This window comes from Hemibagrus wyckioides, linkage group LG04, assembly GCF_019097595.1.
Source record: "Hemibagrus wyckioides isolate EC202008001 linkage group LG04, SWU_Hwy_1.0, whole genome shotgun sequence".
In the NCBI taxonomy this organism is placed as follows: Eukaryota; Metazoa; Chordata; class Actinopteri; order Siluriformes; family Bagridae; genus Hemibagrus; species Hemibagrus wyckioides.
Window position 1 is genome coordinate 1,315,155 of NC_080713.1, and position 72,089 is coordinate 1,387,243.

Here is a 72,089-nt window from a genome sequence, read left to right on the forward strand (position 1 = left end):
TTATATATAAATATAAATAATTAATTCATGCAAACAAAACATTATTATCAGTATAATAAATCTTATTACCTGATCAAGTAATAAAAGTGCAAACACTTTTTATATTTTGTTTGCTCCCATATTCTAGATCCTTTTCTAATCTCAGAGCCCAGAATATGGATATTTTATTGTTTATTAAACTGTTTATTTCCCTTTATTTTAACACAGTGAAGAATTTAATGACACACACACACACACACACATCAACACTGTATCAGTCACTTGGACTTTTGCTGCTGTTTACATTTACATTGTTTTCATTTACAGCATTTGCACTTTATTCCTCATGGTATCTGTGTACTGGTCAGCTCTGTGCTGTCCTTCACTGTGCCTATTGTCCTGTTTTAGTGTTTCCCTGTTTGCACACATGCACTTTATCTAGTTTTGTGTAGTTCTGTGAAGTGTTGTGTTTGTTTCAAGGTGTACTGGAGCAGCTGTACAGAGCTGAAATGACAACGAAGCCTTTTCACTTGATTTGACTCGCTATTCAAACTATATGTGTGTGTGTGTGTGTCTGTGTGTGTGTGTTACAGTAAAATACTTACTGATGGCATTATGTGATGAAGCAGAGTTACTATTACCTCAAAGTTGATTGTTGTCCTATAACAGCATGTCCTCAGGTGTTAATAAACATGTTATAATTGTTATGATGGTAGTTACATAACATCCACAACTCTGTAAACTCCTCCGCTGATTTACAAAGATGTTCAGAGCTTCACCCCTGACTGATACACAGCGCTGACAATGGAGACTCCTTCCACACGTCACACACACACACAAACACACACACACACACACACATTTCTCCTCACTGTACTATTACAAGTCAGCTGCACTGCTCTCAGAGCTGTTATAGAAGTTAATCAACACTTTCTGACCAATCACAGTGCCGAATAGAACATTGCAGTGATGTAAATATAAAATATCTCATTGTACTAAAGAGTTGCTGTTTGTTTCAGAACTAAACACACTCCCACTAAATGTAAAGTTTTTATTATTTTCTGTATGTTACAGTCACATGTGGACCCAAAGCTTTTCCAGTCCAGAGGAACCGATCTGAATTTGCCAATGGCCTATTCTGGGCTGGCTGCATATGCCTTTGTGTGTGTGTGTGTGTGTGTGTGTAATTTTATCTGGAGGCCGGTTTGCTCTTGCCAGGGGACGTGTTGCTCTGCTACAGTGTTAGCGGGTGGGATTAGTGTGCAGCAGGTGTGGGGAAACACACACACACACACACACACAGAAACCTATAATTCTCGGTGTATGTCCTTGCTTTGCTAAAGGAAAAGAAATGCAAGCAAAATTGTGTAGAAAAGCTTTTATTTGAAATTTTCTAATTGGAATTAGTTTCCTTTCTCACCCCATCTTGGTGTCTCCCTGAAACGATGTCTTGTGGGATGAGTCAGTTTAACAAATGCAGATCTGTCTAAAGATGGCTAAAACTAGATAAGAATACTTTTCTCATGAACTTCCAAACCAGCTGAACGACTCCTCCTGCAGATCTGAGATACAGATGGTCCATCAGGTGACGAATCTATCACCTACTCAGCCAGTCTCTTGTCCCAGTCCTGTCATCCCTTCATTCATCACTGCAGAACAACAGGTGAGAAGACAAAAAACAAAATGTTACGAAAGTTACCGGCCCTGACTCTGTTGCACCTGGAGCACTCAGACTGATGAGCACTCACACTGCTGATCAGCTGTCTGGCATCTTCATGAACATGTTGAACTGGTGTCTGGAGCTGAAAACCGTTCGGATCTGCTTCAACACACGTCATCATCCCAGTTCCTGAACCAAATGATTAATGGCCTAAATGATTACAGACCAGTAGCCTTCACGGTGATGGGATTTCTGAAATCCAGCACACTGTGGTTCAAATCCAGCTTCACTTCACTTCATTTTCATTAAAGCATCTCGACTCTCCAAACACACACAATCTTTGTAGATTTCTTCCTAGACTTTAATATCATCCATCCATTTTCTATACCCGCTTAATTCCTAATTAGGTCCATGGGGATCTCCTGAAACCTATCCCAGCACACACTGGTGTACCACCATGATGCCCTTTAATATCATTATTTTGTTCAATTCAATTCAATTTATTTGTAAAGCACCTTTTAGGACAAATGGACATTGTCTCAAAGCATCTTCACTAAAGTAGAGAAACAGAGAAAGGAGATCTTAAATATCTATATAAAGTTTAAATTAAAGTTATTATTTTATCTCTATTTTATGCCTAATGAGAAGCCTGTGACGACGGTGACTGTGATGATCTGAGGAAGAAACCTTGAGAGGAACCAGGCTCAGATGGAAACATCATCCTCATTTGGGTGACACTGGACACTAATCATCATCTCAGCACTGGAGGATCCACCAGAAGGATCTTCACTCTACACAGATGACTGTGTTCCCAGTGATGCCTCTGTGACGTTGAGCAAATTTTGATGGCATCTCAGATGGTGATGAGTCAAAATACCGTCAGGAGGTTCAATAACTAGTGTCCCGGTGTAGCCTTAACAAGCTTGAGCTCAAAGCTCTTACAGTGAGGGAAAATATTATTTGATCCCCTGCTGATTTTGTACATTTGCCCACTGATAAAGAAATGATCAGTCTGTAATTTTAATGGTAGGTGTATTTGAACAGTGAGAGACAGAATAACAACAAAAAAATCCAGAAAAACACATTTCAGAAAAGTTCTACATTGATTTGCATTTTATTGAATGAAATAAGTATTTGATCCCCTATCAATCAGAAAGATTTCTGGCTCCCAGGTGTCTTTTATACAGGTAAGGAGCTGAGATTACAGTAGGAGCACTCTCGGGGAGTGCTCTTAATCTCAGCTCCTTAACTGTATGAAAGACACCTGTCCACAGAAGGAAGCAATCAATCAGATTCCAAACTCTCCATCACGGCCAAGACCAAAGAGCTGTCCATGGATGTCAGGGACAAGATTGTAGACCTACACAAGGCTGGAATGAGCTACAAGACCATCTCCAAGCAGCTTGGTGAGAAGGTGACAACAGTTGGTGCGATTATTCCCAAATGGAAGAAACACAAAAGGACTGTCGATCTTCCTCGGTCTGGGTCTCCATGCAAGATCTCACAGTGAGGAATCAGCCCAGAATTACACTGGAGGATTTTGTCAATGATCTCAAGGCAGCTGGGACCACAGTCACCAAGAAAACAATTGGTAACACACTACACCGTGAAAGACTGAAATCCAGTAGCGTCCGCAAGGTCCCCCTGCTAAAGAAAGCACATGTACAGGACCATCTGAAGTTTACCAGTGAACATCTGAATGATTCAGAGGAGAACTGGGTCAAAGTGTTGTGGTCAAATGAGACCAAAATCCAGCTCTTTGGCATCAACTCAACTCGCCGTGTTTGGAGGAGGAGGAATGCTACCTATGACCCCAAGAAGACCATCCCCAGGTGACAGGACAACTGACAGTCAAAGGGACGATGGACGGGGCCATGTACCGTCAAATCTTGAGTGAGAACCTCCTTCCCTCAGCCAGGGCATTGAAAATGGGTCGTGGATGCAAAGAGGAGTGGGCCCAAATTCCTTGAGATGTGAGATGTGTGCAAACCTGGTGGCCAACTACAAGAAATGTCTGACGTCTGTGATTTCCAACAAGGGTTTGCCACCAAGTACTAAGTCATGTTTTGTAAAGGAGTCAAATACTTATTTCATTCAATAAAATACAAATCAATGTAGAACTTTTCTGAAATGTGTTTTTCTGGATGTTTTTGTTGTTATTCTGTCTCTCACTGTTCAGATAAACCTACCATTAAAATTACAGACTCATCATTTCTGTGTCAGTGGGCAAACGTACAAAATCAGCAGGGGATCAAATCATTTTTTCGCTCACTGTAAAGCCACAGAGGTTCAAATTGACTTCTGGAAACACCTTAATAATTCATCAGCTGCATTTTCTCCACGTTGAAGTTTCCGGGAACCAAAATCTCACGGGATCTCAAATGGGAGATGATTACAGGGTTTTAGATTTGATTTGTCACATACAGAGTTATGTACAGAATACAATTGGCAGTGAAATAACTCCTTGTACACATAAATAACAGGAATATGATGTGCAGTGTGTTAAATGTAGTAACAGTGAAGTGAATTTCAGAGGAATTAATGAGTCTTTATGCAGTCCTGAGGAAGTCTGATGGCCTGAGGTGAAGAAGCTCCTCCAGAACCTCTCCTTCTGACTATGGAAAAAATGAAAGGCTCAGAAGGAGCTACCTCCTTCAGGCCATCAGACTCCTCAACAAAAAAATTGTCCATCTTACAGATCCCTTACAAGAAAGCTCAGCAAAGTATATCTCAAGTCAAGTGAATTGGCTTTATTGTCTTTCCAGCTCTATACATCTGGTACAGTACACAGCATTTCTCCTGGACCATGGTGCTACAAAAATCTACACAGAACTACACAAGACTAGAAAAAGTGAATGTAAGCACAAGAAAGTACAATAATTACTAAAACAGGACAATAGGCATAATAAAGGACAGCTCAGAGCTGACCAGTACACAGCTCTTAGCGTGAGCCGAGGGCGTGGTCATCCACAATGCTGGTGGCTTTGCCATGAAAGGGTGTGTGGGATGTCAGTGTGTGGTGTAGATGTCTGTGATGGAGGGAAACGAGACCCTGATGATCTCATCTGGCTTCACTATCTGCTGCAGGTCTTGTGATCTGAGATCTTCCCGTTTCTACCAGGCTCAGGATGCTCCGGACAGTCTCGCTGTAGAAAGTGATAAAGATGGGGTATGGGCTTTCATTAGCCTTCACAGCGAGTAGAGATGCTGCTGGGTTTTCTGAGGTGTGGAACAGGTGTTAAAGGACCAGGTGATGTTCTCTGCCTCTTGATGATCTCACAGAGGTGATGTGCAGCAGAGAATGGTCACTTTGTGTTCCCTGTTAATATAATAGGTCTCCCAGTCAGGGTCCAGTTACAGCAATTGGGTGTAAAAAGCTTCATCCTCATCAGGCTATAGAAATCATCTGGATGCCTGGTTGGTGTAGCCTCCTCCAGACAGAAGAGGAAGCATTCATATAGTCTGGGCAAAGCAGAAGCAGGAAAATCATCGCTGAAACCTCCCATGCTGCTAATTACATATTCCAGAACCTTCCACCAGGAAAGTAGTTCTGCTCTATGATAACCAAAACCACAAGCCTCGTTCCCCTGGGCGGTTTTGTTATTTGTTAGCATTCTGGGATCATCACAATTCTGATCTGTAAATAGCAAGTCAACTTGTACTCAGTGGCTTTAGGAATATTATTTCTTAACATTATTTATTAAATAGTGCCATTGTCATGTTGTTTTTATTGTTATCATTATCACTCCATTTAATGCAATCTGAACTGCATTTCTATCTCCACTGCAATAGAAATTACAAATGAGTTTAAGGTGCAATATTCTGTGTGTGTGTGTGTGTGTGTGTGTGTGTGTGTGTTGTAAACTGTGTATCATGTTGTGAATTAACACCAAGAAAAAATTCCTAATACATGAAAATATACATGAAAAATAAAACGATTCAGATTCTGATTCAGATTTGGATTGGGATTCGGTCAGCTACACAGTATCAAAAAGTGTTGAATGGAACAGAAGTGAGTGAATGATTCAGATGAACAGAGATCAGTGGAGTGAAGAGACGTGATGAGGCTCGTATTAAAACGCCATGAGTGACTTTCACCTCAGCTGAGGAGACTGATGTGGGTGATGATGCCAATCAATCTCCTCTTCTAAACTTATTATTCTTGATAATTTTGTCAGTGGATTTGTTTTTCTATCAGTAGATTAGATTATAAATGTAGAGGGGTGTATATTGTCTGTCGGCGAAGCAGGAATGAAATCTTCCTCCATTTTCAATTTAAAATGCTAACATTTTACTTGGGGTTGAGAAACATGTACTTTATATATTTATAGTCAATTTCCATGACCTTCAAGTGACTAAAATAAAAACTTCAACAATACTTTAATTAATCGAGATATCACATTCTTTTTCTCTCATTTTTATTTGTTACGGCTACTTTGTGGGATTGGATTTTTAAGTCTAAAGCAATCAGAAAGCACATTTTACAAAATACAAACAAGAAATCTTTAATGTTACGTGTAAAATATTTGATATGATGTTAGTCTAGTGTGTATGGAGAAATGGTTTAATTCAATTTTTGTGTCCTGCTGGTCAAATTAGACCAGATTTCAGATATTTATGTGTTTTTGTGTTTATTGAGGTGATGTGATGTAGAATTTCACTGCACTGAACCAGACAATAAACTGGAATCTTGAAACTTGACTGTATCACATATTTGTTATGTTATCTCCACCTAGTGGCAGGTTGTTATCAGTGCAGCTTCCACTCGTATTTCACACACTTTCCGTCGATTTTATTAGTTTTTTTCCCCCCAGATCGTGTAATTTAATATTGAAATACAATTATTATGTATTGTTAATTATTTTGTAAAATGAAAGACTTCATGTTAAAACTAGAATAAATCTCTGGTTCCTCTCAAGGTTCCTTCCTCATATCGTCTCTGGGAGTTTTTCCTTTCTCATTATAGCTGAATTTTAATCTGATATTTATATCCAGATTTAATATATTCCTGTGAAGCTACTTTGTGACATTGACCAATGTTAAAAGCACTTTAAAAATAAAACTGAATTGAAATCTGAATTATATACAAAGATTTTCATCAAACAGGACAAATTCATTCGAAGTGAACTGTTTATTTGTATTCGTTACATTCATAAAATGAAAAATAAAAGCTTTTTCAATGACCATTAAAATGACTTAAAATGTTATCAGACTTTAGGTTTATCTCATAATCTTTAATATAAAAGTAAATAGAAATTTATAGAAAATAATCACCTTCTGACTAATCACTATCCAGATTTCCACATCATCAAATAAACCACCAATTAACCTTCTCTATCAGAAAATGAAAACCCAGTTAAATATTAGTAAAGCAATTTAAATGATTACATTGTGTGATGCAGTATACAGTAAAATCTTCCTGAAGGAGATGTGTGTAAAAATCACCTGTTCAGAAAAAGAGAGAAACACAGTGAGATACCACACGTTTTAAAAACTGAGACGATTTTCCACGATTGTAAATCTCAGAAATTTAATCATGATTTCTTGTTGTTTCTAGATTTTTCTTACTCACTACCAGTAGCAGATGAAATTCAGCCTCTCATTGCAGTTCTGGTTCTTCATGGTGTTTGTTGTGGTGTTGAGAGCTCCACAGCGGTAAAATAGAGCTGGACATGAAGGCATTGAGACCAGGCTCCCCAGCTGAATGTTCGGCTCCCCGTTCGCCCAGACCCATTGTCCATCCATGAAGCGCAGGCCGGTCCACACACTCTCTGTCTCCGTCCCCACCGTCTCTTGATTCAGCTGCCACAGACTTGTCTCAGAGGGCACAGAGACCAAACCAGTGTAATTAGTCCTGCAGAACTCCCGAGCTTCTTCCCAGGTCTTCTTCTCCTTCACCAGGATCAGGAACCGATCGCAGTAGAACTGCTTAGACTTCGGGCAGTAGCCACTATTCCACAATCCTGAAGTTAGGATGTAAATACAATTGACATGTGTATTAGGGCAGGAAGAACACCAGTTTATAAAATGTTTTGTCGGATCCAATGAATCTCTGCGCAGTCCGAGCCAACCTTCGGAACTGGATCCAACCTGCATAAGGCGATTGTTTTCCTCCATACTGTTAACATCGGCCAGATTTCTGTAGTATATCTGGCAATATGAATGAGCATCAGTCCAATTTTTGTAAACGTTAATGAAAATATATTCTCTCATCACACCTACGGCAGCACCGCATCTGACCGCCAGCAAAAAAATAAAAAAAAGCGATTTCATTTCTGCTCTGTAGTGCACGACCTCGGTATGACGGAACACGACGTCTCACAGCCCGACCTCGGTATGACGGAACACGACGTCTCACAGCCCGACCTCGGTATGACGGAACACGACGTCTCACAGCCAAACTCTCAGCACAACTTTGAAATCAACTCAGAAAGTTGACAGGTATATTAGATTCATTTAAAACAGATGCAAATACATAGTGACAGGAAAAAAACATGCCACTACAATGCAAAACAGAGTCTGCATCTCAAATTTCTCTAACAAACTCAGCTGTGGCTTGGGGGACTCCCGATTTTGTTGATGCACAAAAACATTACCAATAAAAATAACCTCAAACAACCTGTCCAGGGTGTACCCCTGCCTTTTGCCCAGTGTGTGCTGGGATAGGCTCCAGCAGATCCCTGTGACCCTAATTAGGAATAAAGTGGATATAATACAGATACAAAATCTGGAGTCGCTATCTTAAACCACTTGACTTGTGCTGAAGGCCAGAGAATTTTTGGGAATTTGGGAATTTGGGAAGTCTGTCATCTGAGAGTCAACAACATCCAGTTCTTCAGTGAGTTCTGTCTGAATTGGACATCAACCCTTTATAGAAAATAAATCAGATTTTTCTGTGACTTTTGCATAAACAAACAAACAAAGGTAATGGAAACAGTAGAAACAGAAAGCTAACTAATAGTAATAACCAATAACTCATAGAAACTGAATGTAAATAACAGGAATAAGTTATTATAATTGGTTAAAGCCGCGAAATGACGCTTTAACCAATGACGTTTGAACTGACGCGTTAAATGAAACGAAGCGAACACAATTCTGTCTAATTTCCTTTTTTTTTTTTGGGAAGAAATCACCTTTCTAATAGTTAGCATTAGTCCACGTCTCTGCCTCAGTGTCAGTTTTTGTTGCTCGATTTTAATACTTTCTAATTAACCTGCCATGGAATTTCCTACAGTGAGAAATAAATAAATCGATCTGGAATTGTAAATCACTGAGAAGGTAAAAAGTTTATTCTAACACGCACAGCTGGGACTTAATTTTGCATTTCGGCTTCAGTAAAATCAAGGACACCAGCTAGTTTTTTTTGTTCCCTCAACCTTGTGTTGCTATGGTAACTTAGATGACCAGCCCTTAGACGAGTCAAACGTCCTCCCCCCTACATTTAGCTAAAAAATGACCAGTCCAAAGTTCTTAAATTTTTTGTTTTATTTATTCAGGAATTGAGTTTATTCAGGAATATAGATATATATATATATATAAAATCAGCATTTAAAGAATTTGTAGATGATTGAAGTTCACATCGATCAGTCACCTCATGCAGAAACTTCCACAAGTTCAGAAGTGACTTGTAGCGTGGGATTGATTTTCTAAATCCCGGGATTTTCTTAGAAACCTCATGTCCTGTGTAAACACTCCTGTAAACAGTTTCATGCATACAGCTAATTTACATAACACTGAAAACTGAATACTGGTGATTTAGTAAAATAAGGAAAGTCTAAACGGACCTTAGTCAGGGCTCAGTAGTGCTTTATAGATACGTTCAAACACATTCAGTATTTAAAACTGGTTTATTTTAATGATTCTAAATGTAATAATCAGCGCAATTATTTGGATCAGTCAACTAGTACACCTCAAGAACTTGATTTGCACTCAAGTTTTTCATATCTAAATTTTTCTAAATGCAAATTCACCTTTGAATAAAGTCCAACGTCCATTCATCCATTCAAAGGTTCTTTCACTTCTCACAAAAGGGGAAAAATGCGTTTTCTTTGGCAATAAATTAATTTCATTGGGATAATTGAATATATTTTATATTTTTATTTCATTAAATGGAAAAAAAGATTGATAGAATATGCAAATATCTACAATTCTAATAAATATCTGACCTAATGTGGCCATTCAATGTATGTAATAAAAACAGCTTTACCACGGTGCAGGATGGATTATTGTGTATGAAGTATTGTGTGAAATGTTCCTGAGCATCAGTTCAGCATCAATCTTCTCTCAGGTCTCAGCTTTCAGGTCACACTTCAGCACTGAAGTCATGCATTTAAATAAAACATGCAAATAAACTCCGAGATTTACAGCAAATGGTACCAAAATCACAGACCTAAAAAAATAACATTCTCCAGTGTAAGCTAATACACCATGCTGCCAAAAGTTTTGGGACGTCTGCCTTTCCATGCACATGAATGTAATATGTTGTATCCTTTACAGCTATAACAGCTTCAACTCTTTTGGGAAGGCTTTCCACAAGGTTTAGGAGTGTGTTTATGGGAATTTTTGACCATTCCTCTAGAAACACATTTGTGAGGTCAGACTCTGATGTTGGACGAGAAGGTCTGGCTCACAGTCTCCACTCTAATTCATCCCAAAGGTGTTCTATGGGGTTGAGGTCAGGACAGTCAAGTTCCTCCACACCAAACTCACTCATCCATGTCTTTATGGACCTTGCTTTGGTCACTGGTGTGCAGTCATGTTGGAACAGGAAGTTGGGAGCATGAAATTGTCTAAAGCCCAACCCCTAAAAAACAATCCCACAACATTATCCCCCCTCAACCAAACTTTACACTTGTCACAATGCGGTCAGGCAAGTACCGTTCTCCTGACAACCGCCAAACCCAGACTCGTCCATCGGATTGCCAGACATAGAAGCATCATTGGTCACTCCAAAGAACACGTCTCCACTGCTCTAGAGTCCAGTGGCTGAATTGCTGTTGTTCCCAATTGATTCCACTTTGTTATAATACCACTAACAGTTGACCGTGGAATATTTAGTAGGTGGAAACCTATCACAGTACCATGCTTGAATACACTGAGCTCCTGAGAGAGACCCATTCTTTCACAAATGTTTGTAGAAGCAGTCTGCATGTCTAGGTGCTGGATTTTATACACCTGCGGCCATGGAAGTGATTGGAACACCTGAATTCAATGATTTGAAGGGGTGTCCCAAAACTTTTGGCAAAATAGTGTATTTCTGTCCTGATGGAGATGCTGTTTAAATTCTCTACACAACATCTCAACATAACATCCAATAAAATATAATATATCTATACAACATCCCTGCATAATATTTCAGCATAACATTTCTACACAACATCAAATACATTTCTACCCAAAATTTCAATACAACATCTCTTCAACACATCTCTATATAACATCTCTACACAACACTGTTACATGTCTCTACACAATATTTCAACACAACACTACATAACATCTCTACACATCTCTACATAATATTTCAACCCAACATTTCTACACAACATCTCTACAAATCTCTACAAAACATCTCAACACAACATCTAGGGATGTGCACATTGATGCTGGAGTACTGATATATCGATACTCAGAAGCTTCATATTTGGTATCGATATTTTCTAAAAAGTATCAATATTTTAACTATATTAATAATTTCTGCATAACTAAATGTTTTAGCGCTGTGTATAAGATGGTTGGTGACGGTTTGGTCTGCGGCGGAACGTGAGTGATCATGTGCCATTCAGCTACGTACTCAACACACACACACACACACACACACACACACACTTCCACATTACAGAATGGCAGGATGGCAGAAAGGAAACGTAGTGTGGTGTGGTGCTACTTCACAACAGTGGAAAAAAATGCATGATGCAATATTTGTGATAAAAAAGTCACACACAGCAACAATACAAGCAACCTTTTTAAACACTTACAGACAACACACACACACACACACACACACACACACACACACACACACACACTGAAACTTATAAAGAGACGGAACAAAAACAAACTGCCCAGTCTTCCTCTGCCCAGTCTCCCTCTGTCCAAAAAAGACGTTATAGGAGAGTTTTAAGGGAGGCAAACCCTACAAAGAGCAGAGTAATTACTTAACTTATTTAACTGTACTCTCTCTCTCTCTCTCTCTCTCTCTCTCTCTCTCTCTCTCTCTCTCTCTCTCTCTCTCATATTACCATTAGGTGAATAAGAATAAATATAAAATTGTGTGTGTGTGTAAGTTTGCGTGCTCGCACTTCTGTGTGCATGGGGGATGTACTAGTATTCCTTACATTGTAGAGACCAAAACGTCCCCACAAGTATAATAATAGCAATAAATTCTGACCTTCTGGGGACAGAATATACAGTTTGTACAATAATAATGATGTGTTTGGAATGTCCTCTTAATGTTAGGAATACCATGTGTGTATATGTGTGGTTTCGGTTTCGTTATCGGTATCGTTAAAATTGTCTACGCATCTCTACACAATATTTCAACACAATATCTCAACCCAACATCTCTACACAACATACCTACACATCTCTACATCTCTCTAAACATACCTACACATCTCTACACAATATACCTACACATCTCTACACAATATACCTACACATCTCTACACAACATACCTACACATCTCTACACAATATACCTACACATCTCTACACAATATACCTACACATCTCTACACAATATACCTACACATCTCTACACAACATCCCTACACATCTCTACACAACATACCTACACATCTCTACACAACATACCTACACATCTCTACACAATATACCTACACATCTCTACACAATATACCTACACATCTCTACATCTCTCTACACATACCTACACATCTCTACACAACATACCTACACATCTCTACACAACATACCTACACATCTCTACACAATATACCTACACATCTCTACACAACATACCTACACATCTCTACACAACATACCTACACATCTCTACACAATATACCTACACATCTCTACACAATATACCTACACATCTCTACACAACATACCTACACATCTCTACACAACATACCTACACATCTCTACATCTCTCTAAACATACCTACACATCTCTACACAATATACCTACACATCTCTACACAATATACCTACACATCTCTACACAATATACCTACACATCTCTACACAATATACCTACACATCTCTACACAACATACCTACACATCTCTACACAATATACCTACACATCTCTACACAACATACCTACACATCTCTACATCTCTCTAAACATACCTACACATCTCTACACAATATACCTACACATCTCTACACAATATACCTACACATCTCTACACAATATACCTACACATCTCTACACAATATACCTACACATCTCTACACAACATACCTACACATCTCTACACAACATACCTACACATCTCTACACAATATACCTACACATCTCTACACAATATACCTACACATCTCTACACAATATACCTACACATCTCTACACAACATACCTACACATCTCTACACAATATACCTACACATCTCTACACAATATACCTACACATCTCTACACAATATACCTACACATCTCTACACAATATACCTACACATCTCTACACAATATACCTACACATCTCTACATCTCTCTAAACATACCTACACATCTCTACACAATATACCTACACATCTCTACACAATATACCTACACATCTCTACACAATATACCTACACATCTCTACACAACATACCTACACATCTCTACATCTCTCTAAACATACCTACACATCTCTACACAATATACCTACACATCTCTACATCTCTCTAAACATACCTACACATCTCTACACAATATACCTACACATCTCTACACAATATACCTACACATCTCTACATCTCTCTAAACATACCTACACATCTCTACACAATATACCTACACATCTCTACACAATATACCTACACATCTCTACACAATATACCTACACATCTCTACACAATATACCTACACATCTCTACACAACATACCTACACATCTCTACACAACATCCCTACACATCTCTACACAACATCTCTACACATCTCTACACAACATCCCTACACATCTCTACACAACATCTCTACACATCTCTACACAACATCCCTACACATCTCTACACATCTCTACACAACATCCCTACACATGTCTACACATCCCTACACATCTCTACACATCTCTACACATGTCTACACACCCCTACATATCCCTACACATCTCTACACATCCCTACACAACCCTACACAACATCCCTACACATCTCTACACAACCCTACACAACATCCCTACACATCCCTACACATCCCTACACATCTCTACACATGTCTACACACCCCTACATATCCCTACACATCTCTACACATCCCTACACAACCCTACACAACATCCCTACACATCTCTACACATCTCTACACAACATCCCTACACATCTCTACACAACATCCCTACACATCTCTGCGTATACTTACACATCCATACATATCCCTACACATCTCTACACAACCCTACACAACATCCCTACACATCTCTACACAACCCTACACAACATCCCTACACATCTCTACACAACCCTACACAACATCCCTACACATCTCTACACATCCCTACACAACATCCCTACACATCTCTACACAACATACCTACACATCTCTACACAATATACCTACACATCTCTACACAATATACCTACACATCTCTACACAATATACCTACACATCTCTACACAACCCTACACAACATCCCTACACATCTCTACACAACCCTACACAACATCCCTACACATCTCTACACATCCCTACACAACATCCCTACACATCTCTACACAACATACCTACACATCTCTACACAATATACCTACACATCTCTACACAATATACCTACACATCTCTACACAATATACCTACACATCTCTACATCTCTACACAATATACCTACACATCTCTACACAACATCCCTACACATCTCTACACAACATCTCTACACATCTCTACACACCCCTACATATCCCTACACATCTCTACACAATATCCTACACATCTCTACACAACATCCCTACACATCTCTACACAACCCTACACAACATCCCTACACATCTCTACACATCCCTACACATCTCTACACATGTCTACACACCCCTACATATCCCTACACATCTCTACACATCCCTACACAACCCTACACAACATCCCTACACATCTCTACACATCTCTACACAACATCCCTACACATCCCTACACAACATCCTACACATCTCTGCGTATACTTACACATCCATACATATCCCTACACATCTCTACACAACCCTACACAACATCCCTACACATCTCTACACAACCCTACACAACATCCCTACACATCTCTACACATCCCTACACAACATCCCTACACATCTCTACACATCCCTACACAACCCTACACAACATCCCTACACATCTCTACACATCCCTACACAACCCTACACAACATCCCTACACATCTCTACACATCCCTACACAACCCTACACAACATCCCTACACATCTCTACACAACCCTACACAACATCCCTACACATCTCTACACATCTCTACACAACATCCCTACACATCTCTACACAACATCTCTACACATCCCTACACATCTCTACACAACATCCCTACACATCTCTACACATCTCTACACATGTCTACACACCCCTACATATCCCTACACATCCCTACACATCCCTACACATCCCTACACATCTCTACACATCTCTACACATGTCTACACAGCCCTACATATCTCTACACATCCCTACACAACCCTACACAACATCCCTACACATCTCTACACATCTCTACACAACATCCCTACACATCTCTACACAACATCTCTACACATCCCTACACATCTCTACACAACATCCCTACACATCTCTACACATCTCTACACATGTCTACACACCCCTACATATCCCTACACATCCCTACACATCCCTACACATCTCTACACATCTCTACACATGTCTACACAGCCCTACATATCTCTACACATCCCTACACAACCCTACACAACATCCCTACACATCTCTACACATCTCTACACAACATCCCTACACATCTCTACACAACATCCCTACACATCTCTGCGTATACTTACACATCCATACATATCCCTACACATCCCTACACAACCCTACACAACATCCCTACACATCTCTACACAACCCTACACAACATCCCTACACATCTCTACACATCCCTACACAACATCCCTACACATCTCTACACATCCCTACACAACCCTACACAACATCCCTACACATCTCTACACATCCCTACACAACCCTACACAACATCCCTACACATCTCTACACATCCCTACACAACCCTACACAACATCCCTACACATCTCTACACATCTCTACACAACATCCCTACACATCTCTACACAACATCTCTACACATCCCTACACATCTCTACACAACATCCCTACACATCTCTACACATCTCTACACATGTCTACACACCCCTACATATCCCTACACATCTCTACACATCCCTACACAACCCTACACAACATCCCTACACATCTCTGCGTATACTTACACATGCATACATATCCCTACACATCTCTACACATCTCTACACATCCCTACACAACCCTACACAACATCCCTACACATCTCTACACATCTCTACACAACATCCCTACACATCTCTACACAACATCCCTACACATCTCTGCGTATACTTACACATCCATACATATCCCTACACATCTCTACACAACCCTACACAACATCCCTACACATCTCTACACAACCCTACACAACATCCCTACACATCTCTACACATCCCTACACAACATCCCTACACATCTCTACACATCCCTACACAACCCTACACAACATCCCTACACATCTCTACACATCCCTACACAACCCTACACAACATCCCTACACATCTCTACACATCCCTACACAACCCTACACAACATCCCTACACATCTCTACACAACCCTACACAACATCCCTACACATCTCTACACATCTCTACACAACATCCCTACACATCTCTACACAACATCTCTACACATCCCTACACATCTCTACACAACATCCCTACACATCTCTACACATCTCTACACATGTCTACACACCCCTACATATCCCTACACATCCCTACACATCCCTACACATCCCTACACATCTCTACACATCTCTACACATGTCTACACAGCCCTACATATCTCTACACATCCCTACACAACCCTACACAACATCCCTACACATCTCTACACATCTCTACACAACATCCCTACACATCTCTACACAACATCTCTACACATCCCTACACATCTCTACACAACATCCCTACACATCTCTACACATCTCTACACATGTCTACACACCCCTACATATCCCTACACATCCCTACACATCCCTACACATCTCTACACATCTCTACACATGTCTACACAGCCCTACATATCTCTACACATCCCTACACAACCCTACACAACATCCCTACACATCTCTACACATCTCTACACAACATCCCTACACATCTCTACACAACATCCCTACACATCTCTGCGTATACTTACACATCCATACATATCCCTACACATCCCTACACAACCCTACACAACATCCCTACACATCTCTACACAACCCTACACAACATCCCTACACATCTCTACACATCCCTACACAACATCCCTACACATCTCTACACATCCCTACACAACCCTACACAACATCCCTACACATCTCTACACATCCCTACACAACCCTACACAACATCCCTACACATCTCTACACATCCCTACACAACCCTACACAACATCCCTACACATCTCTACACATCTCTACACAACATCCCTACACATCTCTACACAACATCTCTACACATCCCTACACATCTCTACACAACATCCCTACACATCTCTACACATCTCTACACATGTCTACACACCCCTACATATCCCTACACATCTCTACACATCCCTACACAACCCTACACAACATCCCTACACATCTCTGCGTATACTTACACATGCATACATATCCCTACACATCTCTACACATCTCTACACATCCCTACACAAACCTACACAACATCCCTACACATCTCTACACATCTCTACACAACATCCCTACACATCTCTACACAACATCCCTACACATCTCTGCGTATACTTACACATCCCTACACATCTCTACACATCTCTATACAACATCCCTACACATCTCTGCGTATACTTACACATCCATACATATCCCTACACATCTCTACACATCCCTACACAACATCCCTACACATCTCTACACATCTCTACACAACATCTCTACACATCTCTACACATCCCTACACATCCCTACACAACATCCCTACACATCTCTACACATCCCTACACATCCCTACACAACATCCCTACACATCTCTACACATCTCTACACAACATCCCTACACATCTCTACACATCTCTACACAACATCCCTACACATCTCTACACATCTCTACACATCCCTACACATCCCTACACAACATCCCTACACATCTCTACACATCTCTACACAACATCCCTACACATCTCTACACATCTCTACACAACATCCCTACACATCTCTACACATCCCTACACATCTCTACACATCTCTACACAACATCCCTACACATCTCTACACATCTCTACACAACATCCCTACACATCTCTACACATCCCTACACATCTCTACACATCTCTACACATCCCTACACATCCCTACACAACATCCCTACACATCTCTACACATCTCTACACAACATCCCTACACATCTCTGCGTATACTTACACATCCATACATATCCCTACACATCTCTACACATCCCTACACAACATCCCTACCCATCTCTACACAACATCTCTACACATCTCTACACAACATCTCTACACAACATCTCTACACATCTCTACACATCTCTACACAACATCTCTACACATCTCTACACATCTCTACACATCTCTACACAACATCTTTACACATATCTACACAACATCCCTACACATCTTTCCATAACATCTTACACATCCCTACACAACATCTCTGCCATTTCAGACCAGCACATTTTCATTTCATTTTCATTTCATTACATATGCGTGCGGAAACGAAATAAACAAAACAGAGAGAAAACATGGTGCTGAGATGCAAAATAAATGAAACATTGAAACTGAAACCAAAATAAAAATGCTTTTAAAATCTGAATTTAAAACATCTGCTTTACACTTAGCTGTAAACACGAACATTTTACACACACTGAATAATGATAGTTTTTATCATTTTAATAAAAAATACACCGTTTACTTAATCCCTGTGTTATAAACATGTAAGAAATGTATCATAATGAAAATAAATTGAATGAAAGAAGTGACACTAGAATTCTCACTAATTTATAATAAAGCATTATGTGTATATTTGCGTATGAGACAAATAAAACATGAATTTTATTTTAAACTTAATTATCACAATGTATTTATATATATAAAATATGTTAGATGCTAATAACAATAACTAACACTACGTAGGGTTTTTTGAGCAGTGCTACAAGAAATGAGTAATTTACACAGTGTGTTGTTATTGTTATGAAGCTAAAGTTTATCGCTTTAATGTGACCACATGGCCAAGAACAAAATTAATAATTCAGCTATAAAAACATAAAATTAAATATTGTGGAAATCCGGTGAAACAGGTTAGCTCCTGTTGTCACTTATGTTACAGAAGCAAGAAACATTTCTTCCCTGAAAAGCTGAACTTAATTACACTGAAAAAACAAACAAACAGGAAAGCAGCAAAACATATGTACATGTATAATGTATGTATATATACACATATATTATATATTAGCACATATTTACACACATATATATATATATATATATATGTAAATATGTATAATATATATATAATACATTTTTTGTATTGTTGTGTGTGTATCTTGATCTCGTAGCTGTCTTAACTGCTTTAACACAAGAATTTCCCTCATGGGATCAATAAAGTATATCTATCTATCTATCTATCTATCTATCTATCTATCTATCTATCTATCTATCTATCTATCTATCTATCTATCTATCTATCTATCTATCTATCAAGGAGCTGTTAGTGTGTAAGTGATAACCTATTCAATGTGGTGTAATATGATATATATAATGTGTAATATGGTCATGTATGGAAGAACAGCTCAGAGTACAGTGTGTGTCCTTGAAGGAGAAAAATAAAAACCTGAAAGCAATGATTTTTTTCAGATATTCATTTAATAAACTCCTAAAGAAAGTGTTGTTTGTTTGGCCAGTGAATGTTATTGTACTTATGCAAAACAACAATTTGCACATCAATACTCATAATCAAATTTCCTTTTAATTCAAATTCACTTTAAAGACGTGACAAGAATCTCCAGGATCTTATGAGGCAGACTTCAAACGTTCCCTTTAAGCATGAATTGCTCAAAAAAAAAAGGTTTTCTTTAAATCAAAGTTTCTTTTATTATTAATAGTGTTTTCAGTAAACATTTGTTTTGAAAGTTAATATTTATAACCATGTATGATGTCAATATGATATTATTCATATCTCTTTTATATTTATTCATGAAAATGATGAAAATCCAAAACAAAACAAAAAAACAAAATAACAAACAAACAAACAAGCGGATTACAAAATCACAACACAATTATCCCAAAGGCAAAAACAGCAGTGTTAAAAGAAACACCTTACGAGGCTAATTAAGAGAGAAAGTGTGAAACAGGGTGCTTAAATAGACACAAAGAGATTAGACACAGGTGACAGCACTAACACTAAAACAGATAGAGGGAATACAACAATGACCTCTACTGGCTAAAACATAGAATAGAGTCCAAAACCCTGACCTATTGTGAGCGCTGGAAAACATCAAATCCAGAAGGCCTGGCACACCTCTGTTCAGTGGTGGACAGTCAGTAGGGGGCGCTGGGGCACAGTCCCCTTAAAGTAAGCCAGAGAAGAATGCTACTTTAATATGTTAACAATAATTCTACATTTTAATAACGAAATAAAATCATTTAGTCGTACTATGACTAACACTGTTAGTCATATTATCATTTATTTAAAATAAAAAACAACAACTGTATTTCGTTTATGTGTGTGTGTGTGTGTGTGTGTGGGGCGCCAGACAAACGAGTGTGTATGTAGGTCCGTAATGGCTTGTTTCAAAATTCAAATTTCCTTGGACCCGCCCACTTTTTTTCTTAGTAAATCAATATTATTGTTATATATTTGGCCTCATGTGATTGGACCATTCTCAACGAGTCTTATTAGCACTCAGCAGATGGTCAGTTAATGGGGATGTGCTGATTTATGTGGAAGCAAGAGAAATATCTCGAGCTGAAAGAAAATTCAGTTCTATCTTTACAAAAATACCCTTTCACAAGAGAATTAAGACTTTCTGAGAAATAGCAGGACCCAGGAGAGGCTAAATGCATTGGCCATGCTGTCAAGGGAAAAGGGACTGGTCACTGAGATGACTGTCCTTTAACCAGAAGGTCACTGAGACATTTGCAAACCAGAAAGAAAGGAAAGCAAAATTTCTTTTCAAATAGTGCCGCTGGCCTGTGATTAGACAACTCACTGATTCATTGTACCTTTATTGCATGCTTCAACAGTTGACTTTAACAGTAACATTTTCAACATTTTATCTTAGCAGTAACGATACATAATCACCTGATAAATGGCTATTTACAGTCCTGCATTACTAACAGTTTGATTTGAAGTTTGTGTCCCCCCCCCCCCAAAAAAACTGCACACAGTCACAGTATGTCTCTTCATCCATGTGACCCATTAGCAATAGTAGAGAATTAAGTTCTCTGTTCATGTATAAGAGCTGCACTGTATATTGTTGGTCTTTCTGAAGCCTTTTGCGACTCTGACAGGATGCCAGCATGTAAATAATGTGAATAAGGGAGGCAAGAAAAGACTTGCGTCAACTCACATACTTGTGGTCCAATTTGCATGCTTTCATCGAGTACGCATGAGTGAGTTCAAAGGCTTCCATGGAACACTAGGTAAGTTCTAAGGGTTCAATAGAAGACTAAGGGTTCTTAGCCTGCCTAGAGTGTTCTACTGATTGTGGAACCCTTTCTGACTGGGAAATGATTTGTTGTAGCATTCTAACTAGAACAAACAAAATCAAAGGTTAAAGAGCCTTTAAGGGTTCTAGACTTAACATTTTAAAAAGAATCAAAGTTGTAAATGGTCGAACTTACTATCATCTGTAATAACCATGATTCCTTAATAGTTCTGTGAAGGACCCTATAAAACTGAGTTTTTCTGATCAGTGTGCTCTGATGCCTCACAGCAAAAAGGTCCTGGCTTCGAATCCCGGGTTCGAACAGGCAGGGGCCTTTCTGTGTGGAGTTTGCATGTTCTCACAGTCCAAAAACATGTACATTAGGTTGATTAGTAATTCTAAATTGCCCATAGGAGTGAGTGTGAGTGTGTGTGGTTGTCTGTCTATATGTGTGGCCCTGTGATGGACTGGTGACCGGTCCAGGGTGTACCCCTGCCTTTCACCCAATGTGTGCTGGGATAGACTCCAGCAGATCCCTGTGACCCTAATTAGAAATAAAGCGGGTATAGACAATGGATGGATGGATGATCAGTGTGCTGTGGCTCCCCCTGCTGGAATAGATGCATTACAGCTTCAGGAACTTCTAGAAAAAATATTTCTAGCTCTTTTAAGCTTTTTATTAAAGGTTTTGTGGTGTTTTATCTATGAAAGAGATTCAACACATATACAGCTGTGAGGAAAAGCCTACAACATAGGGTATTTCTTGATCTGTGTTCTATGGCTCCCCCTGCTGGAACTGACTCATAACAGCAGCAGGAATGATGCCATGATTACAATATTGTAATGTGCAGTTGTCCTGTCACCTGGGGATGGTCTTCTTGGGGTCATAGGAGGGCAGTGGTGGCTCAAGTGGTTAAGGCTCTGGGTCGTTGACCGGAAGATCAGGGGTTCAAGCCCCAGCACCGCCAAGTTGCCACTTGAGTAAGGCCTTGAGCAAGGCCCTTAACCCTCTCTGCTCCAGGGGCGCCATATCATGGCTGACCCTGCCCTCTGACCCCAACCTCCAAGGATGGGATATGCGAAGAAAGAATTTCACTGTGCTGTAATGTATATGTGACAAATAAAGGCTGTTTCATTCCTCCTCCTCCAAACACGTTGAGTTGATGCCAAAGAGCTGGATTTTGGTCTCATTTGACCACAACACTTTGACCCAGTTCTCCTCTGAATCATTCAGATGTTCACTGGCAAACTTCAGATGGTCCTGTACATGTGCTTTCTTTAGCAGGGGGACCTTGCGGGCGCTACTGGATTTCAGTCTTTCACGGCGTAGTGTGTTACCAATTGTTTTCTTGGTGACTGTGGTCCCAGCTGCCTTGAGATCATTGACAAAATCCTCCAGTGTAATTCTGGGCTGATTCCTCACTGTGAGATCTTGCATGGAGTCCCAGACCGAGGAAGATTGACAGTCCTTTTGTGTTTCTTTGGGAATAATCGCACCAACTGTTGTCACCTTCTCACCAAGCTGCTTGGCGATGGTCTTGTTGCTCATTCCAGCCTTGTGTAGGTCTACAATCTTGTCCCTGACATCCATGGACAGCTCTTTGGTCTTGGCCATGATGGAGAGTTTGGAATCTGATTGATTGCTTCCTTCTGTGGACAGGTGTCTTTCATACAGTTAATGAGCTGAGATTAAGAGCACTCCCCGAGAGTGCTCCTACTGTAATCTCAGCTCCTTACCTGTATAAAAGACACCTGGGAGCCAGAAATCTTTCTGATTGATAGGGGATCAAATACTTATTTCATTCAATAAAATGCAAATCAATGTAGAACTTTTCTGAAATGTGTTTTTCTGGATTTTTTTGTTGTTATTCTGTCTCTCACTGTTCAAATACACCTACCATTAAAATTACAGACTGATCATTTCTTTGTCAGTGGGCAAACATACAGCATATATATATATATATATATACAAACAACATATATATATTGTACAAATAACATCTGATATTTGTCACAAGAAGCCTCATATTCCTTTATCTTAAGTGTAATTATTAAACATTTTAAGGTTATTAACTCTGTTAGATATTATCTGTTTATTATATTCTAAACTTGGCCATTCTTAATAGTGCAATATTCATTTACAAAAAAAATCTTAAACATTTACAATACATTAATATTTAGAACAAAAATAATTTTTTTGATAATGAAAGAAAGTTTTAATAAATTTTAGGCTTATTAGTGAGGAAAATTCTATTCTAAATACAGTTGAAATCTGGGGATTGCTAATATTAATAGTTAATGATTATTAGTAATTATCAATAACATTCAACATGGCGGCGCGCATGGACGCAGCAGCTAGAGGCTCTCCACAACCGTGCACTTTCTTGTATTTTTATTTGTATTTTCAGTTGTTTTTTGTCCCTTTTTGCCACGGCTATGTCTACAGCAAACAAGACTTGATAGGTATAGGATTACAGTCAAAAATGGAAATAACCTGGGCCTATACAAGGACTCACAATATCCCACGGGAAATAGCGAGACCACTGGGAGCACCGTGGATTGTTTTCGGGTCAAGCAGGCGACAGAGGCAGCGCAGAGAGAGAAAGCAAAAGCAGGGATGTAGAGCAGGTTCACTAGCTCAGCTGACGAAGCAACCACGCAAACCTCCGCTACCTTCTATCTTCCTCACTAATGCCAGATCCCTCGCAAACAAAATGGATGAGTTACAGTCACAGATCGCCTACAACCATCTCGTCCGTGAGTGCTGTCTGCTGATTGTGACGGAATCCTGGCTACACCCGCAAATCCCCAACGCTACGGTGGAGCTAGCAGGCCGGAGTATACATAGCCAGGACTGCAACAAAGCCTCTGTTAAGAGCAGAGGAGGGGGGCTCTGTGTGTATGTGTTTGCGAACTGGTGCTCGCACAGCAAAATAATAGACAGCCACTGTTCACCGGACTTAGAGGCCATGTCTGTCCAGTGCAGACCGTTTTATCTGCCACGAGAGCTAACGGTGGTCATTATTACTGCTGTCTACATCCCGCCAGATGCTAATGCTAGAGCGGCGCTCGGACATCTCCGACACATAATAAACAAACAACAGATGGTGCATCCTGACGGTGTACACATCATTGCCGGGGATTTTAACCAAGCATGCTTAAAGACTGTGCTCCCCAAATTCTATCAACATGTCAAGTGTCCAACTAGGGGGGAAAACACACTTGACCATGTCTACTCTAACATTAAGCATGCCTACAGAGCTAAACCCCATCCTCACCTAGGGAAATCCGACCATCTCTCCCTGTATCTCATCCCAGCCAACACATCCCTTAGGAAGAGATCAAAACCATCAAACCATCAGAAGCTGGCCTGACAACACTCTCTCACAGCTCCAAGACTGTTTTGCCTGTACGGATTGGAGCATATTCGAACAACAGGACTTGGAGACATATACAGAGACTGTACTTTGCTACATAAGCACATGTGTAGGAAATGTCACAGTGGACAAACGCATCCGGATTTTCTCAAACAGGAAACCCTGGATGACAAGCGAAGTCCAGGCGCTGATCAGAGCTCGTAACGTGGCCTTCCAGTCAGGGGACACCTCATTGTACAGTACTGCCAAGGCCGACCTGAGGAGAGGCATCAAACGCGCCAAGGAGTCGTATAGGAGGAGGATGGAGGGCTACCTCACAGACAACGACCCACGGCTGATGTGGAGGGGCTTACAGGCCCTGACCAACTACAAAGGCCAGGGCCCAACAAACATGGTCAGCAGCAGCATGCTGGCAGAGGAGCTTAACAGCTATTTTGTTCGCTTTGAGACCACCAGCCACTGGCACCTGCACACACTGTACCACAACGACTCCGACTCCAACTCCATACCTCTCTCTTTCCAGGAATATGAGGTGAGGAGGATGCTGAGAGCAGTAAACCCCAGGAAAGCTGTTGGACCTGATGGCATCCCGGGCGCAGTGGTTAAAGCGTGCGCAGATCAGTTGGCAGGGATACTCACCAAGTTGTTTAATCTCTCCCTGACACATGCCATTGTCCCGCGTTGCCTGAAGGCTGCCACCATTATCCCCATCGCAAAAAAAACAAACATAGACAGTCTCAATGATTACAGACCCATAGCCCTTACATCTGTCATCATGAAGTGTTTTGAGCGACTAATCTCTCAGCACATCAGTCTCCCGCCCTCTTTTGACCACCACCAGATTTGCTTATAGAGCAAACCGATCCACGGAGGACGCTGTCGCCATTACACTTCATAGAGCGCTGTGTCATCTAGAAACCTGAAAGATCTATGTGAGGATGCTCTTCGTGGACTACAGCTCAGCATTCAATACCATCATCCCGGACATACTGGTCGCCAAACTGTCCACTCTTCAGGTCCCCTCCCCCACCTGCACCTGGATTAAACACTTCCTCACAAACAGACCACAGTCTGTCAGACTCTGCCCCTACCTCTCCACCACGCTCACACTCAGCACTGGATCCCCTCAAGGCTGTGTGCTGAGCCCTCTATTATATGCCCTGTACACTTATGACAGTACTCCATCCCACCTAAACAATACTATCATCAAGTTTGCGGATGATACCACCATGGTTGGGCTCATCTCCGGAGGGGATGAGACGGCATACAGGGCTGAAGTAGAGAACCTGTCCACCTGGTGCTCACGGAATAATCTGACACTGAATGTACATAAAACTAAAGAACTAATTATGGACTTCAGAAAAAACAGACAGGACCATGCCCCCCTTCTCATCAATGGAGAACGTGTGGAAACTGTCTCCAACATCAGATTCTTGGGCACCCACATCTCAGCTGACCTCTCCTGGACTCCCAACATCAAGGCCTTGGTGAAGAAAGCTCAGCAGCGGGTGCATTTCCTGTGGGTCCTCAGGAAGGACAACGTGGACAAAAAGCTGCTGATGGCTTTCTATCATGCCTCCGTGGAGAGCACACTGACATACTGTCTGGGTGTGTGGTATGCAGGCTCCACAGCTGAGGACAGGAAAACTGTGCAGAGGGTGATAAACACAGCTCAAGATGACATATCCAGGTCTCGCTGCCTCAGGAAAATCTAGGCCATCGCAGGAGACTCCTCACATCCTGCTCATCACCTGTTTGACCTGTTGCTGTCAGGACGGCGTTTCAATAAAGTCTCGCACCACCAGACTAACAAACAGCTTCTTTCCCTGGGCCATCCGGACTGCAAATATTCACTAATCACTGAACACTCACACACACACACACATTTTACACACCCTACCTCATTAAATGTATGTATTGTATTGTAAATTTGTATGCTCTTTTTAATTGTTTGTAAGGTTAACTATTTATTTGCATCTTATCCATTTTATTCAATGCGCTGGTTTTGAGAAGAGTAACCACAGTTTCGTTGTACTTCTTGTGCAATGACAATAAAGTCTATTCTATTCTATTCTATTCTATTCATAGAATTTTAAACCTAGTTAAATATTAGTAAAGAAAGCTTAAAATTCAATTCAATTCAATTTTATTTGTATAGCGCTTTTAACAAAGAGCATTGTCTCAAAGCAGCTTTACATGAGAAACCACATAAGAAAACAACAAACATATAAACAGACAGACAGACAGACAGACAGTCCTACATGTTATCCCAAGTGAGCAAGCCTGAGGTGACTGAGGCGACTGTGGCAAGGAAAAACTCCCTTAGATGGTATGAGGAAGAAACCTTGAGAGGAACCAGACTCAAAAGGGAACCCATCCTCATTTGGGTGACAATTGTGTGATGCAGATACAGCATTTGTATAGTGTTATGTAAATCAATAAGGAGGTTGTTGTCCATGTCGCTGCTTGAATATCCCAATCCTCACAAGCAGAACCCGGCTGGAGCTGGTCCATCTCCGGATGCCACTGGAGCCGGCACAGTCTCTGTATGCCTTGGGATGGGTAGAAGGGAAACAATGGAACAGCATTAGCGTAGCTGCTGTTCATAATATTAGCAGTACTAGCTGAATGTGCATTTAATCAGATGTACTTGGGCACAAGGTTATGGGATGTGTTAGATGTATGCCAGGCTGAAGAGATAAGTCTTTAGTCTACATTTAAACTGGGAGACTGTGTCTGAGCCCCGAACACTGTCAGGAAGACTATTCCAAAGTTTAGGAGCTAAATACGAAAATGCTCTACCCCCTTTTGTGGACTTTGATATTCTGGGAACTACTAGAAGTCTGGAATTTTGTGATCTTAAAGAGCCTGGTTGATTGTAACGTGTTAGAAGACTGGATAGATAGGTGGGAGCTAAACCAATTAGAGCCTTGTATGTGAGTAGAGCTAGTTTATAGTCAATTCTAAACTTCACAGGTAGCCAGTGCAGGGATGATAATATTGGGGTTATATGATCAAATTTTCTTGATCTGGTAAGAACTCTGGTGGCTGCATTCTGGACTAACTGTAGCTTAATAAATAATAGATGATTACTGTCACATGGACCCAGGAACAGAGACAGGAGAGCTGATGGTGAGTCAAGTGACAGTGTCTTTATTGTGAATCCAAAAACAGTGCAGACTGGTGAAGAACTGAAAAGACGTAACTTAAAAAGTCTTATCTGTGTGGTGCAATGAGATCGCGGTCTCTGGGAACAGGACGGTCGGGATGGTGCTGATGGAACTTGGAGAGTAGTGAAGGGTCGAGAATGTCGTCTCGGTCCACCCACGATCTCTCCTCCAGTCCGTACCCCTCCCAGTCGACCAGATATTGAAGGCGTCCGGAGGCATCTCGCCGTCTGGAGTTTATGACCTCCCGGACCTGGAAGATGGTGTCATCGCGGTCGACTTTGGACGGAGGGAGTACCTCAGGTTCTGTGGATGCAGGAAGAACAGAATCAGTAAAAGGTTTTAACAGGGAAACATGGAAGGTAGAAGAGATACGGTAGTGCCGAGGGAGCTGGAGCTCATAGGACGTTGACTTGTTTTTTGACGGTGAAGGGTCCTATGTAGCATTGACTCAGCTTCCTGCAGGGCAGTTGTAGGCAGATATTCCTAGTAGAGGGCCAGACCATATCGCCTGCCTGATACCGGGGTGCATCTCGCCGATGGGTATCGGCCTGGCTCTTGTGGCGACAGATTGCCCTTTGCAGGTGGACATGGGCTGATTCCTGTACCCTCTCACTCTCTCTGAACCAGAAGTCCACGGTGGGCACCTCGGCTGGCTCCCCCGTCCAAGGGAACAGCAGTGGCTGGTACCTGAGCACACACTGGAATGGAGTCAGCTGGGTCATTTCTTGGCGGAGGGAATTTTGGGCGTACTCGACCCAGGGGAGGTATTGGCTCCAGGTATGTTGGCGGTCGTGGCAGTAGGCCCTTAGATAGCGCCTGATCTCCTGAATCTTCCGCTCTGTCTGGCCGTTGGTCTGAGAGTGGTAACCTGAAGACAAGCTCACAGATACGCTGAGCCACTTGAAAAATCCTCGCCACACTCGGGAGACGAATTGGGGACCTCTATCAGACAAGATGTCTTCGGGAAGGCCGTAGTGTCTGAAGACGTTGTGGAAGAGGGCCTCGGCTGTCTCCCAGGCCAATGGAAGTCCTTTGAGTGGGACGAGTTTACAGGTTTTTGAGAATCAGTTGACGGCGACGAGGACAGTGGTGAACCCGTGAGACCTGGGTAAATCTGTGACAAAGTCGACACCTAGGTGTGACCAAGGACAACGTGGAATGGGAAGTGGTTGTAGTTTCCCTTCTGGTAGGCATCTCAGGGTAGAAACCATGGTGCAGACAGAGCATCCTGAGACAGAGACATGAACGTATCAAGGGTGTCCAGTGTGGGACTTTTTGATGTCCAGAGTGACTGGGCCCAGCGCCGTGCGTTACCGGATAGCAGCGAGAGCATGAAGGCTATCTTCGCGCTGTCTCCAGAGAATTGCTGGGGCAGCATATCAAAGTACAGCTGGCACTGCATAAGAAACCCCTGGCCTTCCGAGACCTCACCCGAATACTGTGCCGGCAGGGCCATGGGACTGGGGATGGCTGGACGGGTCAGAAAAGCCTCGCAGAGGGAGGCGACCAGGTCGGAGATTGGATCCGAAGCGGGCGGCGTTCCGGCTTCCATCTCGGAGACCATCGTGTTTGTTAGGGCTAGTATTCTGTCACACGGACCCAGGAACAGAGACAGGAGAGCTGATGGTGAGTCAAGTGACAGTGTCTTTATTGTGAATCCAAAAACAGTGCAGACTGGTGAAGAACTGAAAAGACGTAACTTAAAAAGTCTTATCTGTGTGGCGCGATGAGATCAGGGGAAACGTCCACACGGGGAGAGACGAGGTAGGAGCAGCAGCTAGTAATCCACATAGAAAGCAGCATGGATGAAACTCACGTAACGTTAATACTAGCTCGTGTGAAGAAAAGGGTGTTAAATAGTGTGTGTAAATGAGTGTCAGGTGTGGTGTCAGTACTCAGGTGATTGAGGGTGTGGTCGCGAGGCTGAGATAGGAGCCTCCGTGACAATTACATTGTGTGATGCAGCAATCTGACCCATGTTATTTAATAAAGCTTTACTAATTTGCGGAATTTTTCTAAGAGAAATTTATATAATACATCTTCTTATTAGAATAGTTGGCATCTGCAATCAAAGTGCATGATAAATTCTTACTGACATTGGGTTCAGTGGGTTCTTAAAATATTCAGACATCATCAGTTTTTATAAACTTGTTTTGTTGTGTAATATATTTAATTTAAATTGTGTATGTTCATTCTCTGCAGGTTGGTCCATTCCAGATCCCAGTCCAGGTTTTTTCCATTAATTCTGGCCAAGGTGACATTCATTTAGCCGCATTCATGGCTGTGCTTGCTTGATCCATTCCATGCTTTAGTTGTGATATTTTCTGGATTTGATTTGTGTCTATAGACACAATTAGATTGTAAACTGGATTTTCCCCTTAGTATTAAATTTGACTGTTTAGATTTGCAAATAGTCCCACTACTAGTTTGGTATTATTTATTTGCATTATTCCAAACATTGCCACATATTTACAGGTATTTACAGTTTAGCGTTTAACACTGTAATTCCCTCCACACTCACCACTAAGCTGGAGCACCTGGGACTTCCAATTTCCAATTTCCTAATTGGCAGACCACAGGCAGTAAGGATGGGCAGACAGCCTCAGATCACAGATCACAGATGGGATTAGCCTCACTCACCCTCAGCACTGGAGCCCCTCAGGGTTGTGTTCTAAGCCCCCTGCTGTACTCATTGTACACATATGACTGCTTGGCCACTACCAACTCCACCAACATCATCAAGTTTGCTAACGACACCGTTGTGGTTGGACTGATCTCCGACAACAATGAGACAGCCTACCTGGAGGAGATTAGGAATCTGGAGAACTGGTGCTAGAGGAACAACATCCTTCTTAAAGAGAGGAACTACCAGACCCTGGTGATCAACGAGAGCCCAGTGGAGCGAGTGGACAGGTTCAGTTACCTCGGTATTCAAGTCATGCAGGACCTGTCATGGTCCTGTCACATAAACACCTCAGACGCTTGAGACACTTTAGACTGCCCTCTAAGGTGCTTAGGAACTTTCACTCGTACACCATAGAGAGCATCCTGGCGGGAAACCTCGCAACTTGGTTCGGGAACAGATGAGGGTGGTGCAATCAGCTGAGCGCATCATCCGTACCAAGCTCCCTGACCTGCACTCAATCTACAACAAGCGGTATTGGACCAAGGCCAGGAAGATTGTGAAGGACCTCAGCCACCCCAATAATGGACTGTTCTCTCTGTTGAGGTCAGGAATGTGCCTCTGCTCCCTGAAGGCCAACACAGAGAGACTGAGGAGAAGCTTCTTCCCTTAGGCTATACGGTCTCTCAACCAGAACTCCACATAGGACTCAACTGATTGGACTTGTTATGTTTCTTTCACACGTGTTGCAACACACCAATACCAAACACTCTGTACATTTGAACATTTGCACATTTGGACATTGCCGGACTGAAGTACAATAAACATAAAACATATATGTTGCACATTTCTGCTCACATGAAACACATGAAAAGAAAACTACTGTGCACATGAAAAGAAAACTACTGTGCACAATTGCACTCCTAAGACCTGAGCTTACATTTTATATTTCTTTTACCTATTGGGGGTTAGGAGGAACCAATAAATATAATAACCAGATATTATCTTTGAACATGAAGCCACTTATTTTTGTGTACAACAGGTTCCAGTTACAAAGAATTAAGTATTATGGTGCACACAACCAAAAATGTTATGTCCTCATATGAGGACGCCAGGTCTTAGGAGGTTAAAGATGGACAATAACACTGCTGCTCATCATCTCATTTCACTCCATGACCACCCCATACTGCTGCTGTATGCACATTGCCCATTTTCAAAGCCAAAGTCAAAGAAGCATTATTGTCACTTCAGCCATATATATCAGATGCAGTACACAGTGAAGTGAAACAGCGTTCACAGAATACAGACAAAGTACAGAGACGCAGACAAACATAGAGCTATGACATAGAGATAAAAAAATTATTTTTTTATCTCTTTAAAAATTAAAATTAAACTAATTTCCACACACATTATACAGTTCATTTATTACAGTTGTACTTTTTACATTTTTATACATATTTCTACAGATGTCTACTTATACCTTATTTTATTTTATTTCCTTTGGCATTTTACGTCCTTGTTCCTTTCTCCTTTTCAAGGGTCCAAAAAAAAAAACCAGTCCTGTAAGCATTTCACTGTATCTCACACTGTGTAGGATTGTGTATGTGACAAATAAAAATTGGAATTTGAAGGTAGTAAGGGTTGTGTTTTGGTAACAGAGGTTAGGGAAAAGATGTATGATATATTTTGAACATATCTCAGCAAAAAGCTTCCCTGATATAAGTAGAGGCAAAGGCAGTGGCAGCAGCATCTCAGACTTCTTCCCAGAGATAACCCAAAAATTCTAACAATTTATCTTTTGTTTAGGTTAGTTAGTTTTTGTTTGGGTTTCTTTGGTCTTGGTCCATCCCCAGTTTCCTTAGCTTTTATTGTTATTTTTACGTTTTTAAAGGTTTTTATTTATGCTCCTTTGCTTCAAAATTACTATGCTCCAGTACACCAAGACAGATTCCTTGTACGTACATGTTAAATCCACAATACCTGCTAATAAATGTGATTTGATTCAAGGCAATGAACTGAAAACATCAGCATAGTGTGTATATTCACAGTTAGCAAGGGTGCAACTGCCATTTCTGTTGAATGTGGGTTTTTGGTCTCTGTTTTTGATAAGGGAGTTTAGGAAAGAAATTTGCCTTTTGTTTGTGTTTTCTTACATAGGTGAGTTTGCCGAGTTCAGGCTGCATGACTTTTCAGTCGCCGACTAGTTTTACAAAATTAAGGTAAGCGGAGCTCGTGCACGGGATTGACAGTCGTGCATTGTGAATAACCAAAAACTCGATCTGACCTAGTCACTGATGAGTCGCGGACTCCTGTGAAATATTTGGCATGCTAAATAGTTTGACCTGTCTGCGACTCAAAGTCGTGCAGTGTGAAAGGAGCTCTGACTGAAACATACTTCGGCGATGACCTACAGCCAATGAGAGCGAGATGCAGGGCAGTGATCAGTTCAGGGAGGAGTTATAGACCACATTTCTTTGGTTGGAGCACAGTATTATAGTTTAATAGATTTTATAGGTTTTTATCAGACAAAAATATCTTAAATATAGTTATATCAGAATAAATAAGCTTTACAATTACATCAAACAGAAATAAAGCAGAAATATTTGCTTAACCAGCTGCATCAGCAGTAGCACATTGCAAAATTATTCCTTTGTTCAATTCTACAGAACACACAATCCTTGTTCCCCACACTGACCATTTGGCTCATGAACTTTTTGCGAGGTACCATTTCCAGTCTCACGGGAGAACTCTGACATCAGGTGTGATTTTGTGTTATTTCCTTATTATTTTTGGCGTACGTTTGGTTGTGAAACAGTTTGTGGACCAGACAGAGTTGTCGGAGATCCTTCCTATTGAGAAGTCATGTAGTGTGAAAGCTCCTGTCGCCGATCCATCGTGCGATGTGAACACAGCAGCAACTGAACGTTACCCTAGATAGTCGTGCAGAGTGAAAGCAACAGTGATTTGATCACTCTGAAAATCATGCTGTGTGAACCCAGCATTAGTTCCCCAAAACAGCATTTCTTGGTGCTGTTTTGGCCTTGGTCCACCCTAAAGTTTTTCTTGGTTTCTTTAAGGTTTACATCAACTAAAAAACTGTAAATATTTAATATATCACTGAGTTCTTCTGTGTGTGTGTGTGTGTGTGCTAAAACACAAAAATATCTTGTCAGCGAAGTATTCCAACAGAAGAAGAGTCTCAAGGTAAAAGGTTTCAATTATTCCAAAGGCTAAAGCAGCAGAAGTGTTTCTTATTAGCAGAACTAGTTACAAGCAGGTAAACTGTGAAACAGGATGCTTAAATACACACAAAGAAATTAGACACAGGTGACAGCACTAACACTAAAATAGACAGAGGGAATACAACATGAGGGAACAATGACCTCTACTGGCCAAAACACAGAATAGTGAGTCCAAAACCATGACCTATTGTGCGCGCCAGTAAACATCAAATCCAGAAGGTCTGGCACACCTCTGTTACAACACTGCACACAGTCACAATGTCCCTGTTTTCAAGGTACTCAAAGTATTTCTCTCTATCCATGTGACCCATTAGCAATAGCAGAGAGTCAATTTCTCTAGTTTTTTCTTTTGTCTAGACATGTATTAGAGATGCACTGTATATTGTTGGTCTTTCCGCAGCCTTTTGTGACTCTGACAGGATCCCAGCATGTAAATAAATGTGAATAAGGTAGGCAAGAAAAGATTTGCATCAACTCACATACTTGTGGTCCAATTTGCATGCTTTCATAGAGTAAGTTCTAAGGGTTCCATGGAAGACTAAGGGTTCTTAGCCTGCCTAGAGTGTTCTACTGAATGTGGAAATTCTGACTGGGAAATGATTTATTGTGGCATTCTAACTAGAACAAACAAAATCAAAGGTTCTCTTGTAGGACAAGCTGAAGAGCCTTTAAGGGTTCTAGATTGAACATTTTAAAGAGATTCAAAGGTTTAAAGGGTTGAACTTATTATCAACTATTATAACCATGATTCCTTAATAGTTCTGTGCAGGACCCTATGAAATTGAGTTTTCCTGATCAGTGTGCTGCGGCTCTGCCTGCTGGAACAGACTCATTACAGCAGCAGGTGTTCGGTTAGTTATGGGTGCATGGAATAAATATCTGGAGGTTTACAAGGTTCCTATCTGGGAATTTTAACTAATTCTACATAAAGAAGTTCTAGCTGTTATTTTAATATTTCCAGCTCCTTTAGGCTTTTTTTTTTTAAAAAGGTTTTGTGTTTTATCTCCCAAGATATTCGACACATATACAGCTTCATAAAATGTGTTTAATGTAATTCACTATAACACAGTCTTCTTATTATGACTGTGTAATAGTGTTAATAATTCTGTACAAATGGTCTTCATTATTGTATCAGGTATATTTGAGACAATATATATAACTGATATTTTGCAGCAGAACCAATCCAGCTCTAACAACTGCAATGCAGAAAGCATTCTATTGTTCTTTGTCATAAGAATCCACATCTTTCTCTTAAATGTAATTATTAAACATTTTCAAGTTATTAAATTTGTTAAAGATATTAATTCTGACACTGTACAGTGAGATCACTGTCTCAGATCCCAGAATATCCACACACTGTATGTGTACAGATCATATGCAGAGGTTTTCACCAATCATGACAAATTCTTTCCACATGAAGTGTTTATTATATCCTGAACTTGGAAGCAGTTTTTAATAGTGCAGATATTCAACAAGATAAAAAGTAAAAAATCTTCTTCTTCTTCTTCTTCTTCTTCTTCTTCTTCTTCTTTGGGCTTTTCCCTTCAGGGGTCGCCACAGCAAATCATCTCTCTCCACCTATCTTCTGCATCCTCAACACTTAGACCCACTAGCTTCATATCCTCATTTATTACATCCATAAGATAAAAAGTTATAAATAAATGTGAGAAACACAAGCTAGAAATAAATAAAAACTTGTAGAATACATAAATATTTATAAAGAAAAGCTTTTTAGTCACAATAATAATGAAATAAAGTTCTAAGATATTTTAGATTAATTAGTGAGGGAAAATCCATTTTAAATACAAACTAATTTTTGGTATTATTAATATTAATAATTTATGATTCTTAGCAATAATTAAAAGTTCCTTAGTATTTAAAGCCCACTGAATTATTTGTAAAAAAAAAAAAAAAATCAATTTTTTTTTTATTTTTATTAATTAATAGATGATTATTTTGTGTGATGTAGTATACAGTATAATCTTCCTGAGGGAGATGTGTACTTGTGTAAAATCACCTGTTCAGAAAAAGAGAGAACATAGTAAGATATCATACATTTTACAAACTGAGACTTTTTCATGACTGTAAATCTTCAATCATGATTTCTTTTTATTTATGATTTTTTTACTCACTTCCAGTAGCAGATGAAGTTCAGCCTCTCGTTGCAGTTCTGGTTGTTCAAGGTGTTTGTCATGGTGTTGAGAGCTCCACAACTGTAAGATTGAACTGGACATGAAGGCATTGAGACCAGGCTCCTCGGCTGCTCCCCGCTCACCCAGAACCATTGTCCATTCACGAAGCGCAGGCCGGTCCACACGCTCTCTGTCTCCATCTCCACCGTCCCATTTATCAGCTGCTGCAGGCTCGACTCAGAGGTCACAGAGACCAAACCAGTGTAATTAGTCCTGCAGAACTCCTGAGCCTCTTCCCAGGTCTTCTTCTCCCTCACCAGGATCAGGAACCGATAGCAATAAAACGTCCTATTATTTGCACAGTTGTAGTTTGGAACAAATCCATAGTTAGATGATGTGACAACACAATTGGACTGGAATGTTCCAAGAAAAACTGAGTTATTAAACCAGTTTGGTAAAGAAAATGGCTCTCCATCAGACCATGTCCAGATGCCTGATTTTCTGTACAGCCCGGTCCAACTTCTATAAGCAGAGCTTCCTGATTGTAAAAGTAGTTTGTTTTCTGCCAAAGAGGTGACAGTAGCCAGATCTCTGTAATTTTTTCTGCAATATGACTGAGCACTAAGCCAATTTAATGCAGTGCTGCTGTAAATATATTGTCTTATCAGACCTACGGCCACACCACAACCCACTGCCAGCAGGAAAATAAGAAAGATTGATTTCATCTCTACTCTGAAGCGTTGGTAAGTCTCTACACAATGTCCTTACTTGGTCCAATGTCCAGTGACTCGCACTCATACTCATTTTCATCACATTTAAAAACATGCAAAAGCAAAATAAACAAAGATCCTTAAAAGGAGAAAGAAAACACAGTGCAAAAGTACAAAATAAATCAAATTTCGTAAGTCTGGAACTGACGCACAATCTGGCCCACATTATTTAACAAAGCTTTACTAATTTGCTGAATTTTACTAAGAGAAATTTATATAATAATTTTTTATTTGAATAGTTGGATCATAAAATCCAACTTTATTAACATGACATGTACAGTGGGTTCTGAAACTATTCAGACAACTATTCTGCACATCAGGTTTTTTTGTGTTTTGTTGTGTAATAAATTGTGTATGTTCAGTCTCTGCAGGTTGGTCCATTCCATTTTATTGATTAATTCTGCCGCTGCTCCATCGGCCAAGGTGACGTTCATATGGCTGCATTGGTGGATGTGCTTGCTTGATCCATTCCATGTTTTTGTTGTGATATTTTCTAGATTTGAATTGTGTCTAGCCGAGTTTATAAGCTCAATTTAGTTGTTTAGATTTGCAAGTTATCGCATGACTAGTTTTGTAAATATTGTATTTGCGTTATTTGAAATGTCATCACATATTTACATGAAGTAAGCATGCAACTGTCATTACTGTTGGGAGCTGGTTTTTGGTCTCTCTTTTTGAAAAAGGGTTTAGGAAAGAGATCTATCTTTCATTCATGTTTTCCACTGTAGGGAATTTCTCCCTGGTTTCTTCTTCTTGAGGCACCATTTACTCATTCCATGCCAATTAACATACACTATATTGCCAAAAGTATTCGCTCACCTGCCTTGACTCGCATATGAACTTAAGTGACATCCCATTCCTAATCCATAGGGTTCAATATGACGTCGGTCCACCCTTTGCAGCTATAACAGCTTCAACTCTTCTGGGAAGGCTGTCCACAAGGTTTAGGAGTGTGTTTATGGGAATTTTTGACCATTCTTATAGAAGCGCATTTGTGAGGTCACACACTGATGTTGGATGAGAAGGTCTGGCTCTCAGTCTCCGCTCTAATTCATCCCAAAGGTGTTCTATCGGGTTGAGGTCAGGACTCTGTGCAGGACAGTCAAGTTCCTCCACACCAAACTCCCTCATCCATGTCTTTATGGACCTTGCTTTGGTCACTGGTGCACAGTCATGTTGGAAGAGGAAGGGGCCAGCTCCAAACTGTTCCCACAAAGTTGGGAGCATGGAATTGTCCAAAATGTATTGGTATGCTGAAGCATTCAGAGTTCCTTTCACTGGAACTAAGGGGCCAAGCCCAGCTCCTGAAAAACAACCCCACACCATAATCCCCCCTCCACCAAACTTTACACTTGGCACAATGCAGTCAGACAAGTACCGTTCTCCTGGCAACCGGCAAACCCAGACTCGTCCATCAGATTGCCAGATGGAGAAGCGTGATTCGTCACTCCAGAGAACGCGTCTCCACTGCTCTAGAGTCCAGTGGCGGCGTGCTTTACACCACTGCATCCGACGCTTTGCATTGCACTTGGTGATGTATGGCTTGGATGCAGCTGCTCGGCCATGGAAACCCATTCCATAAAGCTCTCTGCGCACTGTTCTTCAGCTAATCCGAAGGCCACATGAAGTTTGGAGGTCTGTAGCGATTGACTCTGCAGAAAGTTGGCGACCTCTTCGCACTATGCGCCTCAGCATCCGCTGACCCCGCTCCGTCAGTTTACGTGGCCTACCACTTCGTGGCTGAGTTGCTGTCGTTCCCAAACACTTCCACGTTCTTATAATACAGCTGACAGTTGACTGTGGAATATTTAAGAGCGAGGAAATTTCACGACTGGATTTGTTGCACAGGTGGCATCCTATCACAGTTCCACGCTGGAATTCACTGAGCTCCTGAGAGCGACCCATTCTTTCACAAATGTTTGTAAAAACAGTCTGCATGCCTAGGTGCTTGATTTTATACACCTGTGGCCATGGAAGTGATTGGAACACCTGATTCTGATTATTTGGATGGGTGAGCGAATACTTATGGCAATATAGTGTACATAACCCTAACCCTAGACTGCATCATAACAGAATTGGGGGCTAACTAGAATAATTAACAACAATATTTGTTGTTCCTGTTAATTTTTGTTTGTTTTGTTCTGGTTCTTCCACATCTTTCCTCCAGAATTGGTATGACCAGTACAAATCCTGCAGCAGGTTTTGAGAGACGTTGATTCAGTTCTTTATTTTAGTAGTGTGCTACCTTTCCTGAGGCTTCTTAGTTTGTCCACAGATGTTAAACCTCTCCAAACCTTTTGCAAGGACAAAGCAGTGGACCAGGCAGACTGTGAGAGATCTTCAGGCATGCTTGGACTGTACTTATTGAATGTATTCAGGACTGCTACCAGTAGTCTGGATGAGTACACAGCGGCTGTAATGTCATACAAAAGCTTCTGTGAGAATGGCTGAGTGAGTTACAATTACGCACCAGTATGAGTTACTGTCAGGAGAGGGCACCTCCATAGGAGTCCAAAAGTCAGATCCAAATGCAGGGGTAGCATATCAAACTGGGGATTTATTAAAACAACAGAACAATAAACATATAGAAACAGTGGGGGAAAAGCTAGATAACAGAAATAACAAAAATAACAAACAAAAAACCAAAGCATGAAAACAGGAGACAAAAAAAAAACAGGAGGCAAAAACAAGGACTCAGCAAAACAAAAACACAAGACAGCAAGAATATACAGGGAGGGCAATCAATGTGACATAAGTAGCAGGTGTGTAGAGGCAGGACGGAATTAAGGTTAAGGTGGGGCAATCACATGTGAGCACAGGACGCAAACAAAAATACATGGCACAAGACACACACAAAGCAGCTGAACCAGACTGTGTCTCTCCATCCACCATGAAGTACAGTGCAGGTCTCCAGTGTTTACAGACATCTTTAACAGCTCACTGGAGGTATGCTATGTACCAGCCTGGTTCTGGAAAAACTCCTCAATCATCCCCAAAAAACCCAAGATCAAACTTTATAATTACAGTCCTGTTGCTCTGACATCTGTGGTAATGAAGCCCGTTGCTTTATGTTGTCCCAGCTCAAATCCATCGTAGACCCTCTCCTGGACCCCCTGCAGTGAGCCTGCAGAGTGAACAGGTCTGTAGATGATGCAATTAACATGGCCCTCCACTTCATCCTCCAGCACCTGGACTCCCCAAGAACCCCAAGATGCCAGGTTTCTGATTGTGGATATCAGCTCTGCTTTCAATATAATCATTCAACTTCTGCTACAGGACAAGCTCGCCCAGCTGAGTGTGCCTGATTCCACTTGTAGGTGGCTCACAGACTTCCTGACTGACAAAAGGCAGCAGGTGAGACTTGGAAAACATGTCTCTGACTCCTGGACCACCGTTATTGGTTCCCCCCAAAGCTGTGTTCTTTCTCCTCTACTCTTTCTTCTCCACTCCCCTACACCAACAGCTACACCTTCAGTCGCCCGTCCAACAAACCACTGAAGTTCACAGACGATAACACCATCATTTGGCTCATCTCTGAAAAAGATAAGTATGCCTACAGGTGACCTGGTGCAGTCAGAATAACCTGGAGCTTAATGCTGTGGTAACAGTGGAGATGGACATTAGCAAGAACCCAGCTCCTCCTGCACCCAACATCCTGTGTGACTTCCAGGTTGATACTGAGGTCTCCTTCCACTTCCTGCGAACCATCATGACCCAGGATCTAAAATGGGTGCTGCACATTAACTCTTCATAACCCTGGATCCTGAAGTGGGCATTTAAGATTGTGGCTGACCCCTCTCACCCTGGACAAGAGCTTTTCAAGCCACTCCCCTTCCGGCAAAAGGCTGCCACTTTTCTGCACATTAAATTCAAAATTCAAATTCACATTTTATTTGTCACATAAATGTCACACGACATGTAGTGGAATGCTTGTACGACTGACTTCCTACAATAATGTATAGTTAATGTTTCATTTGCACTGTATGGAGCATTTACACTGTAGTGCTTGCACTGGTCTGCTTTTGCATATCATGCACTTTAACACAGTTAAAGGTCCTTTATATTTATGTTCCTTTGCTTCATAATTACTATACACCAGTACACCAAGACAAATTCCTTGCACATGTTAAACCCACAATAAATGCCTGCCAATAAATGTGATTTTAATTCAAGGCAATGAACTGAAAATATCATCATAGTGTGTATATTCACAGTTAGCAAGGTTGCAACTGCCATTTCTATTAAGCATGGGTTTTAGTTAATGTTTTTGTTAAGGGAATTTAGGAAAGAGATTTATCTTTTGTTTGTGTTTTCTTATGTAGGCAAGCTAGTTCTCAAAAACACAATTTTTGTTTTGGCCTGGCCTAACTTTTTTTTGTTCAAAGTCTTTTTATTGATGTTTTACATAATATAAAAACACTTTCAAAAAGAAAAACAGGATATACACACATATAGAGAAAAAATGGAGGAAAAGAAAGGGAAAAAAAAAGACAAGATTAACCAGCAAACATTAAATTTGGATCCATTCGCTCTATATATGTCAGCACTGGCTGCCAAATAGAGAAAAAAGTTTGACTGCAGACTTTAGTGGAATAACAAATCTTCTCTAATGTAAGGTGATACATAAGATCCCTAATCCATAGACAAAAAGTAGGTGGTGATTTGTCCTTCCATTTACACTATATAAGACGTCTAGCAATTAAAGTTAAAAAAAGAAATCATATTTTTTGTATTATTATCTAAATTGAGTTCTGTAGTTAGACCAAATATTGCAAGAAAAGGAGAAGGATTAACAGGTAGATACAGAACTTCTGAAAGAAAATTAAATATTAATTGGCAGAAATTTACAAGCTTAGAACATGACCAAAACACGTGTGTGTGATTAGGCTCAATATTACACCTATTACACAAAGAGTTTATATTTGGTGAAAATGTTGCTAATTTTGCTTTTGTCCAATGTAGGTGGTGAACCACTTTAAACTGAATAACTGTATGTTGTAGACAAATTGAAGTTGAATGAATCTTATTAGTAATATCTTGCCATGTTTCCTCTGAAAAAATCAAATTGAGTTCACTTTCCCATTGTTGCTTTGATTTTGTTAAGGATGTTAAATTTGGTAAATATCTAAAGAAATGTGTTTTTGGAATGTTATATTTTGCTATTATTTGATGAAATGACAATAAAGCTAAGCTCACTGTAGAGATCTTTCAATGTAGTAAGTCCTTTCTCTACCCAACAATTAAAAGCAGCATCTGTAATTGAAGGAAAAAACATATGATTTCTCATGATAGGAGCTGAGAGGTCAGTAAGCAACCTCAGTCAGTAATCATAAAGAATATTTAAGAGCCGATGTACGCTAAAAAAACAACTGTCGATGTTTAATAAATCCAGTTTGGCCGATGGATATAACAGATGGCAGAACATTTTCTAACCTACGAGCTAACATTTTAGCCAGAATTTTACTGTCCACATTGAGAAGGGAAATGGGGCGATAAGAGCCACAGTCGAGAGTTTTTTTCTTCTTGAAAATAAGTGATATGATTGCTTGTCGCATTGTTGGAGGCAGAGAACCAGAAGAAAAAGATACCTTAAATACGCTTAATAATAATGGAGCCAACTCATACTTAAACTTTTTATAAAATTCACTTGGAAACCCATCAGGGCCAGGTGACTTCACATTTTGCATTGACATTATTGAGGCGTTTATTTCTTCAACTGAAAAAGGGCTTTCAAGTTCAGCTGCAGTCTCACTATCAACTGAATGTATAGTAATCTTATCAAAAAATGATGAGATCAAATTCTTATCTTTATGAGATTCTGAAGTATATCATTCTGTGTAGAACTCATAAAAACAATGGTTGATCTGTGAATATTCAGTACATTTATGGCCTAATTTATCTTTTATTTGAATTATAGTACGATCTGCTGTCATTTGTCTCAGTTGATGAGCTAAAACTCATCAGTCTTCTCACCATGTTCACATGTTCTATAACGTGTTTTGTTCATCAAGTTCTCAATACATTTAATACTTAAAAGATTATATTACATTTGAAGTGATAATCTTTGTGTATTTAGGGAGGGTGATGGTGTAAGCGCCAGGGTAGCATCTAATTTTAGTATAGCATTTATTAATTTCTCAAGTCTGGCTGTTTGTATTTTCCTAATGTGGGAACTATAAGTTATTATTTCTCCTCTTAAGTATGTGTAACCTTAGTTGTGCATTGATTTATGTTATTTATTATCATATGAAGTACACCCATGAGGTATTTATTTATTTATGTGTTTTAATTTAGAATTGAATATTATTTAATTGTTATTTATAGCACGTTATTATTTTGTCTCCCTGCCTGTGTGACATTTGATTTTTGCTTGTTGTGTTGGTTTTGTTAAAAGGGAACTAACAAGTTATCTGCCTGGGTTTCCAGTTGTTGTAACACAAGGTGAGGGAGAAGTGCATGGGAAAGTTTATGTCTGTCTTGCCGTTTGGCCAAATAAAATAAGTTGTTGCAACTCAGCTGTAGCCCACTTATTACCCATAGCCAGAAAGAGACTGGTGAATATTTTAAATAAGTCTAGAAAGTTGGGTTATGGAGTGGTGGCAGAGGCGTTTATTTTTTTTTCCCTCCTAAGTTTTGGATTAATTAGCCAAGGCATTCAACAAGTTTTTTTTTTTTCACCACGGAAAATGGCTGCAGTGCGCTCCATGAATTGTTTTGTGCATTTCTCTGGACTTTCACACAATTACTCGGGCAGTGGCTGAAGTAGAAAGGCAGACCATATATTTTTCGTTGAACGTTGCGAGTTGGACAGTACTTTAAACATGTCGCTGTGGTCGTCAGTGGATAGTGTTGATGACGGCGATGTTCTTGCTGATAATGACGGTGTGCATGGCGCCCATCTGCTGGACTTCTCGATGTGGTTAAACAGCTCTCAGAAGATGTTCGTGCACTTGGGTGACATTGTACCCATTCTGTTAGTTACTGTTCTCCTCATACTGACCTTGCCAGACATACGTATGACCCTGCAGTTGAACAGAGACCTGAGCGTGGGAGAGAGAGATACCCGTCTGTGTCTCCTGATCATGGTACCTACTCATTTGCACCCAGTTATCACAGATCCAACAGGTCACACAGTGATCATCTCAATGCAAAGTACTCTTCCGATCGCCACACCAGACACTACTCACCTACCCCTACGTCTTCTCTAAATCATCAACGTGAGTATCATTCTGCCAGCAGCCATGATTGTTTTCAGTACTACAGCCTGGACCGGCGGCGCTCTCCTGTCCACTCCAGGGACAGATATGTACATTATGATTTCTCCAGATACACCTCCTCTTCTCATCCCTATGATAGACGCAGATCCAGCTATGACTCCCACCAAGCCCACTCAGCCAGGGAAAGACACCTAATCCCAAAGGAGAAGGGTCATCATGTGAGTTTTACTAAAGACTTCACTGATTGGGGAAAAGAGTATTAGCGGATGCTATTTGTCTGGGCTTGTGACCGGCACAGAAGTCACTGGACTGTGACCCCCTTGGGTAGATTAGCAGTGTTACTTATTAGCAGAATTAATTACAAACAAGTAAACTAAGAAACAGGATGCTTAAATACACACAAAAAATTAGACACAGTGAAAGAACTAACACTAAAACAGACAGAGGAAATACAACATGAGGGAACAATGACCTCTACTGGCCAAAACACAGAATTGTGAGTCCAAAACCATGACCTATTGTGCGCGCCGGTAAACATCAAATCCAGAAGGTCTGGCACACCTCTGTTACAACACTGCACACAGTCACAATGTCCCTGTTTTCAAGGTACTCAAAGTGTGTCTCTTCATCCATGTGACCCATTAGCAATAGTAGAGAATTAAGTTCTCTATTATCCCTTTTGTCTTAGACGTGTATAAGTGCTGCAAAGGCGATATTTCCGCAGCCTTTTGTGACTCTGACAGGATGCCAGCATGTAAATAAGTGTGAATAAGGTAGACAAGAAAAGATTTGCGTCAACTCACATACTTGTGGTCCAATGTGCATGCTTTCATAGAGTAAGGGTTCCATGGAACACTAAGGGTTCTTAGCCTGCCTAGAGTGTTCTACTGAATGTGGAACCCTTTCTGACTGGAAAATGATTTATTGTAGCATTGTAACTAGAACAAACAAAATCAAAGGTTCTCTTGTAGGCTGAAGAGCCTTTAAGGGTTCTAGAGTTAATATTTTAAAAAGGGTTTAAACGAAATGATTCCTTAATAATTCTGAGAAAAAGCCTACAAGATAGAGTGTTTTTGATCACTGTCCTATGGCTCCCCCTGCTGGAACAGACTCATTACAGCAAAAATTTCTCCAAAAGAATATTTCCAGGTCCTTTAGGCTTTATTTTTATGGTTTTGTGGTGTTTTATCTCCGAAAGTTATTCGACAAATATACAGCTTCATAAAATGTGTTCTAGTCTTTTGATTATAACTGTGTAATACTCTTAATAATTCTATACAAATGGTCCTTTTATTGTATCAGTGTGTTTACTGTATATTTGAGACTACTGTATATGAATAATTTTGCAGCAGAATGAATCCTGCTCTAACAATTACAATGCAGAAAGCACAATCCTATTAAAATCAGTGAAAAGTTTTAATTATTTTTATTTGAATTGTACAATAATTAGATTATTAAATATTTTACGGTTATTAGACTTGTTAAAGGTATTAATTCTGACATTGTGCAGTGAGATCACTGACTCAGACCCCAGAATATTGATTCACTGGATTTGTACAGATCATATGAAGAGGTTTTCACCAATCAGGACAAATTCTTTCCACATGAACTGTTTATTATATCCTGAACTTGGCAGGAATTTTTAATAGTGCAGATATTCAACAAGATAAAAAGTTATAAATAACAGGAAAAAATAACAAAGAGAAATACTAGAATACTAATAGCTAGAACTAAATAAAAACATTTTCATAAACAAAAAAAAGCTTTTTAGTCACAATCATTAAGTCTGTAAATTAATATTTAACAGATTTATTAGTGAGGGAAATTCTATTTAAAATACAAACTAAATTTGGGTATTGTTAATCTTAATAATTTATGATAACTAGCAATAATTAACATTGAATTGCAGTTTCAGTTCTTTTCGTAGAATTTAAAACCCATTTAATTATTAGTAAAGAAATCAAAAAAAATATTAAATAATAGATGATTATTTTGTGTGATGTAGTATACAGTATAATCTTCCTGAGGGAGATGTGTACTTGTGTAAAATCACCTGTTCAGAAAAAGAGAGAACACAGTAAGACATCATACATTTTACAAACTGAGAATTTTTCATATTTGTAAATCTCAGATTTTATCTACATTCATGATTTCTTGTTGTTTCTAGATTTTTTTACTCACTTCCAGTAGCAGATGAAGTTCAGCCTCTCGTTGCAGTTCTGGTTGTTCAAGGTGTTTGTCATGGTGTTGAGAGCTCCACAACTGTAAGATTGAACTGGACATGAAGGCATTGAGACCAGGCTCCCCAGCTGCTCCCCGCTCACCCAGAACCATTTTCCATTCACGAAGCGCAGGCCGGTCCACACGCTCTCTGTCTCCATCTCCACCGTCCCATTTATCAGCTGCTGCAGGCTCGACTCAGAGGTCACAGAGACCAAACCAGTGTAATTAGTCCTGCAGAACTCCTGAGCCTCTTCCCAGGTCTTCTTCTCCTTTACCAGGATCAGGAACCGATAGCAATAAAAACTCCTTTTATTAGCACAGTTGTAGTTTGGAACAAATCCATAGTTAGATGATGTGACAACACAATCATACTGGAATATTCCAAGAAAACTTAAATAACCAAACCAGTTTGGGAAAGTAAGTGGTTCTCCATCAGACCACGTCCAGATGCTTGAATTCCTGTACAGCCCAATCCAACTTCCATAAGCAGAGCTTCCTGATTGTAAAAGTAGTTTGTTTTCAACCAAAGAGGTGACAGTAGCCAGATCTCTGTAATTTTTTCTGCAATATGACTGAGCATGAAGCCAATCTAATAAAGTGCTTTTGAAAATATATTCTCTTATCAGACCTACAGTTACACCACAACCCACCGCCAGCAGGAAAATAAAAAAGATCGATTTCATCTCTGCTCTGAAGTGTCGGTAAGAGTCTACACAATGTCTTCACATGACACAATGTCCAGTGACTCTCACAATGGCACTCACACTCATTTTCATTACATTTAAAACAATGCAAAAGCAAAATCAACAAAGATCTTTACAAGGAGAAAGACAACATGGTGCTGAAGTACAAAATAAATGAAATCTTGTAACTCTGGAACTGACACACAATCTGACCAATGTTATTTAACAAAGCTTTACTAATTTACTGAATTTTAAATTAGCTTTCAGTTTTGTTGTGTGATTTATTTAATTTAAATCATGTATGTTCAGTCTCTGCAGGTTGGTCCATTCCAGACCTCAGTCTGTATTTTTTCCATTAATTCTGCCGCTGCTCCATTGGCCAAGGTGACATTCATATGGCTGCATACATTGATGTGCTTGCTTCATCTGTTCTGTGGTTTTGTTGTGATGTTTTTTGTATTTAAACAATCTTAGATTATAATCTTTTAGATTACACGCTTTAGATTTGTAAATAGTAGCACTACTAGTTTTGCAAATATTGTATTTGTAGTGTTTCAAACATCGTCACATATTTACAGGTAATATGGATGATGTACTTTTGTGCTTTCTTTTGTGGGCAAGTTAGTTCTCCAAAAAAGCTATTTCAGCGTGTTTTTTTGGGCTTGGTCCACCCTGAAGTTCTTCTGTTTCCAGTTTCTCTGTGGTATTCTGCAGCTCACAAAACATATACATTTTATATTACATCCAAATATGTCACTTTTTGTGTGTATTGGTCTGCAAACTCTGCAACAGTTTGTTCCCTTAAGCCATCAGGCTCCTCAACACCCAGAACTGAACTGCACTGAACTGACAAGCACACACAGAAACACTCATTATATATAAATCTGTTTACAACATCCATGTAAACACGGATAATATACACATCATTTTAATGCTGTTTTACACAGCAAATTTAAATGCTGCTATTGCAAGTGTACACATGTTTACAAAACCCTTTCACTGTTTACAAAACTTTATTTGCACAATGACAAACACATCCTGTAGTCTGGTCGGCACTATTTTATGTATCTGTCTTGTAGAGTGTTGTATTGCTTGTTTGCACTGTCTGTCTTGCACTGTTTGCACTGGGTTGATGTTATGACTTCTCTCCCAGCCTTAGTGGACTCTGGGTCTGCAGTTAATCTCATTTAACCACCATTGGCTGGTTAAAGAACTAAGTCTTCCTAGGATCCCATGTGCCATTCCCCTGAGAATAACCGCCGCAAACAACCAGCCCATTGGGCACGGCTACATCACCCACCAAACCATTCCCTGCAGGTCTGCCTATTTCAAGTAGAACAACTAGTCTTCTTTATTACCCACCAACCAGATCATCCTGGGATTCCTCTGGCTCCACATACATAACCCTCAGCTTTGCATTTTTGTCTCAGTTGAACAGAATCTATTAAGGGCCTTTTACTCAGGAGTGAACTCTAGTCACTGTTCCTTACAGGTTAAACAAGAATGTTTTTGCTTTGTCATTGTTGGATTATTGTGTGTGGATTAATGAAAAAATAGACAATTTAATTCATTGTAAATTAAATCTATCACACAATAACCTCTGAAGGGTTCAGAATTCTTTCTGCACCTGCTGTAAAATTTAATGACACAAATACACCGATCAGCCATAACATTCTGAGTAGTAATAGGTGACATGAATTAAATGGTTATCTCCTCATATTGGCACCTGTGAGTGGGTGGGATATATTAGGCAGCAAGTGAACATTTTGTCCTCAAAGTTGATGTGTTAGAAGCAGGAAAAATGGACAAGTGTAGGGGAGCGAAGGCTGGCCCCGTGTGATTCGATCCAACAGACGAGCTACTGTTGCTCAAATTGCTGAAGTTAATGCTGGTTCTGATAGAAAGGTGTCAGAATACACAGTGCAGGACGGGTCAGGGCTGATTTGGCAGCAAAAGGGGGACCCATTAAGCAGGTGGTCATAATGTGAATCGTGAAATCCCCCCTTAAATTCACAGAATAATTAATTTTTCTCTCATCCATAAAAGGACTGCTGCGAATATGCTGTGTATACTTCAGGTTTTTGTTATGGTTTTCCAGTTATCCATTGAATAATCTCTAACACAGACAGACAGCTAAGCTTTTTCAGTGAGTATTAACTTTCATAACAAACACTTTTGTTTTTTAAAAACTACTAGTCACTGTAATGTTAAAGAGCACCATCAGTGTTTTAACAATTTGTAGTCTGTCTAGCTTATTGTAAATAAAATGTTTAATGTACAAACATTTTAATAAATCATAATAAATAAATGTTTATACAGTAAAGTAGTAGTAGGCCTGCATATAGGTCTGTTGAAATCACCAAATTTTGTACCCATGCAAAACAGAATCAGTGTGAATGCAATCCAAGTTCTTTTTTGCACTTCAATTTTCATGATCAAATTTCTTTTCAATGCAAATTCACATTTGTTTAACATTTGCCTAGAAACCTCCAGGATGTTACAACTGAAATTTCAAACCTGAGATACAGAGACTGATGTGGAAGATGCTGATTGAGATCAAAGTGAGTATGTTGTATATAAAATGCTTAATATTCTTGTCCTTTGAGCGATATCTTTCTTAAGGTTTCTGAATGTTATATCTGTATGTTTTATTCTTGATTTTTTTATTCTGAGACTTTGCAAAGGAGAATCAATCTGAAATGTTATTTATAGCTCTACAGCGTCTTTGCATGTTCACAACCGCAGTAAACGCCTGGCAGAGCTTCACCTGGGAAGACACTCAGCATCTGATGATGTCTAAGGGCTGACTGCATAGAATATTTTTTAAGTATTAAAAATGACATTTATTTTATTTTATTTTATTTTTTTTTATTATTATTTTTATATATTTTTGTATATGTGTGTTCTAGGGGGTGGTTTGTGTAAACAGATGAATAAAACTGCTTTAAAAAACTTAAAATCAAGAGAAACACTTTTTGTAACTGTTTAATTCTGCTTTTCCTTCAATAAAAATATATTAGAAAAAAAAGTATGAAAAATGACAATTTAATTTAAAATCATCATCAGTACTGTAATTCCCCACAGTGTTCACCCAATTTGGATGTAAATACCTTCAAATTAAAGCTAATATTCACTATTTAATTTAACTGCAATATAATATACTGTACACTTATATCATTTCATGACTCTCCGGGGTATGGCTTGATAGGATTTGTCTGGGGAGTGGAGGTTTTTCTTGAATCAGATGGCAGCCAAATTCCTGCACACTGCATCACTATCACATCCAAAAGCACCAATGAAAAATTAGGTAAATAGGGGCTTGAGTTCTTCCATGTATGCCATCAGCAGGGGAAAACAAAGCAGTTCCACAGTTTCCGAACTTATTTTTTCCCAAAATTATGCTGAAGGAAAAACAACAGAATCAGAACTGCCCAGATTGGCCTGGCACACCTCTGTAACAACAATGCACAGTCATTTTGCCTGCATTTACATTTATGTCATTTGGCACACTCCCTTATGCAGAGCGACTTACAGAAGAGCTTTGACGTCTTTATCAATAAATACATTCTGATTCTGGTTCACTCGGTCATGAACTAAGAATACCATCAATCTAAAAACTCTTTTGCGAGGGTAAGGAAAGCACACAAACAATCCAGTTTTACGTACTAGTTAACTTCAGGAAGAAGGTAGGTCTTCAGACATTGTTTGACTCACCATGTACAGATATCTAGGAGAACTTCATTCCACCAATTTGGTACCAGAAGAGAGAAGAGTCTTCCTTGGAACCTGAGAGATGGTGAGACCAGTCACACATTGTCAGAAGATATCTTGCTAGATGACAGCAACTCACAAAACATATATATTTTATATTACAACCCAATATATGACCTACATCCTAATATATGCTAGACTATTGCACTGGACACTCTGGACAAGAAAAAACCAAATTCAAAGTCAAAGAAGCTTTATTGTCACTTCAACCATATATAGCTGATGCAGTACACAGTGAAGTGAAACAACGTTCCTCCTAGACCAGAGGTGCTACACAGAACACAGACAAAGTACAGGTGATGCGGACAAACATACAACTAAACTATTCCTACAAGGTGTATATTTTAAAAGCTAAACATACAACATAAGTGCACAGGATGACAAGACAAGACAGTGCAGACAAACAAGACACATAATGCCGACTCTGTTTGACAGTGAGTGCAAAGAAGGATAGAAACAGGTTTAGAACAGTGAATATAGCAGCAGATATAATTTAGTTATAACAGATACAATTAATTAAAGTGACATGTACATGTAAACAAGATCAATGTAAAGTAATGTGTGCGTGTAAACAAGACAAATTTTGTGTGCGTGTGTGTGTGTGTGTGTGTGTGTGTGTGTGTGTGTCCGTGTCCAGCTCAGTTCAGTTCTCTGTTGAGACCAGCTCTCTGTTGTATGTGTTTGTTTCTCAAAAATCAAAATTTTAAATAATTTAAATAAAAAATGAAGTTCCCTTTATTCAGTATTTCAGTAAAATATATTTGGCAGCAATAACAGGTTCAAGTTTTCTTGGGCTCTACAAGCTTTACACGGCTGGATTTAGGAAGTTTCTCTTGTTCTGTTCATTGTTTTCACTACCTGGCCCAAAGAACTGCATTTTTGTCTCAGATGAACATAATCTATTAAAGGCCTTTTACTCAGGAGTGAGTTTAGTCACTCTTCCTTACAGGTTAAAAAGGAATGTTTTCAGTGTTTTCAATCAAATGTCTTTCCGTATCTTGTAAATATCACTTCTGGGTCTTAGCACAACGAAATATTCAGATCAGTTGTTTACTTCTTAACCGATTAAGTGATTTGTGAAATTCTTTTAGAACAATCCTTTTGTTTTTTAAAAACTTCTGGACACAGTAATGTGATTATTAGTAGCACTATCAGTGTTTAACAATATGTACTTTATTCTCTTATTGTTAATCTTATTCTAAAATAATAATAATTCTAAAATATTCTATTATATGATTAGTAGTAGGCTTGCATGTACATCTGTCAAAATCACCAAATTTTGTACCCATGCAACTGTGTGAACGCAATTCAAGTTATTTTATGCTTCAATTTTCATTTTCAAATTTCTTTTCAATGCAAATTCACATTTGTTTAAGATGCATCTAGACACTTCTAGGATTTTACAATTGAGATTTTAAACCTGAGGCACAGAGACTGATGTGGAAGATGACTCTTATGTAAGTGGAATATGTTTACACCACAGTACCACCTAGTGGATATGGATAGTTAAAAATAAGTTAAAACGCTCCACCTGAAAGGTTGGCCTATATTGCCAAAAGTATTCGCTCACCTGCCTTGACTCGCATATGAACTTAAGTGACATCCCATTCCTAATCCATAGGGTTCAATATGACGTCGGTCCACCCTTTGCAGCTATAACAGCTTCAACTCTTCTGGGAAGGCTGTCCACAAGGTTTAGGAGTGTGTTTATGGAAATTTTTGACCATTCTTCCAGAAGTGCATTTGTGAGGTCACACACTGATGTTGGAAGGCCTGGCTCTCAGTCTCCGCTCTAATTCATCCCAAAGGTGTTCTATCGGGTTGAGGTCAGGACTCTGTGCAGGACAGTCAAGTTCATCCACATCAGACTCTGTCATCCATGTCTTTATGGACCTTGCTTTGGTCACTGGTGCACAGTCATGTTGGAAGAGGAAGGGGCCAGCTCCAAACTGTTCCCACAAAGTTGGGAGCATGGAATTGTCCAAAATGTCTTGGTATGCTGAAGCATTCAGAGTTCCTTTCACTGGAACTAAGGGGCCAAGCCCAGCTCCTGAAAAACAACCCCACACCATAATCCCCCCTCCACCAAACTTTACACTTGGCACAATGCAGTCAGACAAGTACCGTTCTCCTGGCAACCGCCAAACCCAGACTCGTCCATCAGATTGCCAGATGGAATAGCGCGATTCGTCACTCCAGAGAACGCGTCTCCACTGCTCTAGAGTCCAGTGGCGGCGTGCTTTACACCACTGCATCCGACGCTTTGCATTGCACTTGGTGATGTATGGCTTGGATGCAGCTGCTCGGCCATGGAAACCCATTCCATGAAGCTCTCTGCGCACTGTTCTTCAGCTAATCTGAAGGCCACATGAAGTTTGGAGGTCTGTAGCGATTGACTCTGCAGAAAGTTGGCCACCTCTTCGCACTATGCGCCTCAGCATCCGCTGACCCCGCTCCGTCAGTTTACGTGGCCTACCACTTCGTGGCTGAGTTGCTGTCGTTCCCAAACACTTCCACGTTCTTATAATACAGCTGACAGTTGACTGTGGAATATTTAGGAGCGAGGAAATTTCACGACTGGATTTGTTGCACAGGTGGCATCCTATCACAGTTCCACGCTGGAATTCACTGAGCTCCTGAGAGCGACCCATTCTTTCACAAATGTTTGTAAAAACAGTCTGCATGCCTAGGTGCTTGATTTTATACACCTGTGGCCATGGAAGTGATTGGAACATCTGATTCTGATTATTTGGATGGGTGAGCACTACCGCTCAAAAGTTTGGGATCACTCAAAAATTTTATTGTTTTCCAAGGAAACACCCACGAAATTAGTGGGAACAGGACATGCTGACATGGCAGAGTTATAGAGAAATAATGATTTTGATGCAAATGATAGAGAAAGAGAGCAACTGGTTGTGAGTAAGTTTGCATAGTTTCATGATTTTGTGATGTTCACGTGGCTCACAACAAATTTTTACATTTATTAGTCCATTGAGAGACTCCTGCAGTACTAAACTATGTCCACAAGATGAAGCTCTTTCTCCTTCATTTTTATTTTTAAATATGGCTTCATGTTCACAGTTTATACACTACTCACAAAAAGTTAAGGATATTTGGGTTGTGGGTGAAATTTATGGCAAATGTAAAACGTTCACACTACAGTGATATTATATCATGAAAGCAGGGCATTTAAGTAGAAGCATGCAATGGTGGCCAACAACAGTGGTGGGTATACCACGACAAAAAATGTCAATGTCTCAATAATTTGTCAAATTCAAATTTTATTTGAATTTGTACGAAATCATACAAAGTACAACATGTAGTGAAATGCTTTTTACAACTGTCCTACATTTGAAGAAAGAATTTAAAGTGTGTGAACAAGAAAAGTATAGGATTATAGGTAATAAAAATATATATAGAAAAATAGGAAGAATAAAAACTATTATAGTAGAAATTAAAGACATGATAAATTATGAAAAACACCATGTGCCCTTGACCATCAATTACAGCTTGACAACGTCTCATGCTGTTCACGAGTCGACTTATTGTCTGCTGAGGCATGGCATTCCACTCTTCTTGAAGGTCGGCCCTCAGGTCATTGAGGTTCTGGGGTGCAGGGTTACGAGCCTCTACATGGCGACTCGGCTGATCCCATAGGTTTTCTGATTCAGGTCTGGAGAAAGTGCAGGCCACTCCATTTGAGGTACCCCAGCCTCCAGCAGCCGTTCCCTAATGATGCGACCATGAAGATGAAATTAGGCCTGTGTTGTTCATGCAGGGGCACAATGACTGGATTAATGATGTTATTCAGGTAGTATTGGCTTGTCACTGTACCATTCACAAGATGTAGGGCAGTTCTGTATTGAGTGGACACACCTGCCCAGACTGTAACACCACCACAACAGTGGCTGATGCATAGCGCTCTCCTTGACATCTCCAACATCGTTGGCAGCCATCATTTCTGCTCAATGTGAATCGACTTTCATCAGAGAACAGCACTGAGGCCCACCGGTCCCTCGTCCAGCGTAAATGCTCCCTGGCCCATGCAAGACGATGGCGTCTGTGCCTGGTGGTGTGGTCAGGTACCCTTGCAGGTCGTCTAGCATGCAGACCACGCTGATGTAAACGGTTTTGAGTGGTCTGACGTGACACTTGGGTTCCTCTCACCTCCCTTAAATGTGCCTGGAGTTGAGTGGCATTCATCATCCGGTCTGCAAGGCACTGTTCACAATGAAGCGGTCATCAACATGGGATGTGGCCGTCCACTTCTATGCCTTTCTGTGACTCTTCCAGTCTCTCTGTATCTCTGTCACAACCTGCTGATGACACTCTGTGACACTCTAAGCTCAGTGGCCACTTCCCTCTGAGAACATCCTGTTTGAAGCCTCACAATGGTGAGGTTCTGTCGATCAATTGTTAGGTGTGGTCTTGGTCACATGATGTCAAAATGTGAACAGCATGATGAAGAGGACTGTTTAAATACCAATTCTAATGGAACCAGAAAATTTATTGGTGGATTCATGGATCAAACACCAGTTGTGAATTTTGCCGTTAAGCACCTTGTTAGAGAACAGCAAGTTCTGCAAAAAGTACTGAAACACTGAACAGTTGGACATGTGCATTCAAAAGGGTAGAGAAGGTCAAATTAAGTTCACCTGGAAAGGTTATAGTGCATTTTAGGTGCATCCTGAAATTTCACCCGAAAGCCAAATATCCTTACCTTTTTGTGAGTAGTGTAAATAGATATATGAAATGTAAAAGTAGAATCTTTTATATAATATATAAAATAGTGGCTGTCTCTCATCAGTGAAATATTCTCATTTTGTGTTGAGAAGACATCATGGGTTAGTCTCCATCCCTTTTCCATGTTGATTATATCTAAAACCATAGCTATTTTAAATGACATGCTTTAGCTTTGACCTGGGGTGAACTTGATTTTCTCCAAACCTTCACCAATGTGCTTCAACAATGCATGGATTCTCATGCGGACTCCACCTGTCTTTGACAAGTCTTGCCAGACAGAACAGAATTGCATACTTTATCACAATAAACAAAACTCCAGTTAAACTTTTTAGACAGTGCTTCAACACAACTCACCTCTCCTCAGTCACACTTCCTGTGAACTGAAGGAGAGCAGCCAAAACCGGAACACTACTCTTAAAGGGACCATGTCCCATAATTAACAATGCATCAGCCACTGAAAATAAACATAACTATAGAAACATGACATCTCAAGTATATGGAATGGAAATGGACCAACAGGACCACTGAATACACCATCTCAGCCGTTCTCCATCCAGCCCTTACACACCTAGACTCCAAAGACTGCTATGTGCATATGCCATTCCTGGATTTTAGCTCAGCTTTTAACACAGTTATCCCCCAGCAGCTTATAAACAAACTAGGACACCTGGGACTCAACTCCCCTCTCTGTAACTGGGTGCTGGACTTCCTGTCAGAGAGACCACAGAATGTACGAGTTGGTCGAAAAACATCTAAGACCATCACACCGAGCACAGGGTTGCCACTAGGGTGCGTGCTCAGCCAGCTGCTCTTCACCCTGTTGACCCATGATTGTGTACCCAGTTACAGTACCAACCACATCGTCAAGTTTTCAGACAACATGACTGTATTGGGCCTCATCACCAACAACAACGAGGCCAACCACAGACGCAAGGTGAGCCGACTGGTCCAGTGGTGTACCGACAACAATCTCTTCCTCAACGTGGGGAAGACCAAAGGAATTGTCATTGACTTCAGAAGAGGACCACCACAGCACACCCCACTAACCATCAACGGTGCTGCAGTGGAGAGGGTGAACAGCACCAGGTTCCTAGGGTTGCATATTTCTGAGGACCTCTCCTGGATGATGAACTCCACATCGCTGGCCAAGAAAGCCATGCCTCTACTTTCTTCGCAAACTGAGGAAAGCATGAGTCCCACCTCCTATCATGTGCTCCTTCTACCGGGGCACCATTGAGAGCATTCTCACCAGCTGTGTCACTGTGTGGTATGGAGGCTGCTCTGCCTCCTGTCGAAAGATCAGGCCAGCAAGATCATTGGTGTCTCTCTGCCCTCCCCTGTGGATATCTTCCACACCCGCCTCACTAGCAGAGCCATCAGCATCGCAGCAGATGGTTCACACCCATCAAACCTCCACTTCAGCCTCATGCTTTCAGGGAGAAGGTACCGGAGCCTCCAGGCTCGTTCCACAAGGCTTTCTAGCGGCTTCATCCATCAGGCTGTCAGGATGCTAAACTCTGTCCATACAGATATATATTAATTGTTTCAGTATATTTTTCACTGGTTTATTTATATCTATTTATTACAAGTATACTGCTGGTATCGTCACACAAAATCTGTTCTATGTTGCACTGACTGCATTGACAATGTAAATACTGATGAGAGAAGAGAAACAGTATTTCGATTCCTCTGTATGTCTGCACATATGGTGGCACTGACTATAAAGAACCTTGAACCTTGAATACTAAAAGAATAATTTCCAGAATATAAAATAATTGATAATAATTGATAATAATTAATAATTGATAATAATTGATAAGAGATGTTTTGAGTGAAATTCATAAGTTAGCATAACACCCATTACATTAGCAATATTTCAGAGATGAAAGAATGCTACCCTAATGATATTATCTACATGAGCTTCAAATGAAAGACCAGAGTCAATAATCGCACCAGGCTCTTTTACTGCTGAACATGATGAAACAGAAAGACCATCCAGAGTTCCTCTGTAATCAGAAAGCTTACTTCTGGCTTCCTACTACAAGTATTTTTGTCTGTCAGTGTTAAGCAGGTGAAACTTAAGCCTAAAGCCTAAATCCTGACTTATACATTTCATGAATGTTATTCCTATATAAGTACGAACATACCTGCTGTGCTACAATATTTTCCAGGATCTTAGAGATAAAGAGGAGGTTTGAGTTTGGCCTATAGTTTTTTAATCAGGGATTTGATAACAGCTAGTTTAAAAGGGTAGAACTTATTATAGAGCTTATTTTTAGATGGGGTTCGGTAGATACTGGTATTATCTGTTTATAGAAACATGTGGGTAAGGGATGATAAGGTTGATGATTTTAAAGAAGAAGTTAGTGAAATTTAAACAGTCTCTCAAAGGGGAGTAAAACATTCTCTGATCAGAAACAGGAATATTATTGTCTACAGGTTAGCTATGAAATTTGGTTTTAAATGATTAGTCTGCCTGATATTCTCAATTTTGCTGTTGAAATAAAGTCATTGATGAATGAAGTCATTGCTGCTGCATATTGTACATATACTGTATATAGAGTGGTTTTATTCATAGATAACTTTGCTACAGTATTAAATAAAAATATAGAATTATTTTTGTGATCAAACACATGGAACGGCATAATAAAGCTCTCCAGGACACCATTTGGAAATGTTTATGGTTAAATTAAAGGTTAAGAAAAATAAAGACAAGATGGAAACAACAATAGCATTCTTATAGCATGCTTACAGCATTATTACAAAATTGAACAGATGGACCAGGCGGAAAGATCATGTTCAGCCTGTCTTCAGGAGCAGGAATCAATTGCAGTTGCACTTCCTGACACCATCAGGTCTCGTGATCAGCCCCTACTCTGGTGTCACTGAGATCATACAGGATGATGGGAAAGTTTCTGCACAATCAGGTAAAGCCATTAACTTCTTTACATCATTAGTCGTTGCTGCTGCCATGGTACATCAGGACCAGGACCTCACGCCACAAGAACAGTTTCTTCCCCACTGCAGTCAGCCTGCTGAACAGTGCCCCACTTATCCCCAGATGACCCCCCCCAACCCCTAAAAACATATGGACAGTCACTTCCACATTCTAAATTGCACTACTGTTCATTCAAACTCACACTTTTGTACACAATATTTATTTCATTCTAGATTGTGTACATACATCACATCTGTATATACACTACCAGTCAAAAGTTTGGACACATCTTTTAATCCCATGGTCTTTTCTGATGTTTATTTCTTTCTACATTGTAAAACAATGCTAAAGGCGGCCGAAATCCACAATAATCTTGTTTGAACAGTTGATATTGAGATATGTCTGCTACTGATGCTCTGTAAAGCCTTCATAATGCCTCTAATCTGAGGTGCTGTTAATTGGTGATTTCTGAGGCTGGTGACTCTAAATGAACTTCTCCTCTGCAGCAGAGGTCAGTTTTGGTCTTGCTTTACTGGGATGGTCTTCATGTGAGACAGTTTCATCATGGGGCTTGATGGGTTTTGCAAATGCACTTGACAATACTGTTCTTGCAAGAACTATTCCAGAACACCTGACCTTCGTGTCTTAAAATAACAACTGACTGGTTTTTGTTGTCATTACATATGGATTACTTATAATATAAGTATATATTATAAGTAATCCATAAGTAATCCAATATATATGTCATTACTTATATACATATAAGTCCATGTGTGTTATTTCATAGTTTTGAAATCTCCAGTATTGTTCTAGAATGTAGAAAATAAATCCCTAAACAAAAAACATTGAATTAAAAGGTGTGTCCAAACTTTTTTAGACACTCACTTTCACTTTTTACATTCTAAATTGCACTACTTCTCATGCAAGTCACTTTATACAGTATTTATTTAAATTACTCTAGCTTTATTCTAAAATTGTGTATATTTGTACAGACATTTCATACCTGTGTATATGTTTGCACCTGACACCAAGACAAATTCCAGTACTGTAAAGTGTTCTTTTTTGACCCTTTGCTGTACCTGCCAATAAAACTTTTTCTGATTTCTGATTTTCAGTGATTAAGCCATTTATTTACCAATTGGGAAGTACTGAGTTCAAATACCAGCACCCCCAACATGGACCTTGCTGGGTCCTTGAACAAATCTTTTAAATGAGATAAATGTAAATCACTCTGTAAAAGAGTGTGAAAATCATGTAAAGCTAACCTGTTGCAGAGAAAAAAAAGCTAGATTACAAGTCTGGTTTTCAAAGTTAATGAAATTAGCTTAATCTTCTTCTCACAAGGGCATGCCTGAGCCAACAGACTGAGAGAGCAATCCAGCTCCATGCCTGGTATTTATAAGACCTCCTCCCCTACTAACAGATACTGGTCCAGCACAGTCATGCCAAAAAGCCCTGATCCAGGATATGGTGACCTGGAACCAATACAATGAGCCCTGACTCACTGCAAAATAATTCAGGAATAGGTCCAAGTGTAAATCTTCATACATCTTCACAAGAGTCTTAGAACTAAATCAGCACATCTTGCAGGTTCTACATCATCTTTGAGGTCATGTAGGTAAACAATCTTGCAAATACAATACAAACACAGCACTCTAAAAAATACACAGGTAAAGCAACCCCAAACAAATCAGATGCCACCTGCACCCATTGTATTACCCAGAACCTGTCAGGACTTTAACTTTCAACTTTCAATACTTGGTACAATTTCTAACAAAGAGTCCTTCTTTGGATAATTAAGCATTAATTATTGCTGCATTAATGTAATTTTGCTGCTGTGTCCATGCTTTATTAAAAACGTTATCCTGTTAACTGGGTCATGTTGCCTCATAGACACAGTGGATTCAAACACACACAGCATCTCAGCATTACACAAGGCAACAACTCAGATCCTGAAAAGAGGTTTACATGGAAATATTTTGATTATCCAAATGCCCTGCTGTTATATACTGTAGGTGAACTGAAAGGAAAGACCAGATGACACATCAGAATTTAATACAAAATGAAAACTTTTCTTATATATTTATAATATATACATATTGTCTTCATAACATAACATATTGTCTTCATAACAGTGCCCATTGTATTTGTTAAACTTAACCTTAAACTAAAACCTAAAAGCATCAGTTCAGTACGGCTCTGCTTTCAAAACTCCTGTAGAAGCAGCATGTGAAACTGAGAAAAGAAATCTGTGTTTTGATTGTAATTCAGCTGTTTTGTATTTGTTTCTCTTCACAATATAATCACAATTACTCCACGTGACTGATTCATTATCTATTTTATTATTTTATTTGAAAAACATTGTGAGTAAAATTATACTAGTAACATTTAATGCACTTTCAAATTTCTTGTTATTCTGCACTCCAATTTTCATAGGAAAATTCTCTTAAGTGCTGAAGGTATACAGGAATCCTGTGTATATCATCATATAGGCTTCCATCTTGAAATTAAATTATCCAACATTATTAAATAGTTACCTCATTTCAGTTCTCAAACAGGACAAAGCATTCCTGTGAATTAAATATCTTCATTTTTTCCACCAAAACATAATCTCAGCATCTGCTGTTTTAATATGGAGTAACTAATGCTGCTCTTTTAAAATTGTCCAGTAAAATTTTGATGTCACATCTTCTTGGTACCTTTGTTAGCTATGACGTCATGTAGCACACCATGCAAATAGATGATAAACACTGAGGTCTGTATTAAAAACACCTCTAAACAAAGCAATTTGACTATAGTTGCAGCTTTGAGATATTGTGAGCCATTCAGGATCGAGGATTCCTGCTTGCGCAGGCATCAGGCGCAGCAATATTAAAATGGTTGTTGGCTTGCAGAATTAGCTTAGCTTATACAGGGGTGCAGCCACCTTAGCAAAACACAAAGTGGTAAAAATTGGCTGGCAAAGCCCAAGAATGAGTGTAGTTTTGGCACATGGCTTGGACGTAACTACTTGGTCCATGCAAATGTAGAAACACCTTAGCTGGAGATCACATGCCACAAAAAGCAAACCATCTGCCTAAAGAAGGCACACTTCTCCAACTAAGCCCTTCTTGCTTTAGTTGGTTCAGCACCACCACTCAGGATGGTGTGAGATGGGAAAAAACACTAAACCATTGAGGTAGAGCAAGAGGGAGTGGCAGTGCTGTTCCCCATACAAGCATTGCATTAGAAGCTGGAAAGTACTTGGGGCATTGTAAAGGCCAAATGGTACTTAAACAGCCTGAAGTAAGTACAAAAGGCAACAGGACCTTGGCTGTAACAAGTAGGGGTGAGTAGGTACTACAGCTCTCCTTAACGACTTGTGCCTCAAGCAACTGATTTATATGACCCTTGACAAACTCATACTAATGGTGGCAAGCATCTACAATGCTGGAGAACAGAAATTTCACATAAAATGTAGAGTTCATGGGAGACAAGTCCCAAAATCTGGCTCTGGATTGAAATGAGAGTGAGAAGAAATGAAGTAGCGAAGTAGTAGGGTGTAATCAGAGGTCAACAAACAGTAATGATACAAACATACACTGTACCACTAGACACCCAAGAATGGTGTAAGGACTCTGTGCTTGTGTCTAACTACTGCTCATCAGTAGTGGAGTTTGTGACTGTTAGATGCAGACCTTTTTATTTACCCCGGGAATTTGCCACCGGTTGTTGGAATTCACCTGGTTGTTGGAGTGTACATTCCACCCAGTGCTAATGCCAAGGAGGCTCTGTGTGAGCTCTACAGAGCTATTAGCGAGCTGCAGAATGCTCACCCCGAAGGACTGTTTATTATCGCTGGAGATTTCAATCATGCAAATCTCAGAACAGTGCTCCCTAAATTCCATTAGCATGTGGGCTAACAGCCTGGTGTAAAGCCAACAACCTGTCCCTGAACATCAACAAGACTAAAGAGATGGTTGTTGACTTCAGGAGAGCACAGAGTGACCATTCTCCACTGAACATCGATGGGTCCATCGTGGAGATCATCAAGAACACCAAAGTCCTTGGTGTTCATCTGACGGAGGACCTCACCTGGTCACTTAACATCAGCTCCATCACCAGAAAAGCCCAGCAGCGTCTCTACTTCCTGCGAAGGCTGAGGAAGGCTCATCTCCCACCTCCCATCCTGACCACCTTCTACAGAGGGACCATCGAGAGCATCCTGAGCAGCTGCATCACTGCCTGGTTTGGGAATTGCACCATCTCGGATTGCAAGACCCTTCAGCGGATAGTCAGGACAGCTGAGAAGATCATCGGAGTCTCTCTTCCCTCTGTTACAGACATTTACTCCACACGCTGCAGCCGCAAAGCTAACAGCATTGTGGATGATCCCACACACCCCTCACACACACTCTTCACCCTTCTGCCATCCAGAAAGAGGTACCGAAGCATTTGGACCCGCACAACCAGACTGTTGAAAAGCTTCTTCCCTCAGGCAATCAGGTATCTCAACAGAGAACTGAACTGAGCTGGACACGGGCACAAACACACACATACACACACACACATAAAACCAAGATCTGATCTTAACAGATAAACTGAACTGTGCTGGACACGGACACACATACACACACAAAAACTGAGAACTGTGTTCCCAATGAGAACTGAACTGTGCTGGACACAGACACAGACACACACACACACACACACACACAAAAATTGTCCTGTTTGCACGCATATGCCACTTTACATTATACTTTTTATTGATCCTGTTTACATGTTAACTTTAATATTTGCACTCACTGTCAACACTACCCTTTTACACAGAGTCGGTCTATATGCTGTTTGTCTGCACTGTCCTGTCTTGTCATCCTGTGCACTTCTGTTGTATGTCTAGTTTTTCTTGCACCTTAAGTGTAGTTTATTTTTTATCTCTATGTTTAGTTCTATGTTTGTCTGTGTCACTGTACTTTGTCTTTGTTATGTGTAACACCTCTGGTCTAGGAGGAACTTTGTTTCACTTCACTATGTACTGGATCAGCTATATATGGTTGAAGTGACAATAAAGACCAAGATGGCGGCACGTGCACAATGTGAGGCTCAGCGTCTCCCCAGATTCTGCGATTTAGTAGTTATTTCTCTACTAGTTGCAAGTTTATTCACTCAGAATAGCCTTGCATATATCTTGTACAGCTGACAAGCATTGTTGGACATTGGTCATAACTGGATTAAGGATAATTCACCGACCTTTCAACTCCCTCCGGAAATCGCTAAAACACAGCTGATCTCCGCTCCAGCTCACCTGGCAGAGAGAACGCAGTGCCCGCACTGCGAGCGTAAACAAAGACGTGGGAAGCACGGCGGTGTTAGAGTGAGGCTAAAGCTAAACCCTCATCGAACATCGCTCCCAAGCATCCTTCTTGCTAATGTAAGATCTCTGGTGAATAAAATGGACGAACTGCGACTATGGCTAACAACGAAAAAAGGATCAAGGAATGTAATGTCATGATTTTCACGGAAACGTGGCTTAACAACAACATTCCCAGCAGCGCCATTGAACTAGAGGGACACAGTGTTTTCCGGGCAGACAGATCAGCAGTGGGCTCTGGTAAGCACAAGGGTGGAGGTCTGTGTATTTATGTTAATAAATCATGGTGCACAAACTTGACTGTAATTGAAAGTCATTGCTCTGCTCATCTGGAATATTTGATGATTAAATGCAGACCCTTTTATCTACCTAGAGAATTCTCAGCCATTGTTGTGACTGCAGTATACATCCCTCCTGATGCTAATGCTAAGGCTGCTATGGAAGAACTACATGCAGCTATCAGCAAGCAACAGGCCATGCATCCCAGTGGAGCTATTATTGTTGCTGGGGACTTCAAGCACACCAACTTGAAATCTGTACTTCCCAAATTTCATCAGCATGTTTCCTGCACTACTAGAGGGGACAACACACTGGACCCTGTCTACACCAACATTGTTGAGGCATACAGGGCCATTTCCCTCCCCCACTTGGGTCAGTCTGATCACCTCTCTTTGTTCATGCTACCCAAATACACACCACACATCAAGCGTGTGAAACCATCAATGAAGATGGTGAAGGTATGGCCAGAGAGGGGCATTTCCTCACTACAGCAACAACTACAAGACACTGACTGGAGCATGTTCGCCTTATAGGCCACCTCAGACACACAGACAGACATTAACACCTATATGTTATCTGTACTGGACCATATAAACATGTGTATTGACAAAGCCATTGTCACTATCAAGCATGTGAAACACTTTCCTAACCAGAAGCCATGGATGAACTCTGAGGTCCGCCTCTTGCTGAAAGCAAGAGATGCTGCTTTTAAATCCGGCAATGCAGAGGACTACAGCAGAGCCAGGGCCAACCTGAAAAAGGGCATTAGGAAAGCCAGGCATGCACATAAACTGCTTATTGAGGAGCACTTCCACTGCAACTCCAACCCCAGATGCATGTGGAAAGGCATCCAGACCATCACTGACCACAAACCAACAATACAGTCTCTACCTACCAGCAATGCCTTCCTCCCAGACGAGCTCAACCACTTCTTTGCTCGCTTTGACCAGGACGTCACACACACCAGGAATGATGATTCCTCTACGGCTGATCCTCCAATATCACTCTCCACAACAAAGGTACACTCAGCACTGAGCAGAGTAGATCCACGTAAGTCAGCTGGCCCTGATGGCATACCTGGACGTGTGCTCAGGAGTTGCTGACCAACTGGTCTTCACTGACATTTTCAACCTGTCACTGGCCCAGGCCACTGTTCCAACATGTCTGAAGACTACAACCATCATACCAGTGCCCAAGCATTCTTCTGCGAAGTGTCTGAACGATTTCCTCCCTGTTGCACTCACTCCCATTGTTATGAAGTGCTTTGAGAAGCTGGTGCTAAGTCACCTCATAGCATGTCTCCCACCTACACTGGACCCACATCAGTTTGCCTATCGCCCAAATAGGTCAACAGAGGATGCTATTTCCACTGCTCTTCATCTTGCTCTCTCCCACTTGGACAATAACAATACATACATTCGGATGTTGTTCATTGACTTCAGCTCTGCTTTTAATACAGTTGTCTCTAGTAAACTGGTCACTAGGCTCAGTGACCTGGGTATCTGCACATCCATATGCAGCTGGATTATGGACTTTTTAACAAATCGACCTCAGTCTGTAAGGTTGGGTAATCACTTATCCTCAACCCTCATCCTGAACACCGGTGTCCCACAAGGCTGTGTGCTGATCCCACTGCTCTACTTCCTGTTCACCCATGACTGTGTTCCGCAACATAACTCCAACGTCTTCATCAAGTATGCAGATGATACCACAGTTGTTGGCTGAATCAGCAACAATGAATCGGCCTACAGGGAGGAGATCCATAGACTGTCGGCATGGTGTTCCATGAACAACCTCACCCTCAATGCCACAAAGACCAAAAAGCACATCGTGGACTTCCGGAAATCTAACAGCAGCAGACACTCTCCTATTTACATCAACTGGTCTGAAGTAGAGTGTGTCTCCAGCTTTAAGTTCCTGGGTGTCCACATCTCTGAGGATCTGTCCTGGCATCTGAACACCTCAACTCTGGTTCGGAAGGCGCAACAGCATCTTTACTATCTAAGGAGATTGAAAAAAGTTCACCTATCCCCCAAGATCCTGACCAACTTTTACCGCTGCATTATTGAGAGCATCCTGATGAGCTCCATCACAGTGTGGCATGGCAGCTCCACAGTGTGTGAAAAGAAATCACTGCAAAGGGTTGTGAAAACCACCCAACGCATCATCGGCAGCCAACTACCTACCATTGAGTCTCTTCACCACAGTAGATGTCTGTGCAGAACACACAAAATCATCAAAGACTCCTCCCACCCAAGTCATAAACTGTTCAACCTCCTTCCATCCAGGAGGAGATACAGGTCCATCCTTATCAGAACCAACAGGTTTAGGGCCAGTATTTTTCCCTCAACCATAAATCTACTGAATTCTACACTACACCGCTAGGACAATCATGTCTTACTACACTTACCACTTTACACTTCTGCTCCACCCTGTACATTCTGTTAAGATAATTATTTTTCACTGTTATACAGTCTGTTGTACATTTTGGTATAATATAATATTTTCTCACTGTGTAATATAATTCATGTACATATTGTCCATTTCATAGATTACACCTAGTTTTTTTATCTGTCTGTCTATCTATTTATATACATTTATATATACTATATTTATACATACCATATACTATTTGTATATTCACTGTATATTATCTCTTACTGTTATACATACATTGTACATAATGCACACATTTATTAGCACAATTATAATTACACCTCTCACTTTATCTGCTGTAAATTCTACCTGCACATACTATTCTATGCACACTCTGACATAGCCTTATTTATCGATGTACATATTTACATATTTATCTGCACTTGTTCATTTGCACAATTTCTACTATTTGCACTTCTGGTAGATGCTAAACAGCATTTCGTTGCTATGTACCTGTACTTTGCAATGACAATAAAGTCATATCTCTATCTATCTATCTATCTATCTATCTATCTATCTATCTATCTATCTATCTATCTATCTATCTATCTATCTATCTATCTATCTAAAGCTTCTTTGACTTTTGACTTGACTTGACTGATGTAAGACAAGAAGGTATGGTTTGCAGTCTCCACTCTAATTCATCCCAAAGGTGTTCTATGGGGTTGAGGTCAGGACTCTGTGCAGGCCAGTCAAGTTCCTCCACACCAAACTCACTCATCCATGTCTTTATAGACCTTGTTTTGTGCACTGGTGTGTAGTCATGTTGGAACAGGAAAGAGTCATCCCCAAACTGTTCCCACAAAGTTGGGAGCATGAAATTTTCTAAAGTGTCTTGCTATGGTGAAGCATTAAAAGTTCCTTTCACTGGAGCAAAAGGCCAAGCCTAAGAAAAACTATGAAAAACCCTGAAAACAACACCTGAATTTAATAATTTGTAGGGGTATCCCAAAACTTTTGGCAATATAGTGTATATGCACCCTTCAGACCAGTAGATGGCATCACACTTCTGAGCCCTGCCAAGGTCTAGCACTGGTTAGGCCAGACTCGCTTCACTTGTGTCTTGCACTATTTCAGCTTGTTGTTGAGTCTTTGGTTTATTTGTTTTCTGAATTTCGGCTTTGAGAATCAATTGTACTTTGTAGCCATTTTGTCTTCAGTAAAGAGTTTTTGATTTCTGAAACTCCACGACTGACTGCATTTTACTTTTCTGTTTCTGGGTTAATTTGTTGGGAGAGTTAGCTCAGTTGACCCGCTTACAGCAGCCCACTTACAAGACTGCAAGACTGAACTTTGACCTGATCCTTTCCTAAGTACAGTTGTCATATACCTGGAATCTGCTTTGTGAGGATTTGGGTATATCAAAGCAAAACTGACAGCCCTATGTGGACTTTGAGGATGACAACAACCTTCTAATTAATACACACATTAACATTATACATATGCTGTATCTGAATTACACTGTAGACTGTACATAACTGCAGAAAGGACATTGTTCATATCACACTTCAGTGTTTAGAATAATTTATAATCACACTCTCCAGTGTTTATAATCATTTATAATCACACTCTCCAGTGTGACCCAAATGAGGATGGGTTCACTTTTGAGTCTGGTTCCTCTCAATGTTTCTTCCTCATACCATCTAAGGGAGTTTTTCCTTGCCACAGTCGCCACAGGCTTGCTCACTAGGGATGATTTTGACTAACATCTAGGACTTTTTACATTATGTTTTTTTGTTTCTTATGTTCTGTAAAGCTGCTTTGGGACAATGTTCATTGTTAAAAGTGCTATACAAATTAAATTGAATTGAATTGGACCAGGCAATGACTTTGTGGGATCAAGAATCACGCATTTTTAACAGTGGCAACTTCATTGCCGAGATGAAGTCTTCAACAATATGGCAAATAAACGCTGATCCAACTCACAGCCGCACTCATCAGCTACACAGTGTGCGGCTGTGTTTGCTATTGAATGTGGCCCATGAGAGACCCCTTACCATAATGGCACTAGGTTAGACATTCCACCACATCTCTCAAGTTTAAAGTGGGGGGAGCACATCGAACAGATATAGTTTTTCCTAATCCATTCTCCAGAGCTTCCTCTACTACTTGGGTTCCCATGGCTGGCCATTCACAACCTGCATATAGATTACTCCAGAGGAATAGTTAAAAACGGGAACTCATAGTTTTGTCTCTGATATTTCATTTTATCTTTCCCTGAGCTGCAGAAGATTCGTAGAGTCCCCTGGAGCTCAGACACATATATACCGATGGCACACTATTTTTTTCTTTGTATCCTCCACTGAAGTGCTGCCCATACTTAAGCCCGAGCCAGGTCAGGTCTCCAGTTACTTCTCCCAAACTATCTTGAATTTCCCAGTTCACATAAGTGATAAGGTTTTCAGTGCGAAACAACATGCACACCATGTCCCTTCACCAGTTGTCTGAGTTCCCCTAGAGCGTGCCAATCTCAGAAAAGACCTGCGATGCACCCTCACATACCATATAACAGTGACACAACTGATTCTTGGCATGTGACCACCTTGGGAAAGACTGTGTTCTCTCTCTGCTCCTGAGAGAAGTATCCTTACAGGAAGCCCTGGACAGCGGGGTCATCCACCCATCAACCTCCCCTGCAGGAGTTAGATTTTTCTTTGTCTTAAAAGGATGACAGCCAGCATTCAACACTCAAATGAGCCACTATGAATACCAGGTAATACTATTTGGCCTAATAAATACTGCTGCACTACCATGCACTCATAAATGATGTTCTTAAGACACAGACTGTTTGTCAAGCTTGAGAAGAGTAACTTCTATGTCTCCACAATCCTCAGCTTGACAGTGTTTAATGGCAGTCTCTAGGTGCATCTTGGCAAGATCTGGGCAGTCCTGAACTGGCCCCAATCATGCAAACAAGTACAGCATCTTGCTTGCACCAAGAAAGCAGCCAGGCCATTTGTGTGGACCAAGAAGGCTAACCAAGCCTTAATCAAACTCAAGCAGCTCTTCATATTTGACCCCATCCTGACTCTTACAGGCCCAGATCTGCACTTTGTAGTTGAGGTTGTTGCATCTGTTGTGGGGCTAGGCACAGTCTGTTCCAGAGAAGCAGGACTGACAACAACCTTCATCTGTGTGCTTATCTTTCTCACAACCCCAGCACAAGGGAATTATGACAACTGAAATCAGGGGCTGTTGGTAGTGAAGACATTTGTTTGTCATCTAGACAGACCACAAGTACCTCAAGTAAATTCCTGTCAAGCCAGTTGGACCCTTTTTAACCATTTATTCTCCTACCACCCAGGTTCCAAAGATATAAATCTTGTTTGGGTCACCACAGGAGTCCAGATCAGGACCTATCATACCTGCATCCAGAGTGGAGGCCACCATCCAGTGGGAGCTGGAGGCAGCTGTGAAGAGAGCTTGTCAATGGCTTGTCAATAGCAGCCAGGTCCAGGTAATGGCTTTTCACCTATGCTTTGATGTGTTGCAGTGTGCAAATGCTTCCCTTCCCTCTGGTCACCATAAGGTCACAAGAACATGCAAAATTAGGCTATATTCCCTGTCTGTGACCAGTTGGTAACAGTTTGAAATGTGTAAAAATGGCAAGGGCAGCAATTGAATAAGTGTGCAAATACAAGCATGTACAGTAAACAGTTATAATTTGGGTGGAGTTATAGATGTGTGTGTTGATTCTCATACAGTTGACACAGGTCAGTTCACAGAGCAGGAGGTGTGTGAGGGGTGTGTGGAGTCATCCACAATGCTTTTGGCTTTGTGGATGCAGCATGTGATGTAAAAGAGGGAAAAGAGATTCCAGTGATTTTCTCAGCTGTCCTCACTATCCACTGCAGGGTCCTGTGATCCGTGCAATTCCAAAACCAGGCTGTGATGCAGCTGCTCAGGATGCTCTCGATGGTCCCTATGTAGAACATGGTCATTCATCAGCCTTCGTAAGAAGTAGAGATGCTGCTGGGCTTTCTTGCTAATGTAGCTGGTGTTGAGTAACCAGGTAAAGTTCTCTGCCAGTTGAAAGCCAAGGAATATGGTGCTCTTGATGATCTCTACAGAGGATCCATTGATGTACAGTGGAGAATGGCCACTCTGTGCTCTTCTAAATTAACAATCATCTCTTTAGTCTTGTCAATGTTCAGAGACAGATTGTTGGCTTTACACCAGGCTGTTAGCTGTTGTACCTCCTCTCTGTATGCTCACTCATGTTCTAGCTGATGAGATCCTCCACGGTCATGTCATTGGTGAACTTGATCATGTGGTTCGAGGTGTGCATCACTGCACAGTCATGAGTCAGGAGTGTGAACAGCAGTGAGCTGAGCACACAGCCCTGAGGGGCCCCAGTGCTCAGTGTGGTGGTGCTGTAGATGCTGTTCTTGATCCGGACTGACTAAGATCTCCAAGTCAGGAAGCCAGTTGAAGAGGGAGCTGTTCAGGCCCAGCAGGCTCAGTTTGTCAATCAGTTGAGGAGGGATGATTGTGTTGAATGCTGAAATGAAGTCTATGAACAGCATTTGTATGAGTCCTTATTGCACAGGTGGGTGAGGGCCAAATGGAGGGTTGTGGTAATGGCATGGTCCATGGAGCGGTTAGGATGATATGCAAACTGCATGCAGTCCAGAGAGGGAGGTAGCTGGGACTTGATGTGCCTCATGACGAGCCTCTCATAGCACTTCATCACAATGGGTGTGGACTTCTTCGGCATAGGGACGATGGTCATTGTCTTGAGGCATGAAGGAACAATGGCACTGCTCAGGGAAATGTTGAGGATGTCAGTGAAGACGTCCACTAGCTGTTCTGCACATTCCCTGAGCACTCTGTTGTCTGGTCCAGCAGACTTCCATGGGTTAACTTTGCACAGAGTTCTCCTCACATCAGCCATGGAGAGGCAGAGCACCTGATCAGTAGGAGGAGGGATGGTTTTCCTTGTCACTATGTTGTTCTGTCCCATGAGGCAAGCATAGAAGTCATTCAGTGCATCAGGGAGGGAAACGTCACTGTCACAGACAGTTGATGTTTTTTTGTAGTTTGTGATCTCCTGCCTGCCCTGTGTGTAATAAAATTCTACTGTACTCACTACTAAAATCTGACTCCAGCTCCACACCGACCCGACAGCTCAGTCTGAGTGAGACTCACAGTTAATTAGGCCTCCAAACTAAATAAGCCAATCAAGCAGACTAGATGAATGCAGATAAGAGATTTTATTTTGTAATCAGTGCTGACACAAGAATTGAGATGCTCACGCATGAACGTCCCAACAACCTCTCTCCGGGGAACTCCAACTACAGCCTTTATATACATTTCCCTTATCTTCCCAATGCAACACGTCACTGGTTCTTTGCTGAGACAATCCCACCCATTTTTCTTTTTTGG

The 72,089-nt window shown here is 40.5% G+C and overlaps 3 protein-coding genes across 6 annotated transcripts; all 3 read right to left on the minus strand.

Moving 5' to 3' along the window:
- Positions 1–6,825: 6,825 nt before the first annotated feature.
- Positions 6,826–8,081, minus strand: LOC131351991 (snaclec agglucetin subunit alpha-2-like). Of its 4 annotated transcripts, XM_058387783.1 has the most exons (3): positions 7,970–8,065; positions 7,212–7,933; positions 6,826–7,084 (listed from the first exon to the last, which is right to left on the minus strand). In XM_058387783.1, coding segments are annotated over exons 2-3 (702 nt in total). In that variant the 5' UTR covers positions 7,913–7,933; positions 7,970–8,065; the 3' UTR covers positions 6,826–7,083. The 4 variants fall into 4 exon arrangements, 3 of the variants coding, with proteins under 3 accessions (XP_058243766.1, XP_058243765.1, XP_058243764.1); XR_009204463.1 differs by having other exon boundaries at positions 7,208–8,081; XM_058387782.1 differs by having other exon boundaries at positions 7,215–8,065.
- Positions 8,082–36,070: 27,989 nt separating this feature from the next.
- LOC131351986 (snaclec agglucetin subunit alpha-2-like) lies at positions 36,071–37,072 on the minus strand. The gene is made up of 2 exons (XM_058387774.1): positions 36,295–37,072; positions 36,071–36,179 (listed from the first exon to the last, which is right to left on the minus strand). Exons 1-2 carry the CDS (start codon positions 37,017–37,019, stop codon positions 36,176–36,178), a joined length of 729 nt encoding a protein of 242 aa, XP_058243757.1. The 5' UTR covers positions 37,020–37,072; the 3' UTR covers positions 36,071–36,175.
- A 9,132-nt stretch (positions 37,073–46,204) lies between these two features.
- LOC131351987 (snaclec agglucetin subunit alpha-2-like) lies at positions 46,205–47,224 on the minus strand. Its single transcript, XM_058387775.1, has 2 exons — positions 46,463–47,224; positions 46,205–46,334 (listed from the first exon to the last, which is right to left on the minus strand). The coding sequence occupies exons 1-2, from the start codon at positions 47,185–47,187 to the stop codon at positions 46,331–46,333; spliced, it is 729 nt and encodes a 242-aa protein (XP_058243758.1). The 5' UTR covers positions 47,188–47,224; the 3' UTR covers positions 46,205–46,330.
- Between the last annotated feature and the right edge of the window lie 24,865 nt (positions 47,225–72,089).

Coding starts and splice junctions, on each gene's coding strand:
- LOC131351986 (XM_058387774.1), bottom strand. CDS start 37,019: ATGAAATCAATCTTTCTTATTTTCCTGCTGGCAGTGGGTTGTGGTGTG.
- LOC131351991 (XM_058387783.1), bottom strand. CDS start 7,912: ATGAAATCGCTTTTTTTTATTTTTTTGCTGGCGGTCAGATGCGGTGCT.
- LOC131351987 (XM_058387775.1), bottom strand. CDS start 47,187: ATGAAATCGATCTTTTTTATTTTCCTGCTGGCGGTGGGTTGTGGTGTA.